At 33.8% G+C, this 72089-nt stretch overlaps 2 protein-coding genes across 2 annotated transcripts; both read left to right on the top strand.

The window, feature by feature from the left end:
- The first annotated feature begins 31521 nt into the window (after window positions 1–31521).
- Window positions 31522–37426, top strand: LOC120263867 (putative dihydroflavonol 4-reductase). The gene is given in 7 exon segments (XM_039271840.1): window positions 31522–31715; window positions 31717–31851; window positions 33189–33317; window positions 34127–34291; window positions 36430–36735; window positions 36851–36996; window positions 37107–37426. Coding segments are annotated over 6 exon segments (1035 nt in total). The 5' UTR covers window positions 31522–31556; the 3' UTR covers window positions 36992–36996; window positions 37107–37426.
- Window positions 37427–62478: 25052 nt separating this feature from the next.
- Window positions 62479–71506, top strand: LOC120263933. Its single transcript, XM_039271912.1, is given in 13 exon segments — window positions 62479–62825; window positions 62906–63007; window positions 66200–66280; window positions 66936–66971; window positions 66973–67046; window positions 67149–67284; window positions 67362–67460; window positions 68906–69011; window positions 69139–69521; window positions 69603–69785; window positions 69876–70067; window positions 70484–70807; window positions 71310–71506. Coding segments are annotated over 13 exon segments (2046 nt in total). The 5' UTR covers window positions 62479–62588; the 3' UTR covers window positions 71403–71506.
- Window positions 71507–72089: the final 583 nt, after the last annotated feature.

Raw genomic sequence — 72089 nt, 5'->3', positions numbered from 1 at the left:
TAGGATGGGTGGTTGTTTACTTTAAAAAAATGTTATTCATCATGTACATATCAAGCCATGTTCATGTTTTGCATAGTATCCAAGTATTTAGTGAAAGATATTATACCCTTTTCCTCATCAGACTCCGGTGACCCTATCAGCTTTCCTTTGTTCCTTGTCAGTTTTATAAAATATTTATGAAAACCTCTTTGAAGCCTACCATGAGATCTTGACACTCATGGGGGTGGATAGGAGGAAAATTTCATGAAACCTTTTTGAACCCTACCATGAGTTCTTGATACTCATGGGGGAGGGGGTGGGATAGGAAAATAATTTAGGAAAACCTTTTTTAAAGCCTACCATAAGGTCATAACACTCATGGGGTGGACAGGAGAAATGAAGTCTTTTTGAAACCTACCATGAGGTCTTTACACTCATGGGCATGGATAGAAGTCTATGAAAATTTTTGAAACCTACCACAAGGTTTTGACACTCATAAGAGTGATATGAAGGAAGAAAAATGATAAAAACCTCCTTGAAGACAATTGTGAGATCTTAACACTCATAGGGGATGAATAGGAGTAATGAGAACTTTATGATCTCTTTGAAATCTACTATGAGGTCTTGACACTCACAAGGGTGGATAGAGTAGTAAAAATCTATGAAAACTCTTTTAAGCATACTGTGAGATTTTGACACTCATAGGGGTGAATTAGAGTGATAAAATTACTAAAATCTCTTTTAAACCTACTATGAAGTCTTGACACTCACATGGGTAAATAGGAGTAATGAAAAAATTTATGAAACTTGAAGCCTACCGTGAGGTTTTGACACTCATAGTGGTGAATAGAAATATTACAAAATATATAAAAAAACTTTTTCAAACATACAATGAATTCTTAACACTCATAGACGTGGATAGAGTAATAAAAATCTATCAAAGCTCTTTCAAGCCTATTGTGAGGTTTCAACATTTATAGCGGTGGATGGAGTAATGAAAATCATTGAAATTTTTTTCAAGTTTACTATAGGGTCTTGACACTCATAGGGGCTACAATAGAGTGATAAAATCACTAAAAACTCTTTCAAGCGTACTGTGAGATTTTGACACTCATAGGGGTGAATATGAGTAATGAAAAATTTTTGAAACCTACCCTGAGATTTTGACACTCATAGGGGTGAATAGAAGTAATGGAAAATTTATAAAAATCTTTTTGAAATCTATTGTGAAGCCTTGTCACTCATAGGGATGGATAGAGCAACAAAAATCTATGAAAGCCCTTTCAAGCCTAATGTGAGGTTTCAACACTCATAGGGGTGGATAAAATAATGAAAAATCTATGAAAGCTTTTCCAAGCCTATTGTGAGATCTTGATACTCACAGGAGTGAATATGAGCGATAAAAAAATAATAATAACTCTTTCAAACACAATATGAGGTCTTGAAATTCATGGAGGTGGGTAAAGTAATAGAAAATTTATGAAAGCCCTTTCAAGCCTACTGTGAGGTCCAATGTTTGACACTTATAGGGATGGATAATCAATATAAAATGTTAAAGTCTTCAAGCATCAAAAACAAAGAAGATCAAATTTGTGATTCATCAACATAAACAGCCCACAACTTAATTAAGATTCAAGTGATATATTAAGATGTGAACCAAAGAAGGTCAAGGAAGGTCTAGATAAACAAGAGAAGGGTTAAGATAAAAAAAATTAAGAGAAATCTATTCCAACATGTTTTTGCGAAGTATTTAGGAGCACAGTCCAAATCATATTAAAAAAAATTCAAAAATAGATTAAGGAAATGTAGAAGTCTTAATTGGAGGTTCCTATGACAAAGTCTGGGTAATTAATATTAGGGGCTTGCCTCTAATGGAAGGTATGAACCGGAAATCATCTAAAATATAAAAGATTAAAATTTTATTTGTGATCCACTTATTTTTAACGGGTTAGTTATATTATAAGCAGTGTAAGAATAAAAGACCCCACATTATTATATTCTAATACATTTTTCACATCTAATGATCTCACAACCACATGTGAACTCAATAGATTTTCTTTGTCTATACAATTTGATTAAAGGACAAGTTCCATTTGTTAGGTGCTCAATCAAAAGATGTAAACAATATTTTGTCTTTCTCATATTTGTTTAGCTCAAATTTCTATTTAAGTAACCATAGCTTTAGGGCAAGCTATCTAAGAGTTCTAATAATGTCCAAGTCATCAATATAGGTAGTAATTATAATAAAACTGGATCAGTTTTAGACCTTTATTTCAACAAATATTCATTAAAGTAATTATACCACATTCACTTGGATTGCTTTAATCTATAAAAAGGTTTGATTTAATTGAATAAATTTTTGGTGAAATCAAATTATATGATATAGGAAAATTAAATCCCTCAGGGTTTTTCATTATTATCAAGTGAGCCATCAAACCAATTTATATAGAGAGAAATCATGACAACTCATTAACCTAACTCATATAATGTTGTTGCATGCAAAATAGCATGCTCCCAAGCAGACATAAGGAGTTTAGATTTCACAAGCAATAGCCTTATAATTAGTTGAAGGCATTTAATAAATGATTTTACTAGACTTATTCTTCTTCTTCTTTTTTATAAACATGAGTAATAGATAAACTTTAGATATAAACTTTAGCATTGATCTAGTGCCTACCAAAGACACAAGCAACTAAGGCCTATGCCTAGGCCACAGATTTCCTAGGGCCCCGAAAATTCATATTTATATTTAAAAAAATGTTTTAAATTTTTATTTACTATTATCTTATCAAATAGTAAAATCCTTAATTATTTATGATTTATTGCTTTATGGTTGTCTATACATACGACTTAAAGATTTTATGGGACCCACAATTCATGTTTACACTTTTTTAAAAGAAAATTATATTAAAAATTTTTACTTACTAATATATAATCCAATTAAACTTCTTAAAATGTTATAATCACACTTGTCAAATCAAGCATAATAAAAGGTATTAACAAATCAAAATTTAAAGTAAGAACTATTTTATCAGTTCTAATTATTAACAAATATAATTAAAGGAGTAACATAAGAATTCTATAGATTACTAGCAATGTTATAGCAATGATATTTAACTATAAACTTTTTTTCATAAATATGCCTATTAGGTCAGTGTTGTTTAAGTAATTAATTTCCAAATGGCATAGTTTTGCAACTATAATAAATATTAAATTAACTAATTCAAATAAATTTGTGGTAACAAAAAAGTTTGTCTTATCTGCTTTTGCATCGCCAAAATGTCCCTTTTTGATTAAATCATACATGAGATGCCTTAATTTTATACGGAAGATCCTGAACACTATGTCAGGCCTTTCTTTTGGATGTCATCCTTTAACACTTCTAATTAATGCATCAATTATTTCTAGGTGTTAAGAATTTCAAGTGAATGTAATAAACAAATTTGGGTAGCCATAATATCTACAAATTGCCATTACATCTTGATATTTCTCAAACATATACCTTGGTCTTGGAATAAAGCTTGCAAGTAATAGAACTCACTTGCCAATAGAACTTGCATGAACATCTTCTTGACTCATTGCATCCCTAACACTTTTGTACATATCTATTTTTAGTGTTGTTTGGTGATCACTTATATATCTTAATCTTGCTTCTTCAATTATAGCATATCAATGAACTATAAATTGCTAAAAGAGCTTTCCTCACCTTAGCAAAGTATTGGTCTCTATGTATCTTTGTTGTAGATCAATTAAGCAAAGTATTCTCACATTGTTAGATACAACCTTCCTAATTTGCTACGAACATGAGAAACTTCATATAGTATGTTCAAATGAAAACAATCCTCCCCATGTGGAAATAACAATGGATATTGAAGTAGCATAAAAAGAGGATGTAAGTCACTAATTCTCTTCAATCCTTGCTGGCGATGCTCAACAATTACATCCTTTCCATGCTCTCTAATTCCAAAGTCACCAATAATTAAAGCAACTATTTTTGGGGATGTTAGCAATGTATAATTATGATCTTTTTTCCCCCAGCTTGCAAGAAAAACTGTTCTGACTGGTAATTCCTTAAATTGTTCTTGTAACTCTTTAGCTGATAGAAAAATTTTTACTATTTCATTACATTCATTTAACATATATGTTAAGTTTCATTGCATTGCATTCATTTAACATATATGTTAATCCATAGCCTCTTTCCTTATCAAATCCTTCAGCATCTTCTTTTGATTTGAAACATGACCTTCTGTAATCCAGCTCTACATCTGACTCAACCATATAAATTTAAGCGAATTTCATCTTTTCTCCAATCATTAGCAATAATGATCCTGATTTGTGGTAGTTTTGTCTTGATAGTTTGAAGAAATATGTTTCAGCTACTTGATTTATACTATTGTCAACATCTTCTCCAATTGACATAAATTGAAAAAAAAGAGTAGTAAATTCTAATTTGTTCTTTAAATTTTGAACTCCTTGTTCCACAATCTGCATCAAGTAACTCTTTCAAAAATGTAGGTGTTGTTTTTTGATTTTGTAGACAAATAAGACCTTGTTTACAACACATGCCAAATTTAGGAATGGAAGTATGCTTTAAAACATTAATTCTTTCATCATACCACATTGCTGCATTACAGAATTTGGATATAAATTGAGGGCTACTGAAATATGAAGGTTCAAAACATGTTTCTACAACAAAGTAAGAAATTTATAAGAGTGTCATATGAATGGAAAACCTATTTTAAAAATGAATTTAACTTATGTAAGTCATAGTTTTGAAAATTATAAAATCTAGTTTTGAATTTGATTAAGTTTATATTGCTAAAAGTCTTTCATGCATCATATCTTATATGACTGCTTGATATTGTTTTTCTATGATGTGAGAAGATTTATATTACTGTTAGAAAGTCTGAGTGTTTTGTCCCTTTGAATTTCAACAATAGCTATGATGAAGCTACTAATGTGAAAAATGATTTCGATAACTACTAATATTTTAATATGTGTTAAAACCATTTGAGGTAATACTTTGTCATTTTATCATGTTTAAGATTTCCCATTTGCTATTTTGACCCCTCTTTATATGATTTTCAATAAAATACTACCTAAGTTTATATTGGTCTAACAAAATAATGCCTAAGTTTGCTAAATATAAGTTTTAGGAAGATGGTATTGATTTAAAAATAGATTTTAACATTGGTAAGGTGTCTAATAAAACCATCAACATCAGCAATTTCTCAACTAACGAATTTTGTTCATTATATGAAATAGTTGTTTGGTCTACTAGTATTCGAACTTGCTCGATCATGCTTAATTTGATGAAGTTAGTTAGTCTTTGTAATCTATTTATTTTTTAATGTTTTCTTTGCAAGGTGATATATCTTTTATTGGTAATATATATATATATATATATATGAACTTATATGCATGAAAGTTTTGGAAAATACAAAGTGTAGTTTTAAAATATTTCATTATGAGTAAAATTAATAATGTTTATATAAAAATTAGATATGAAACTAAAAAAAATGTTCCTAAAACATTGCTAGGGAATTGTAAGTGAATCACATGAATTATAAAGCTACTTAAAAAATGATCATGCTATATTAATATTCTTAATTTTGTCCTCTTGAATTTCTAGTTTTGAAACTTTTATTTGGTATTGTAGATTTGGATATTTTTCATTGCCTAGCTTTTTGGCTTTAAGTATAAAAAATTTCTAAGAATTTTCACTAATTGTAAATTTTTTAATATTGAAAGTAAAGTAGAAGTGTGCAAAAGCAAAATAATACTTACTTTTGTGTTGAGTAATCATTTTAATGTTCTAAACATTGGCATGAGTTTTCCTTGATTAAAGCTTTCATCTTGGTTTTAGAAGAAAGACTATCAATAAATTGAGTTCTAGAAGCATTATGAAGTTCATCACAAATTAATCATGGTGTACTGATAGTTTGGGCCTCATCGTTGTCGTGGACTATATGTGTTTGAATATGCCTTGATGTTTGTCTATCAGTGGTTTTAGTAGGAGTGTTACGCTCAGTTTTAGTTCTAGATTGTGATCTCCTAGTTTTAAGGATCTCCATACTTTTCTTTCGATTAACTCTAGCCCCAGCTTTGCTGATTGTAGGCAATAAATTGATTTTTCTTGAATGTCGATGTAGCCTCGGCATCCCAAATGCTATGCAAAAATATTGGCATAAAATTCTAATAAGTTGGTTTATATACAAAATATTAGGCACAAAAGAAATAAATCTTAATGTGTTAATATCTTTATCTCAAATGATAACATTAGCTAACTCGATATTTGATAATAAATTTTATAAAAAATATCAAAAATTAAAAAACACAAAAATAAGATAGCGGAAGACAAAGCAACATAACACATTGTTCATCCATTAATATTCATACATAAATATAAAGTAAGCAATCAAAGTATTTTAGTATGCATGTCATCAATAAACTGCATTAACTTATCAATAGCAAGGATCATGATTCAAAAAAGTAAAATTCCATTCTAATTTTCTTTTTATACTAAGCAAAAAATTTATTGTTACACATTTTCTTTGCCTTTTATAAAAGAAAACAAAATTTGCATAATAATTCATAAGTGATTTAAACTATTAAATAATTAACCATTTTTCGTAGTTGATAAATTTAGTGTTTTTTTGTCTTTCTTCCTTACTTGAATCAAGGTATTGTGAATACAAAACTAATAGCAAAACATGGATGTTGGTTTCTGCATGCAATAAAAGCACAATGATGCAACAATAATATAGGTATTGATATAATTGGATGATATTATTATAAAAATGGGTTTACATCAAATTCACTAATAATTAAAATATATTTTGAAAAAAAAAACTTTGCCAATAATAAATGGATAAAAAATTGCATTCAATAACTTTCTCATTGATCTTGTGTGCGTGTGTGTGTGTGTTTTCTAGGGTAGGTACTAAGTTAAGTTTTCACTATTTAATCAATTTACTTTATTAATTATTTTGTTTTAAATTAGTTTTGAGATATAGATTTCAATTTTTATTTATCAATTTCATTAAGAGAGTATATATATGAACGCACAAGATATTGTATAGCTTCTACATATTTGAGTTTAATATAAGCATATAAAATTTAAATCATTCATAAAAATCAGTCATAAGATTCTAAAATGTTTGGAACACCTAATCAAATAAGTAGTATGAGAGTTAGGGGAAAAAAGACTAACATTGTACAAACATATAGCTAATTTATGCATGAAAACTACATTCAATTACATGTTTATCATGTTGATGCAACATCAAAACAACTTGATGGTTATAATTTACAATACCATCTATCCAATGAAAGAAAATAATTCATTTGTAGAACTTTAACTTCATAAGAAACTTATACAAAAAAGTACATACCTTAGTTGGAAACTTTGTTTGAAATAATAAACTACTAAAAGGAAAGAAAAGCTTGTGATGAGTAACATAGATTATGGTGGGTGTTATATAGTGGTGGGATGTGATTCTGATCACCACTCGGTGAGGTTTGAAAATTTTATTTTAGACTAATGTGATTAGGTGGTTTTAAACTCAAGTTCCTAATGATTGAAAAGCCTAATAAGCAGATATTACATTACATATCTTTATCATGGAAGCAATAATTGTTTCCAACTATCCATTAACTTACAATTATAATAATGTATTTAGTAGGGGAAAAAGTTTTATATATATATATATATATATATATTCAAAGCAAGACATAAAAGATAAAAAATACTATTTATGATAAATAGCCATCTTTTCTTTAATTACATTAACATACAAGCAAATACATTATAAACATTATACATTATAAAAAACAAAGTATAGGTATCTTTAATAAAGTCGAATGAGAACAATTTTTTGTCATATTCAAATGTTTTCTCTAGTCTCATGTTCCAAAGCGCTATAGACTAGACTAGCTCAACATAGTTGCTTTTTCCCAACAGGTGCATTAGGGTTCTTTCCATCTCTGAGAAACATTTTCAAACCAATATCTGCACCCAATTTAGATGCCAAAACATTAGCTGCAATAGCTTTTACTACTGGATAAGCTGCGGCGTTGATCAACTACCTATAAACTATAAAGAGACACATCAAAAATATTATTGATTAAACATAATGGTCTAGATAAGCTGCGGCGTTGATCAATAGTTTGTTCTATATTTGAGCTCATCTACCTTTGTTTTTCTTTCAGCAAAAAAAAATTTTGAGTGTTTTTTCATCCTTCTGAACAATTGCAATGTTAAATTTAGAATATAACCTCAGTATTAGATGATGCAAATATATCTAGTAGAAAAATAAAAACAATAAAAAGAAAATTGCTTATTAGAGCCATCTTGCTAACTTCATTCATGAACTCACAAAATATTTAAAACAAAACCCATTCAACATTATTTAAATTAGCACGCAAAGAAGAGGTAAGCCCAATGTTAAAGATAAAGCTTCTGATTTTGATGGGGGAAGGAAACTCATAAAAAAAAATAGTAACTGCTAACCAAAATCACACCAAGAAAGTAGGTTTTCTTTAGAGGTTGAATCATGATATAATTATTCTTACCCATGAAAATGAAGTCATTTTATTGCAAAAAAAGGTTTATTTTTCAAAGGAAAAAATGCCACATACAGCTCACAAGGTTGTGATTGGCTCAAGCAAGTCAAATGTAGTCCTACTCTAAAACCCCAGGTCGAAGTTGATTCCTCTTAAAGAACCAATAGCATTCAGTTTCCCAATAAAGTGTCTTCTGGGTGTACTAAAGCCAATACTCCATCTATTTTTATAAAAGGTACCTAACATATTACAGAAACTCAACATGCTAAAATTTTCCAAAACCACAACCTCATGTAAGAGAATAATATTGAAAAAGCATAAGATAAAATGCCACTATATATGATTTTAATACTTTAACAGTTTAACCATGGAATTCATAAAATGCCACTATATATGATTTTAATACTTTAACAGTTTAACCATAGAACTCATAATGCAAGATATGGCACCTCAAGTTTGCGCCATTGATGAGTGGACAATATTATAATATTTTATATCATTTTATACACTTATTTGGCTTGTGTTAGGATCATATTGTGGAATTCGGTGCTAAACTTAGTGTGTCTATTATTCTCACGCTTTGGGCAGCACTTAAAGACGAGAGAGAACGAAAATAAGCATTTTGGACCCTAAATGAAGAAGCTAGAGCTCTCATGGCATCAATTGATTAAGGACAAGACAAACATGATGCCTTACGGTTAGCTTACTGCCTAACTTACGGCAGCAAGCTCCTTCCAGAGAACCTTGGGGGTATTCTTATGCCCGTAAGGAGAAGTTCAGAGACAAACTAGAGGACCTTACAGGCAAGGCTTACACCAGTAAGGATGCCCGTAAGGACCATCCAGACGAGTTTATGACTACAGCTTATGCCCATAAAGGCGATCCCAAGAGCAGCACAGTGAAGCTTATGGTCCAGCGCATACGATCTTAAGCTGGACCGTAATATAAACAAAAGACCTTACGGATGAGGCTTATGGCTGTAAGTGTGTTGTATGATTTTTATAATGCAGGTATACGCTATCACAAACAAGTAATATAATGATAAGAGATTATCGTCCCACTAGGATTGAGTTTATTAATTATCAAAATTACTAACCCTAATTCTACTTTATTAATGAGATTGAAGAGATTTAATTTAGAAAATCTAATTCAAAGACTAGAGGAAGATAGTTAGATGAGAAGAAATCAATGTCAAGAGATTATAGGGTTTTTGAGTTCACCTAGACTAATTCCACCTAGATCGTCTAGTTCAATCAATCAATGTTTATTTCTTATGTTGTCATTAAATTCCCCTAAATTACATATTGATCTCTCTCAAGCATCAATAGCATATTCCATTAAACAAGTTAACATCATCTCTGAGATAACTATGAACCTATGGAACTCATTAAGCTCTAGAAATTTATAATGATGCATACAATCTCATAAATATCTCTATCTTATGATGATTGTATGATATTTCAACCAAGATCTAATTCAATTATCACCTCTCAGTCTCAAATTGAATTACTAATCATGTAATTGGTGATCAAGAAATCACAAGCATTAAGCATAGATTAAAATATCCAACATAATTTTGAAACAAGCATCAATTAAATTAAGGTAGAATACCCATATTAGTCCCTATACTTTTTTCACTTTGCCCTTTTAGTCATCCTATTTCAATTTAAGCCCTTTTAATCCCTCTACTCTTTGAATGAGTGCAATCAAAGTCCCCCATATACACTTTCAACATACCAATTACTAATTTTTATTACTCATATATTCTATGAATCATATAAAAAATAAAGAATTTATATTATTTTCCCTGAATTGTGTATATTACAATGATTATTATGGATGAATTGTGTAGTATATTAATTATTTTTATGATTAGAATAGTCTTAAGGGACTTGATTGCACTCATTCAAAGAGTAGAGGGACTGAAAGAGCTTAAATTGAAGTATGAGGACTAAAAGGGCAAAATAAAATAAGTATAAGGACTAACATGGGTATTCTACCTTAAATTAAACAAAGATGAATCTAGGTTTTCATAGTCTGGCTACATCGTAGTCCTAGAAAAGATATTTACACATAATAATTGCAAAGTTCGACATATTAATAAGGTTCATAATCAAATAAACAAAGAAAAACTAAAAACTAAAGCCTAGTAATGAATCCGCGCCGAATCTTTGCTCTCTACCTCTTGATCTCCGAAATTCTCCTCTTTTTGCTCAAACCCTAGCCTCTTTTATAACTTGAAATCAGGGTAGCACCTAGGCGCTATTATTTTTGATTTTGCACCTCTTAATGTTGTAGCGCCTAAGTGATGCATGCTAGCGTCTAGGTGCTAGATTTTTTGTTTTGCTTGTTCCTTCTTTGTTGAAGCTTTGCTCTTTTTTTCTCCAATTTTGTGCTTTTTATATGTTCTTACTTCAAATTATTATTTTTTTCCTACAATGGAATAACAATAATATTAGGAGTAAATTTGGTTAAAAATAATTCACATTTCATTCATCATGAGTTAAAGAAAGTCTACATAATTTAGTGTAAATTATACTCATCAAAGTGTTGCCGTAAGGCTCACGACCTATCTTCTTCAGCTTCTTACATCCACGTCCTTATGCCCATAAGCAACTTGTAATCAGCCCAGTATAAATAGACCTAATGAGAATTTTTAGGGCATCTTTAATCTTTTCTCGAAGGCTCTTTTGGAGGTGAGGTTAGGGGAGAAAGGAGAGGGATCTCCAGGGCTCTATAGGCAGTTGAGGAGTAGATTCATATCCACATTCAAGGGGAAGTAAATCATAGCCGTCAAGCCTACCTTGGTGGCACTCATGAATTCTTTGGAGTTTTTCGGCAATCTACCTTAGGCGCGATTGAGAATAGAGTTCCTATGATTTTATTCATTCTCATCATGTGTTATATATTGGATGATTACCCTCCATCAATGGAGGGCTAATTTGTTAGATATTTGGGCATAGTTGAACTCTAGGGTTTAAGCTTTGACATTGGTTGTTGAATTCCTGTGGATTACTTGTTTTCTTTATTGCAATACATTCTATTTGAATCTAATTACGTGTTTGAATGCTTGATTTCTATTGTGACAAAAACCCTAGTTATTATACTTAATGTGCTTTGGAACGAGAAGAAATTCCCACATACCATGATTAGAGTGAATTGTAAGTAAGCCTAGAAATATGGTACTTTGTTGACCATGCCTCACTCATTTCTCCCAAATGAGTTAGTGAGTATCTCTGTACTCTTTGAAATCATGTGGAATAGATTTTAGGAGAAATCACGCCTCTATTTTGTATTCAGATTAAGGGTAATCTCTCTTCCCAAGAGAGATTATCTACTTAAGAGATCCTTGTTGACTCACATTGAGGTTTCAAAGAGTGATAACGCGATTATGTGGATGACTGTGTTGGATCTGCACTGATTCAAATACTCTTCACCCTTGAAAGAAGGGTTTAGTATGATTTAGAAAACCGCTCGATTCAAATAGGATTGCATACCTAGATAATTTTCTTCCTGCACTTTATCAAACCCTAGAGGGATGCTATGCCCGGACATCGCTTTCCCTCATGATTTTTCCTCCTAATTTTCATATTCCTTGCTTTTTTTTTTTGTTCACGCACGTCACTACTTTTTATTAGGCTAATTTTTGGAATTAGAGTAAGTACTAGTAATCTCATTCTTTCCTATGGACCGACATCCTTCTTTACACACACTTTATTACATGATCGGCACATACACTTGTGTCCCTATCAGCCATTCACGTTTTCTTGAACCATTTCTACATATGTGCTTCATATAACTGGAGTTTTTTGTCAATACTAATAGGAAAAATTAAAGTCCCAATATTGATCCATAAGATGACAACTATAAAATGCTAACATTAGTACTAAGAAGGAAGGTAAACATAAGTGGAAGACATAATTTAAAAGGTCTATTGGTAACACAAAGTGTTGTTTTTAGCAATCTCCAAACTCAAGACCAAGATAAAAGGTATAGACCATATTGGTTTGAGTTCGTAAAACTCAAGTTGAAGATGCAAAATCAGTTAGCTTTGTCTATGGAGTGCCTTAATGTGTTTGCCTTTAATGACCAATAAAAGTCTTGAGATACTTGCATATGTAGAATCAAAAGCATGGTGCATAAAATATGTACTAACATACCTACTACTTATGTCTAAATAATTTTCTCTAAACCTCAAAACATATAGACATAGTCACCATAATGCTATTCAAAACACAAAGTCTATGAGTTTTGAAAGAATGACACCATTCATTGTGATGTATAATTTTTTAGTCTAGGACCCTTCAATTGTCTTCTAACATATAGATGCATGAGTACTATTTTTTATCATGAATTTCTTTAGTACAAATAAAATTTTAAAAATGTTATTCATGTACATATTTCTTCTAGAAAAGAAAATTAAATATCTTTTCAATACTTAAATACACATGCAGCATTTTAATCATGAGTAGGGTGATTTGTTATTAATTGTCATATTTGTGAGGGAGTCACTAAATAGGTTTAGATGAGGAGTTTTCCTCTCCACTAATTGTATTCATAACTTGCATGATTCACAATGTAAGAAAATAGGGTCAAAGCTAGAGACATTCAATTTACAATCAATTCAATATTTGAAACTAATTTATCAAAACCACAAATTACAACAAAACAACATGGAGCAAATCAACATAAAACATTATTTAACCACTAATACAATCTATGTAATTAAAGGGAAGTATTAAAGCTTTACACACACATTAACATTTAAAGAACAATTAAACAACATGGACAAAATCAACATGCACATTATTTAATCACTAATACAATCTGCAAACTTAAGAGTAAGTAGTCAAAGTAGTTATCTGCTATTTTTCATAGAAAATGCATATGCTTCTTGTGCATTGGAAATTTTCCATCGGAGCTTCTTGTTGCTCATGTCTTCAAAGTTTTTTATTCAATCTTTTCCTTTCCCCTATTTAATAATTTGCATTAGTTTTGCCATCATTTCAAAGATTAGTAACACCATTATTTTTTGTTGTTTATGTTTTCAAACTCTTACCTCTTCTGTTTCTTAGCTCCTAATTCTACTAAAGCTAGGTTTGCTGGAATCTCAAACTTGTATAAAAGATGAAAGTGTTTCATTTGTGTCATTTTGGGAGCTTGTTTTTGTATTCTGCAATTTATCTTTGATAGGGGATTTTTCAAGTGCTAGCTGAACTTTTGGTGTTTAGGTAGAACTTTGTTCTTCTGGTTGAATTGCCTTTGTTCTGTAAGTTCTATAAGTCAAGACATCATCTTCAATCGCTTTTGGTGGCAGTCCAATAATAAAAGTGAATTTTTCTTGATTACAGCAGTAACTTTCTCATGAATTGTTGTCTGTGATACTTCTTGAATACCTTGCATTAAATATTAATATTTGTTATAAATTTAGCTTGTTTGTCAAAAGCTGTAATTTCAATGTCATTAGTTTTATCTTTAATTATCATTTGTAATGTAAGAGAAAAAAATATATATGTTACTTAGTAAGCTAAGAGCTATACATATCAATATTTGCAACACTTACATTAACTTTGGAACTCCTTGACCATGTTCATAGCAAGTGAAGTCACCATTATCTAGTTTCATTCATGCCTTTTTTTCCATATATTGCAAGAATAAAAGAACTAACCATTAGAAGTATCGATTTCCTCTACCCAAGCATCACATTTAAATAATGTGTTCTATCTAAAATAGGTCGTATTGATAGTTTTAGTTCCACTGTATTAATTTCCTATAATTTATTTTGTTTTATGCCCTATTTAATTTGATAAAACTTTTTTTTTACTTACACCAATTGTAATAGGTGAAAATTCCAAGAGTTGGGCAATTGTAACATATTTAGTTTCTTGAATTCTTTGTTGCATAGTTGGAACTTGATTTTGTAAATATAGCAATTGCACTAGTTGTTTTCTAGGGTCTTGTCTGCATTATTATTTCATAAATGCTATTTAACATAGTAGAGCAAGAATAGTGGTAATTTTTAATAGTTTAACTTTTAAATAATTTCCTTACTATTTTTTTATTGCTTTTGTCTCATGAATATCCAAATTGATATAGATCCTTGTGGCAGATATTGAAGCTAGATAGATTGTTCCTAGTGAATAGTTGGAGAATGTTACTATTTTGTAATATTCATATGAATTATTTTATTATTATTATTTGACTTGCCTTGGAATATCTTTATAACTGTTCCAGCAAACAGAAGCACAACTCTTGGTTAGATTTGAAGGAGTTAGCTTGCATTTAATTGAGGAAAGGTGGCTTTCCATACTATTATCTTTAGCTCATCACCACTAATCCATGTTTTGTTTTTGTCCAAATATAACGAAACAAAATTGCTAAATGAGTATGAATTCATTTTAAATATTTATTAGAGCATTTAAATAATGAAAATGGTGAAATATTCAATTGCAAATGTTAAAATTAATGTAAAGAAATGATTTTTTTGTGTAACCTTGCTTCTTTTAGGAAATAATCTCTTTTATCAACAATGTTTTCATATTTGGTTAATTGAACACTTCATATTTGTCCATTGAACATTAGAGTTCCAATTACATCTAAATAATAAATTCATACATTAGTTTATAGTAAAAAAATAATATATTTAAGCTTAGTAGTAATAATTGTACCTATTAAATATTTGTTAGAATTTGCTTGTGATGTCATTTTTCCACGATCTAGAAATTGAAAGTAATATTAAGGGTAAGGAGTAGGATCATCATGTATTAATATCATTCGTGTAATGGAGCTAAAGGGAATAGCAAAATCTCTCGTGGTTGATAAATATCGGACATTCAGTCAAACTACTTTGAATTTAGAAATCTTGTATACTGCACCTTTAATAAGTTTCTCTTAAAACTTTGGACAATAAGAATCTCTAATTTGAACATGTATTGCATCTTCCTAGCAATAATGCTTCCATTATAAATTGCAATATATATGTACAACAATTTGTGTTATATTAATTCAAGATATTAAATAAATATTTATATTTTAAAGAATATTTGTATGTACCTGAGTATCAGTTTCCAAAATGCAATACCAATAAATCTGTCTGAAGTTGGGACATAACGAGTACATATCCTTGTTACCGTAATCTTCACCAGTTGGTTTTGGCCAGGTGGCTTGAGTTGTGAAATATACTTGAAGCTCATTGCGAAACTTGTGCAAAAGTAAAAAAAATGCCATTAATTGATATATTATATATTCAAAATATTGTTGTAAGAATTAGTGAAAAAAGAAGAAGAGATTTAGTAATGGCTATTTCTTTTTCTTCTTTATGTATATGTGTGTGTGTGTGTGTGTAGATACAACATATGTATATATCAAGTATTATGTGAATATTAAGTACTTTAAATTATTCATGTACAAATAAAAGATTGCAACTAAAGACTCAAAAGGATAAATGCAAACCTCAAAGTAATAATAAGACCAATCTTGCAACCAGGATCACTCGATGATAAGCACTTATAACATCGTTAGAGTGGCTATTTGTAGAAGCTTATTCCCAACTAAAAAGCAATTTGTCATTCATCATAAGCCTTAAACCTTCTCAATAATTCACTAAGAAAGGCTCATGAGACTAATTGGTCCTTATTATAGAGGTAATAATTGCTTCTTAATAATAAGTGCTTATGTATAGAATTTCTTGTTTTTTTCATTCATTATTGGTGTTAACTTATGGATTTATATTCCTAGATAGTCATCGGCTTATAGCTATGTGTGGCCTATACCAAGAGTTAATTCTCATCACAATGTTGCTCTCAAGAGCTTTCTAGAAGCAATGATAATTTTTTTATCTATAAATTGTTTTCCTATTATTAAAAAGCATTGGAGGATATTTATTTATTTAAATAAAGATAGGTATAAGATAAGTATGTAATGATTTTTTCTCATAATTTTGTCTCAATAATTCACTAAGAAAACCTAATGACACCACACCATGTCAAAAAAATCCTAATAGTAGAGGTTATAATTTTTCCTAATTGTCAATCAAAATGAATGTATATCACTAATTGTAGAAGCTTATTACCAAATAACATATATTTTATATCATGAGTCATTATCTAAGTGTGAATGATTGTTCTCATCTTTCTCTCTCAGCATGTTTTTTTTGCTAAACAATGCACAAATCTATTACATAGATATGATTTGTTATTTGGAATCTTATAGCAATTTGAAACAAATCATATATCATTTTTTAGTAGTGATAGCTTTCAAATCATATATCATCTCTTAGCAGTGATAGCTTTCAAAGAAAAAAATAACACAATAGAAGAAGTCCATTTAGACTTCTCATATATATCACTTAAAATAATACACAAACAAAAAAGGATAGGAGAAAAACCTAACCAATTAAAAACATATGATTTGTCACTTGGAATCTTTTAGCAATGTCAAACAGCTCATATACCATCTCTTAGCAGTGATAGCTATCAAGGAAAAATAACCAAAAACAAACAAATTTAAAAAAAAAATAGAAGAGGCTCATTTGTCCTCTGATACATAACACTTAAAACCTAGACAAAAAATAAATAAATAAATAAAAACAACCAATACCTAAATGGCGAATGGTTACATATGTTTCAAGGGAAACTTTTTTTTTATTGCAAAGAGGAAGATTTTTTTTTTTAAAATGCGCACAATGGAAAACAATGAATCTATTATAGAGAAATTCAAACTGTATAGCCATCATTCAATTTGAGAAAAACCTGGAATCAGTTCGCCAAAAAAGGGGTCACCTGCTCCGACCACCAAAGGCACTTCCATCATGGATTTTTGCCATGGTCGGTGGCAGAAGGGATTGATTCCTAGTTGGGCACCCCTATGAAGAGCTTGAGAACCAGTCGCAACAGCACCATTGAGAAAAGCGATGTGCAAATATTGTCTCTGCTAAAAGCAGGAGACTGGTCTCCGGTGTTTGGCCGAGCATGTTGGACCACATCAAGATCTCTCTTTCCCTTTCAAATAATGAAAATGGTAAAAACTAACAACTGCCAAAAAAAACATAAACAAAAAAAAAATAAAACAAATTAAAAAAAATTCAAATCCCAATAGCTTTGTAAAACAAAAAGAAAAAAACAATAGCTAAAGGTTGGCCTCCAAGATCTCTCTCTCTCCCTCTTGAAGAGGAAGGCGCAGAGAGAAAAAATTTGAATTTTAAAACATAAAAACTCTAAAAGCTAACAACTGGCCCAAGAAAAATAATACTATTAAATAAATATAAGGATGTGGGTGATCTAACCGATCTAATAAGGATGTGGGTGATCTAACGGATCTCATTCAGTTAGCCGTCATGTCAAAGAAGACCAAAAAAAATAATATCAAAATAATAATATGAAATAAAAATGAGGATGTGGGTGTTCTAACCTATCTAATAAGGATGTGGGTGATCTACGAGCTCTCACTAAGTTAGTAGTCATGTCAAAGAAAACACACTTAAATAAAAATAAATCATCAAAACTAAAAACAAAAAAACATAATTAATGCCAAATGCATGTCAAGAAGGTTAGAATGGGCCAAAGGATGTGGGTGATCTAAGGGCTCTCACTAAGGGGTTGTTTGGTTGGCAGTAAGCCAAATTACATGTATAAGTGGACTTACAGTGTAAGTGAAAATAATGTATTTTAACTTACATCATTGTTGTTTAGTTTAATGTAAGTGAAAATGTTGTATTTACTTTTTATGCGTTTGGTTTGATGTAGTGTGAAAGGTATGGTCACCATGTAAGTGGTATGGTGAGATTATCTCCATTAGTTTTTATTAATAATTATTTAATATTTGTCATACAAATTAATTTAAGCTAAAATAATTAATTAACTTAAATACATTATTTATTTAATGTAAAAAATTTTAATATTTATTTTTAAAAATTAGCATTAAATTTAATTAACAAATAGTATTTTTAAAAATAAATTTACATTACAAAATATTTAAATCAAAATATAAGATCATTAAAATTCATCCACATATAGCATGCAACATTTAATGTTAACCACATTATTTTTGTATAAGGCAACATCTAACACACATCCAAAACATAATAACATTAAAAATCCATCAAAATTTATTGTTTAAAATTACATCATCTAAAATCCATCAAAGTAAAAAAAAAATAATAATAAAAAAAAAACAACAACAACAACATACCAAACAATAAAATAAAATTCAACACATTGTTTATCTCAACAACAAAATAAAATACAACATGACATTCATCTAAACAACAGATAAAAACACAACATGGTACTTGTCTCATGAACAACAAAATAAAATGCAACATGATATAATGTTTGTCTAAACAACAAAGCTAAAATACAACAATACATTTGTTCAAACAACAAAATAAAATACAATATTAATTGTTGAAATGACAAAATACAATACCACATGATATTGTCCAAACAACAAACAATACACAAATCATGCTCGGTGATTATCCCTCAAATGATCAAGAAAGTTATTCATCCAAATGCAGCGAAGAGAATGGGTTTTATTCATAAATGCATTTGCTAAAGGAAGATTTTGGAGCAAATATTCGTATGGTCGTCCAAGGTCGTATTCATTATAGTGAGCACTCAAAGTCATGATTTCATCAAACAATTCTTTACTAATAAATTTGCTCTTGTCCACCTTTGATGCATTTTCAATTTTCTTAGTTCAAACTTTATAGTTCGCATGATTTCTTCATCCATGTTAGCATGCTTTACTTGTTTTTTACCTATTTTAGCCATGGAAGTGGAGGTCATTAGTGTGTCATTAGTAGGAGTTTCACTTGGTGCAAAGTCATCAAAATCATCAAATCTTTGGGTTTGGTTGCCAAGATCAATTACCGGTGATGTTAGTGGTTGATCCATGGGTGCAACTAGGTCCCTAGAGCTTTGAGCACCTGTTCTTGCAAAAGACCATGTTGCTTGATCATTTCCACATACAATAGTCATTTCATCATAATCTTGTATTGGTTTATTGATATAAATCTCCTCTCCAGGGTGCGCCTGTATGATAAACATTACATTCTACAATTAGGTTTAATGTGTAAAATGTAATATGAACTATTAATCGTTAATCACAGCTTATGACTTACTTGTATGTATATTTGGTATTTCTCTTCCCCCATGACTATTTTTTTCTCCACATCATCCCATGACACACCACACAAACTCTTAATTTTCTTAATAATAAACTATATTTTTCTTACATGCTCGAAGACGATTGTTGACATGTGTGTCACTCACAGTTAGGTGGAACCTCGTACTAACAACTCTTGCAACTACGTTGAGAGAAACATTCTTAAATTCCTTATCAGATTTAAGCCCAAGATTTGCTTGCTCAACAAGAGATGTTAACATGAAAAATGTCATCATTGCAGTCCATCAGACATAAGTTGATGCTTTCTTGCCAGCCAAGTTATGGCTTTCTGGTGTCATATCTTGAGATTCCATCTGCAATAAGTAATTAGCATAATAGAAATTATTTAAAAATATAAATATTTATAAAAATTGATGAAATAACACACACTCACAAACAATAGCATACTCATCTATAAGGTTGTTTTAAATCAAAACTTACAATTCTATAAAAGTTTAATAAAATCAAAATTGATAAACTCACAAACAAGAACATATTTAAGGTTTAATAAAAGCATAACTCACAAATGAACATATATAGAAAAAGTTTTACTCAAACAATTTGTCTCGTACAAACAAACATCAAAACTTACAAACATAACCCACAAAAAAAAATACTGAATGAAGGTACACATGTTTTTTTCAAAAATACACTACAATATAAAAAGCTATTTTTATCTATTACTTCACATGTCATTCATGATTGCTTCTCATATTGCTAATCATTCTCTTGTTTCTTCACGGACTTGGGATTGTGTTCTTATCTCATGCATATTTGGATTAGGTTCCCACTCTCCATTGTTTGGTAAGTACATGACACTACCTCCTTGTAGAATATAATTATGTAGAATGCAACATGCGATCACAATATCTATTTGTGTTTGAAAAGGAAAAAATGGTTTAGACGTCAAGATCTTGAAATGGTTTTTCAATGTTCCAAAGGCTCGTTCCACCGACATACGCAAAGAAGGATGTCTATAGTTAAACAATTCTTTGCTATTTGATGGAGAATGTGTACTAAATTCCTTAATATGGTATCGGACACCACAAAAAGGTGATATAAAACTAGGTCATGTAGAATACCCCACATCAACAAGGTAATATTTCCCTATAACAAAAAAGTTACAAGTTATTACATATTTGTAATAGGTTAAATATTTTAATTTTTATAGAATGGTATGTTACCTTTAGGCACTATAAGCCCGTCTTCTCTTTCCAAGGCACTCCAAAGGGCAAGTGCATCATGAGATGAGCCCACCCAACCAGGTAACACATATGTAAATCGTAATTCAAAATTAGCTGCAATTAATACATTTTGAGTGGGATAAGGTTTTCTCCCCCGAAAATGTGCCACAATATTATTCGGAATAGAGGTATGAATATGTGTGCCATCAAGTGCTCAAATGCAATTCTAATTGTTAACAAAAAATTAGTAGGCTTAGTAATTCTTCTTCCCAATTTAATCATGATTAATTGTAAACTTTTTTTACCTTAAAATATGGCATGAATCTTGAATTTTGTGCTATGATCATACTAGTAATTGTGTTAGGTGGTACGATTAACTCACTACAAAGTTCTCCAATAGCATGCAACACATGGTGAAAATATCGGCTAACAGTTTCTCCAGATCGTAAAAAATTCCTTTCAACGACTCTATTTCTCACATTATGTCCAACAACGTGAAGGAGCATGGTCATTTATTCTTCAACACTTACATGTAAAGTGTTGAATTATAATCCTTTCATCTTTAATATATCACGTAGTCCAAAAAATGATGTCTGTCTCATTCTTAGCATTGATATACTAGCCGTATCAAAGCTATATATAATTTCTTAAAATATAATTTGTCCATTGTTCATCCCTATTGTAGTAAGGCTTCGATGGAAAATTATGTCTTCTTCCTTTATATCACATTAAAGCTAAAATACTAACAAACATAGCAGAGGCAACTGCAGAATATTCATCTTCTAAATTTGTATCCATCTATAAATCATGTTGTGGTAGAAAATATGTAAGACAAGTAAATATAAATAAATAAAAAAACATATAAGAATATCGGAGAAACAAAGAAGTAAATGCGACACTTATTTCTATTGATAAACTTTATCAACATTGTATGGTTTAGCATGCATGTCAATTGTTAATAATATCAAAGTTTTCTTTTGTTTTTATTTTCTTCTTCATTATTGCAACCTACTTGTAGGTTCTAAAAGCAAAAAAAAATGGTTTGATGATGTTCTCAAAGTACCTAAATGAGACATGTGTTTCTATTGATCTAATATTTGCTTGTATGCCTCAATGTAACGTGTTAAGCTAACAAGGATGTCATGTAGTGTACTAGTGTTTGACTTGTCATCTTGTGTGGCTCATAGAACTCAAGAACTCATTCACAGTGTCAATTGTTTTACATCCTCCATCGTTGGTTTCCCACTAATTTCGGCTTTTATTAGACCCACATCGATTAATTGATAGATATGCATATATATACTAAGCCCCACATAGTTGTCATGGTTGACTTAAGGAAACAATGATAACTGAACCCAAAATTTCACATATCTCATGTCACATGGTCTTTAGAGATCAAACAAGTACATAAAACAGGGGAAAATCAATAAACCAAAACTCAAGTTATCATAACTAACACATTTATCAAGGAAATTAAAAACTAAAGGAAATTATACAAAAGTAATACAAAATCATAGCTTGCCCATATATCCTTTCATTACACTCGATAACTGAACCCTAAATTTCACAATAACGGAGAAAAATAAATAAAATAATCCTATCAGAATAAAATTAAAATACGTAAAATGCTTATACTTGTCCACATTACAAAGAGAATATAAGGGCTTTTTTTTGGGACTAACAACAAAGGCAATGGGCAATGTCAGAAACTGACAAACTGTTAAAATAGCTTGTTATTTTCTCTCAACTCCTACATTATTAAACATGAGGTTAAATGGTTTATTAGTAACTTAAGTTTCAACGGAAACTATTAAAACTATTTGAGGTAACACTAGCCACTACACATTGCAACACAAAAGACACAAGAATCTAGTCTTGAACATCTCACTCGGGACATGAACAAGGTAACAGTTGGACAAACTGATATGATTGTTGTAAATGACTTTTTAAAGTGGACAATTTCCATATTGTGACAAACTCAGGCCGAGACCACCATTAAGGATTAAAACAACTTTGGTAAATGAGAAGCACTTACCCAAGTAATGCTGGGTAACCAAAAAGTCCAACCAGTAAGATGCAAGGAAGCCACACACACACATAGAGAATATATTCCACCAAATAAACTACTTCTAATTAACAGAATCCACAGTAGCCATTCAACACTAATTGTTTAGGCAACTCATATCAAACTCTTGAACAATCAAATGGGAAAGTAATGGGGTAGCTTAATCCCACAACAAAGCTTATAATATGATAATATCATTAGGAAATAGTTCATAGAGACACATTGAATCTGAACTAAACTGTAACCAGTGTGATTCATTTGCAAGTCGAGGGTAAAATCCTAATAATTATATATCTCATTAAAGTCATCATCAGCAACAGGTCTTCAAAAGTATACAATTGAAAGCCTTTAATTCAAATTAGGAAAAAATATAAATCAACAGGCTTTGCAAGTTTCACCTTGTAATTCTGCAAGATTTATGTTAAATCAAACACCACACCCCCTAAGTTCCCAAAATACATGAAATTCGACAACTTGTATGGAAACTGCAGAAAACTATTTGAGGTTCATCTGCATCTTTCTATTTTCACTCAAAAGTTAGCAATAAGTAGCTCAACCAGTGAGGAATCTATAAATATTTTACAAAGAAGAGATTAATTTTACCTCATCTGTAGTTCGTCTCAATATATTCATTGAATTCCTATTGACAACATGAGATTTGAGAACTTATATGAGTATTTCAGGTTCATCACTGTCTGTCTCTCCACTCAAAGTCAAATGTTGATGAATATCAAGTAGCTTAAATAGTGAATCTATCAAAATTATGACATCAATTAGCTAACCCCACTTCTATATGATTATCCATTCCTACAGAAACATGAGATTGAATAATTTAAGAGGAAATTGAGGACAAGTTGTCAAGGTTTGTCTACATATCTCTTCACCCACACCAACGGATGGATTCAAAATGAGTACCTCAAACAGTGAATTTAATTAAGAAAGACATTCACTCCAGTAACTTCACTTGTTCCACATTCCTTATCAATACAAAATCAATCAATTGATCGAGAGAACGAGATTCATTAATGAAGAAATCGAAAGGGGAGTCGCTTACCATAAACGAAATCAAATTTGAGCGAGAGAAAGAGAGATCCCACCCACCTTTCTCATCGTCAGTGGTGGAGGAACTCGTCAATGATGGAGGTCGTTGTCGATGGTGGAGATCTAACGAGTTACTGCCTGATGGTGAGGTCCGAAGGAGGTGTTTGCTTTTAGAGTTGCTGTGAGGTTATTGTAAACAATGTTTTACAGTATTTTAACTCACAACAAAAATTGGTGAGTCAAAATACTGTAAAATAAAGGTCTAGTGTAAATTTTTCACAGGTAAAAGTAATTTTTACATCAAATCAAACACCAAAAAGCAAGTTTCATATATAAAATTTTTACATCACATCTACTTACATCTACTTACTATTAACCAAATAATCCCTAAGGGCTTGCTTGGCTGGGAGGGTTTGGAAGGGTTTTGGAGGGTTCATAAAGTAAGGGTTCTTTGAACCCATGCTTGGGGGAAGGGTTTAGAAGAGTTTGTAAGGGTTTGGAAGGGTTTTGGGGGGTTAAAAACCTCCCATTTCCCTCCATTCATCAACCCACCAAAATGGTGGGTTGGGGAGAGTTAAGTATTTTTTTGATGATTTTGCCCTTATATGATTTTTATAATAACTAGCTTTGCCCTTTATATTAGGTTTGATCCAATGTTAGCTTCCCATCACTCAGCTGCTTGTGCTTTCTCAGCCGCCAACCTGACCATTTGCAGAGGTAATTTTCCCATCTTTTTATCTATGTGATTTGGTTTTTAATATATTCAAATTGTATGCTTGATGATGGTTGCTTGATGTTGATTTTCTTCATGCGGTTTGTATGTGTTTTGTTGTAATCGATGTTATGATTTTGATGATTGTCGAGTGATTAGTTTGGTTCAATGAATTATAATTTTAATGCTTGTTTTGCTTTGTTTTGATGTTTGTTTTGCTTTGAAACTGAATGGTTCGTTGTTTTCTTGAAGCGATTTTATTTGAAGTTATATATCTTGTTCCAACAACCAAACTGTTAAAATCTCAAAATCTAGTATTTATAATCTTAAAAATAAAGATTATGCCTGGAAATTCAATGAGAAGTCCTCTCTCTATATATATAGCAGAGTTGTTTGGCATAATAAAAAGATAGAGGGTGAATTCAATACATGAATAAATTTGTTAAGTTAATTCATTGATATGACAGTGAATTTAATACATGAATAAATTTGTTAGGTTAATTCATTGATATGACAGTATTAATGGAAAATGGATTTCCTTATTGATATGTGTCTATCAAATGGAAACTAACACAATGAGAAGAAATTGATCATTTAGGTATGAGGTTAATTTCGAGTTATGTAATTCATTGATCATTTAGGTTGAGTTGATCACTACTGGAATGCTGTCAAATAGCTAAGCAGTGAATGTGTTTCTAAACATAAGATTGAATTGAGACAAGGTTGATCAATATTTGATTCTTTTCTTCTTTTTAATTGGGATTTTTATGTCTGGACATGTTTAAAGTCAATGTGATCCAAACAAAGCATCTTGAAACTAAAATAAGAATAGAACATGTACATGTTTATCCAAATAAAATTCGCCAAGATATTCTTTTATAAATAAATAGCAATCAGCAACATATTATCAACTAAATTAGAATAGAACCTGTGCATGATAGCAAGATTTAAGTTGTTGAACTAAATTGTTCTATAACAGTTTTATGATGTGATATTGGGTTACCATCTATAATTGTCCAATGTATAGGACTAGCTTCAAAGAGATTCTATCATTTTATTTTTACCAGCTTAGTCAGATTGATGTCATCATGCATAAAGAGTTTGCCTGCCAATATAAGTCATTGTCTCTAAAAACATGAAAGCATGTTCAAGTACCTTTGGATATATACCATGTGTGTTTTTTGGACAATTTCTGCTTAAGTGTCTATGTTCCTTGCTTGAGTGTTAATTCTGCTTGGTCAGATAAAGCAGTCATTGAAATTACAGTTGATCTTGAAGCATCAAGAGCTTGAGTGTTGATTACTTCAGGTTTGATTCTCTTAATTATTATTATTTTTTTAATGCTTTTGTTCGATATCATTTTAGATTTCGTAATAGGTAAATTATATGTGATTATGATTAATATTTGACTCAAGCATGTAATATATGAGAAGGTTTACTTGGTATATGTTAATGACTATACTTTCTTGTTAATTGTCTTTGGAGAATGCGTTATTTTTGTCTGAATCATTAAGAACATGTTTAGTTTAATAGATAGCATATTTGCTTATGTTTTTTAAAATATTATGCAATTTATGTATAGATGGCAGATGAAAGAGAACGGTTGGCAAATTCTGTTGGTTAAATTTTTATTGGACAATTCCCTTTTAAAACTACAACGATTGCATCACTTAGCAGCAGCTCAAGTAGTTATCACTGTGATTGGTTGGATTATGTGCTACATCACTGATCTTCAACATATGTCCAGTCAAATCACATGTGAAGTTAGGCTTCAAGGAGACCAAGCAAGAAATGAGTTAATGTCACATTTGCTTTCAAGCGACTTATGTCAAAACATGATAAGAATGACCCCTACAGCTCTTCTTGGATTATGTGATATGTTAGTTAGAGAGGGTGGTCTTAGGTGAACTTTATGTGTATCTGTTGAGGAGCAAGTTGTCAAGACACTTTATTTATTAGGACACAATGTCTCCCACCGTAAGCTAGCTTTTTTCTTCCCCCGTTCTCGTGAAACAATTTTTTGACATTTCCATAATGTCTTACAAGCTATCATGGAATTAGAGGATTAATTTCTAATACAACCAGATGGCTCACACATCCCTTCGGAAATATTCAACACCAATAGATTCTATCCATATTTCAAGGTAATAACACTCCCATTAAATTGCAAATTACAAATTTATAAATTTATTACAACAATATGTATGTTTGAAGTGGATGAAAAAATTTATTGGCAGGATTGTGTTGGTGCCATTGATGGAACACACATCCGAGTAAAAGTTTCTAGTGTTGACGCCCCTAGCTATCGTGGAAGAAAAGAATATCCAACACAAAATGTATTGGCCGCATGCACATTTGATTTAAAATTTACTTATGTGTTACCTGGTGATAAGGCACAATGTCTGATTCACGAAATATGAAAAATGCTTTAACTAGGGTCGTTCCTCTAACAATCCCGGAAGGTATTTGTTAATACATTATAATACTATATAACATTTCATAGACATATATACACACAAAATAATAGCAAAGTTTATTTTATGCAATAGGTAAATACTACCTTGTTGATGCTAGGTTTATGTTGAGGAGTGGGCTTATTACACCTTATAGAGGGGAGAGGTATCACTTGAAGGAATATTCAAGAAATCCACCACGGAATGCACGTGAATTGTTCAATCTCCGCCATGCATCTTTAAGGAATTCTATTGAACGAGCATTTGGCGTTGTCAAGAAATGTTTCCCTATAATAGAAAGCTCGACTGAGCCCATTATGGGCTAGAAACACAAAAGGAGATTATTTTTGCTTGCTTTTATTTTACATAATTACTTAATGGGTGTAGACCCAGATGATGCAATATTTGCACAAGTTGATTATGAACTTGAGCATGAACCACATTAAGAAAATCATCATCGTGCGGAAAATAATGAAGAATCCAATGAAGGAGAGATTATTAGGGATGCTATAGCGGCCGATATGTGGGCTAATTATGTTGAGTTACATATATTAAGTGTCTTCTACTATTATGTGTTGTATGTTTTTTTTTTTGTGATATGTATTCGTGGGGACAATTTATGTAATGATGTCATGTATGTGTTATGTGATCAACCATTTTATATAATGAACAATTTCGCACGTAGTACACTTTTGAAGTACTAATTTTGCTTGGTTCCAAACATTTGTTAGTACACTTGTTAGTGATTTATTTGTGTTTATTCATGATGTAGTTCATTTTTGAAGTACTAATTTTATGTAATGATGTTTTCAATAAAACTTTTTTTTTGTGTTGTTGATGTAGTTACTAAAATATGTCAAAGAGAAAAGCAACTCATGATGGAAATGCCACATTGATATGGAATGCTACTATGGATGATGCTTTGATCAAGGCTTACTTGCATCAACATATAGTGGGGAATAGAGTAGGAGGAACATTTACAACACATGCATTAGAGAATATAGTTATTGAATTTAAGAGTAAATTTCCAGATAAGCCAATTGACAAGGAAAAAACACAAAGCCGCATGAAAAAAAAAAAAATTTACCCGATGTTATGACATATTCAAGAATTGAATGAGTGGATTTGCTTGGAATCCAACTACAGAAACTTGGGATGCAGAACCTGAAGTATGGCATCACCTAATTGAGGTTAACTTTTTTTTCTAATTTTTTAATTACATGAGATACAAAATTATATACATGGATGTTATGTTCCTAATATTGTTTTATATATACAAAGCAAACCAGAGGCCAGTGAATGGATGAACAAAAGTGTTTGAAATTATGAGAAGCTCATTCAACTATATGGAAAAGATAAAGCAACTGGGCAACAAGCTGAAACTGCATCGGAAATGAGACAGGAGAAGAGCTCAGAATCAAGCCTCATCAATTCCTACACAAAATGAGCATGATACAATTGATGAAATTAACTTTATGGTTACACAAAATATGGTGAATTTGGAAAATTTGGATGAAAATGAGAATGTGGATGCGCAACCAAATGAGATTGAAAGATGAAGCCTCACCGATGGCTACAAATCAACAATCGCGCTTTGAAGGCCAAAGTTCTTCAAGTCTAAGAAAGTCAAAGTCCCCGATATTAATGAGAATCTTAACAAATTGGGAGTGGCCGTTGAATCAATTGCCGCTTCTATTGTTCAATCGACCACCGCAATGGTTGAAGCATCTCATTCGAGCATGAATATTATAAGAGAATGTTTAACAAACCCAAATCCATACAAAGATTATGATATATGGGGCATGCTTTCCGATTTAGGACTCTCAGAACCAATTCAAACCGATGCTTATCTATTACTCTCAAAAGATGTGCCATTGTTGGAAGCTTTGATTAAATGCCTGAGTCACCATAGAAAGAGGCTATTGTTGAGGTCGATGGGCCATGATCATGAACCACAAAACTAAAAAAGAAGGTTAGTATTACTTGCCAACATGAAATGATCTTTGGTGTATTAATGTAAGATATAGTTACTAAAATCCTAATTTCATTCTTCCTATTTTTGTAGGGATTGGTGGATGATTGTCACAAATGGTGGTTCATTATTGAATGATTTTGAACAACATTATGTATTTTAATCTATCTTGCCAAATCAACATTGACTTGACTTTATTTTGATAAGCAATGTGATTTGATTTCATGCTAGAAAACAATGTGTTATGGTTTATTTAGATGTTGGAGCAACGTATATGGTGCTTAATTTGAGAACAATGTGTTATGGTTTATTTAGATGTTGGAGTAATGTGTATGTTGCTTAATTTAAGAGCAATGTGTTATGGATTATTTAGATGTTGAAGCAATGTGTCATGCAAGGAAACAATGTTGTGATTTATTTTGATGAAAAATTTAGGTTACAATGTTGGAGCAATGCGTATGTTGCTTAATTTGAGGAAACTATGTGCATTATGCGTGGTTTATTTTGTGATTTTATGAAAATTGTTGTACTTGTTAGTGCAACCGCACTATTTTATTGGCATGATTTGACACCAAAGCAAGATGACGTGGCATGACAAGGCATAGTTGATGACATGGAAAGCATGGTGACATGGCAAAGGAGACTTGGCTTACAATGCAAAACATCTTGAAGATCTTGGTGAAGCTATTTTTAGTATGTCTATAACATGGAGGAAAATATCTTGAAGATCTTGGAAACATGCTACAACTTGAAGACAAGATCATATCAAGACCATATTTAGGAGATGTGATTGAAGACTAAATATGGTGGAGCTTATTTGAAGAAATATCTATTCATGGTATGAATGAAGGAGATATGATTTGAAAAATCCTTGATGATTGAATCGATTGATTGAAGATCTATTATTGGGAAGATTTGAAGACCAAACTTGGGTGAATTGAAGATCAAGTTTTGAGAATCTTTGAAGACCAAACTTGGAAGGTTGAAGACTAAGTTTGACAAGTTTCATAAAGACGCACAAGGACGTGCGCCCCTTGCGAGGGGACTGCGTGATGAAAAACTGAGGAGATAGGCTAGTTGCCGGCAGTCGGGATCGGGAGATTTGGCTGCATCGACTAAGACTAAGCATGACCGGGAGGTTGATGGGTCTTAAGGTCATCCGCAACGTAACCAGAACTCAATCAAGTCAATAGTCAGGGCCATGTTGCAACTTATGTTACAACAGGAGTTGCAACAGCTAATTTCGGAAGGTTTTTTAAATTAGTAGCCGCGGAGATTCTAAAAGAGGTATGTGCTATATTTGGGATGTTGAGGCGTCTATATAAGCTACGTTGCTCGTAGATTATAGGTGTGACCGGAGCTAAAGAGAGTGGGTGCACAAGACAATCTAGAAAGGGTAGTGATCTTTATTATTTTAAGAGTGTGAGTGACAAGTGTTTATACTCATGTATTTTTACCTCTTTTAGTGGATTGTTTATCTCCGGGCTTGGCCCCCAGACGTAGGCGAGTGAACGCCGAACTAGGTTACCAACGTCGTGTGTCTCTTTCTTTGTTGGTTTGTGTGAGATTTCTATGAGTGCTTGAGTGTTCCCTAAAACCCACAAACCACACCGGCGGAACTAACAGTACTCATTTGTGTAGTTTTTTTGGTGCTATAGAAATTTTATTATGTATTTTGGTGCTACAGTAATTTTATTACATTTGTCAATTTTTTTAAAAAAATTTTGATGAAATTTTATGTTAGAATAACAAAGGCCCAAACCAAAAATTTTGATTACTTAAAATTTGTCGATTTTTTTAAAAAAAATTTGGTGAAATTTTATGTTGGAATAACAAAGGCCCAAATCAAAAATTTTGATTACTTGTGCAACCACAAAATTAAAAATAATCTAAATGCTTATGCTTTTAGTAATATAAGGGTATTTTGGTAATAATAACACATAACCTTACTTTCTTTTACTTCCAAACCAAACACAAAATGATAACAATCCTTATTTTACTTTCCCTCCCCCCAAACAAAGTATGTATTCAACCTTTCCTTTTCCTTATCTTCCCTTCCTTTTCATTACTTTATGAACCCACCCCTCACTCCATCCAAGCACACCCAAGTGAGTAATATTTTAATGCTAAATGTCTGTGAAGAAGGTTGGAAGGATAAAAAAACTTTTATATATATATATATATATAATGCATATAATTGCATCACCCAAAATTCTAAGTTCCCAAGTGGCTCAAATGCCTTTTTTTAAATAAATAAATAAAAATAAAATAAAATAAAATATCCAATCTTAATAAATAAATAAATAAAAATAAAATAAAATAAAATATCCAATCTTAATAAATAAATAAATAAAAGGAACAAACATAGGAGAAGTGCCCATGTCTCTAGGCGCGGGTGCTGGCTTTGACCAGTGAAGGTATGGGGGAGTCCAGGCCTAGTCGTGTGCTGGTGACAGGGGCATCGGGCTATCTCGGCGGCCACCTCTGCCGCGCTTTGCTCGACGACGGCTTGCAAGTCAGGGCCTTCGTCCGCCGTACCAGCGATCTCGCCTCCCTCCCTGTCCCTCCTCCTCGTCTTCCCTTCCTTTGAGCTCGCCTATGGTGATGTCACCGACCTCCCCTCCCTTGTCTCTGCATGCCATGGCTGCGATGTTATCTTCCACGCTGCGGCTCTTGTCGAGCCCTGGCTTCCCGATCCTTCTCGGTTCCTTTCGGTGAGCACTCTTAATTAGTTCCATTTTAATGATCTTTGCTTGTCTGGTGTTTTCATCTTGTGATTTGCTGTAATGTGTTGTGGAACGCCAGTAATTGTGGCTTTTCTTAGCTTTTTATTTAAGAATTCTGCTTGTTTGTGGAGATTTCTGCCACAAATTTGATTGAAAGTTTTGCTTTTAGTTGAAAGTTTATGTTTTTGTTGTCTTGTTTAGGAAGAGGTGATGATAAATTGGGTATCTGCTCTTTCCTATTCTGTTTACAACTGCAAAATAGTTTGATTTCTTCATTGAATTGGGTAATTGATCTGAAGTCCTCGGTTTCATTATTTTACTTCCATTTGTTGGTTGACTTTGTTTGATTATTTTGAAGAGGTTGAACTGTTCTGTTTGTGAGTTTGATGTTTGATGTTTTGTAGTTAGGCCATTGTTCATTTTTTCTTTAACCTTTTTATCCCACGGCTTCAGTTAAATGGATTTATGCAGTCTGGAGAAGTGGTTTATGTGTGCAATACAGCAAATGCTATCAAGGAAAGCTATTGGCATGAGCACATGTTGATCCTTGGTGGTCTTGTGTACAAGGAAACTAATATATTACCTGAACCATGATGAATGGATGACAAACTTTTAGTATGTCATACTGAGATTGTGAGGAGAGATGCTACCCAGTGTGATCAAAGTCTGATAGTTGAGAGCTTCCTTTCACTATTGTTTTGTTCATTGGGCTTGGGAAACTTGGGTCTTGAAAGAAATTTGATAATAATCTTGTTTAGAAGTCTAATGGAGCTTCAGTGTTGTTCTTTTAGTTACGTAACAATGGTTTTAAATATAAACTCTGTTCCTGTTGATAATCCAGATGCACTCTCATGATTTCATCTCACTGACACTTCATTTCATTTAGTTGAAATACTGACAACCTAACTTCACATCATCTCTTCATACAAGCTGTAAGATAATCACTGACTTAATTGAGAATATGGCCCTAGTGGTCGCCCATGGATTAATGGTTGTGATGATTCCCAAATACCTTGGACTTTCATTGGACTCCAACGCAAAAATACTCATTATTTTCGCTATGCAAAGCGTAACATTAAGATGTGACACTTTTAGGTCAATTAAGTTCAATGGGCTGCTAATTCCATTGCCAAAGTGAGATAACCAACGTCCAAAGCCTGATAATTAAGAATACATTTGAACTTTGGTTGAAATTATCAATCGCTAATTAGCAACCTTAACTCTTGATTAACTTGTAAAGGAATGCCCTTGAAGTGTTCTACTGAATTTATGATGTACCAAGTTCTTCCTTTAACTAGTACTGTTACTTTATAATTTGAATTTAGGTTAATGTTGGAGGCTTGAAAAATGTGTTGGAAGCTTTCAAAGAGACAAATACACTACAGAAAGTAATATATACATCATCATTTTTTGCTCTTGGCCCCACCGATGGATATGTTGCTGACGAGAAACAGGTAATACAAATTCTGATATTTGATATGTATTTAGCATCGTTTATTCATAGGTATCTGTAGAAACTATTAGTTTCAGAGGCTAATAAATCTTTAAAATGGCAAAATTTTGCTTCTTCTGCCCGATTGTTTTGAATATTATTTTTGCCCTTGTCTTAATTTTTTCTAAGATTTCTCACCAAAATTAACCAATTTGAATGAGATGTTGCTTACCTTAGTTAAGATGCATGTAAAATAACAGTAACTTGGCCATTTCCATAGAGAGGTTCTCCCTGAAATGCAATTGAGTTACGAAGTTTTTTATCAGAAAATGCAGTCTGATGCATATACTACATAGCTTGGGATATTGGATATTATCTTAAAAGCATTGTTACTGAAAGCATATTATATTCATACTATCCGAGCACACTTTCATTACACAGATTGCCCGTCTTATTCACACAACTTAAATTAAACTTTATTTTAAAGTTTAGTATCACTATCTTGCAAGTGGTAATGTTCACTCAACAGAGATTTAAATGCTCTTGCTATTAGTTATTCTTATGGCCTAAGTACTAAAGGCTTTTTATTTCTGTAATTCTCACAATTGATTTGGTATGGCCAGTGCATAGTTGGATTAATATTAGTTGGGTCATCACACATAGAATTCTACCACTTTTCAAGGCAATGTCCAATAAAATCTCTATCTAATTTGATTCTATGTATCATGCTTTTATCTTATGATCTAATATTCCAGTTGAAGAAGAAATATTAGCTAAGTGTGCCCTGTGATTTTATGCAAATCTGTCTTTATTTATATTTTTAACTTGCAGATTCATGCAGGAAAATTCTTTTGCACAGAATATGAGAAATCCAAATCTATTGCAGATAAGATTGCTCTAGAGGCTGCGCGTGATGGAATGCCAATCATTCTTCTTTATCCAGGAGTTATTTATGGCCCAGGGAAGCTGACTGCTGGAAATGTTCTGGCTCGTATTGTGAGTTTTTATTGTTTCTTCGATGGCATGGATTATGATCCAATTTAAGGTTACCGGTTCATCTGACATAGTTGGATAATTAAATTTTAATGCTGGAGTATTAGTGGACCTTATTTACTAGGAAACATCCTTCAATACTAGTCCTCTGTTTTCAATTTTGACCTCCTAGTTTCATAGAGTAAACAGTTGCTACAAACAGCCAATGGTTACGGACATGGAGAAGGAGATGGGCCTTCAATTTCCCCCATTTTCAGAAAATGCCCTAGAAGTTCCTTTTAATCTTCCCTTATTGTCCTATATTTTTTTTCATATATACCTAAAAATCTAAAGCTCCTTTTGGTTGCTGAGAATAATTGAATTTTTAAAACTATTGAATGAACAATTATACACTGGAAACTTGAAACATTACATTCATCAATTAAACTATTGTAGCAGCAACTGACTGCAAACTGTGTTCTTAATTTTCCCTAGCAAAATCCAACAAGTGCATGATGACAGCTTAAAATGAATGAACTATTACTTAATATTTATGAAATAGGATAAACACCACTGCTTCTGGTCCATACAATCTATTAGGGTAGCTAACAGTCCTACATTGGTTAATTTGATAAGTATGGATCTGAATATATTAGCTTAGCTCTTGCATCCTATCAACTTAACTATGTTGAATCATTGCCTCATTAGTATATTTGGTTTGCATCTGTCAGAGCTTGGTTTGTTTGTGACATGGCTAGGTAAAATAGACTACCATATATTAAAGGGGGCATGATACAGTAACTAATAGTCTCATGTCGATTAATTTGGTAAATATGATAATATGCTTGTTTGCATCTAACACAATCAACTACGTCAAACATGTAAATCCTACATTTGTGGAATCCAAGTTTCCATCAAGGTCTCAGGGAGAAATGATTTTTATTGTGAAATCAATAAGAACTTGGTGCCTTCACCCCCTAATGTTATAACAATTAAGTTGTGGAATGTAATGTTTCAAGTTTTCTTGTAGTGATGATATTTGTTGATAGTGCTCCTTTAAAGGCTTGTGGGCTTTAAAAGTGGCAGGAGGACGTTGGAGGCTGAATTCCCTATACAAATTGAGGGGCTCCAACCTGCCATAGTTATGAGATGTGAGATCACTATAAGAAATCCATTTTAATGAATAATTACCTTGAGTTCAACAGGAGAGAATTACGATCTGGAAAACAAAACAAGGATTTTGTGCAATCACCACTGTACAACAATTTTGAAAAGGGATGTAATGTAGCACAGCTTGGTAGCATGTTTGTTTTGGGTACAAAATGTCTCTGGGTTCAAATCTTATCATCCCTACCCACTTGCAAAGCACACCTTATCTCAAGTATTAATCCCCATTTGGTGGGGAAATTTGAATTGGATCAGATGCCACCTATAAATCATGTTTGATGCTGACAATGATACTGATTTAGGATAGTTATTTAATTTCCTTTTCTGCATACACCTGCAGATATGAATGTACTCTGAAAACCAAGGATGCAACTAAAGAAATTTGATTATGGGTGTAATTGAGTCAACTTCATAGAGGTTTACATGCCATTTATGGCTGTGAGTATGGTTAGAAGAACTGGTATCACAAATTTGAACACCCTGGTGACTATCACTCCCTTTATTGTGGAAACAGGACATTTTATCACTAATTGGCAGGCACCCAAAAGGTTGGGCTTGAAATGCTTTTATAAAATCATATGAAATGTTTGCTGTTGTTAAAATATATATTTTTAAAACAATATCTGCAGGATTTTGGAGCATAATTTGCTTTCATGCCTAAAGTGTCAATCCTGATTTCATGCCCTTGTTTGAATGTTTATGTACTGATTTTTTTACTCAATTCCATCATTTTGTTTTAACCAAGTTTAATGTTTAATCTGTTCATCATTCATCAAACGAACTGTATTAGGACTCTAAATATCCAATCAACGACCACCTTCATGTTAGTGTTAAATGCAGCCCTGAATTAGTCATGAACACATGGAGTAAGACTTAATAATGTATGGTTGCCATTAGTCTATCTGCTGATTTCTTGCTTCATTTTTCTGAGCCTATGTCTGAGACCATCTGTTATCATTGCAGGAGATTGAACCATTTTTCTCTTGTTATTTCAGATTGTAGAACGTTTCAGTGGTCGGTTACCAGGTTATATGGGCAGTGGTAATGATATAGAATCCTTTTGTCATGTTGAAGATGTAGCAAAAGGGCATATAGCTGCAATGTATAAGGGAAGATTCGGTGAGAGGTATCTACTTACAGGAGAGAATGTATCTTTTAACCAAGTGATTGACAGATCTGCTTTTATTACCAGAACAAGGAAACCTTGGTTTCACATCCCTCTGTGGTTGATTGAAATTTATGGTTGGATATCCGTTTTCTTTGCAAAAGTAACTGGAAAGCTGCCTCTAATTAGTTATCCAGTATGTTTCTTTGCCATCATATGCTTCATATTTTGATTCCCCCATAAATTTTGTTGTGTTATTTTTTTCATAAATCTAATGCAGCTGTTGATAATATTATTTTATTTAATTCTAGACCGTGAGAGTTTTGAGACATCAATGGGCGTATTCTTGTGACAAGGCTAAGGAAGAGTTGGGTTACAATCCTAGAAGCTTGAATGAAGGTCTTGCCGAGGTTCTTTCTTGGCTTAAGAGCTTGGGATCAATAAAATATTGATCTTGGTAAATTTTGCTGAAATCCAAATCTATCATTTTTTCTTTGATCTAAAAATGTTCTCCAGTTCAATATTAGTTTATTTGTTGTTAAGTAGCTACTTGTTCAAGAAAAACAGATAGGCGATAAGATGACACTTTCAAACACTTCAGACTTCAGTAGCTGTGAGTTTGTTTGCATCTTTCATAAACTTTGCTTTGGACAGAAATGGTGAGAACTGCCTCAAATGCCAACAACTAGCTTGTTGTTTCTTGATACTAATAGAAGTATACTTTGAGATATGAATTCTTTGGGGTGCTTGTAAAATGCGCTCTTGAGATGTCAATCCTATCAGGCCAAAACTATCGTTAACAAGGAACTGTAATTTATTGATGGCAATATTTTTTGTATGACTCTATGGACAAACTTGTTTTATGTTGAATTTTCAGTTTTTGTGTATAGTTCTGGTTTTGCAAAAATCTTCTTGATTCCGAAGAAGATGGTAATGAGGGAAGTAATATATTTGTCGAAGATTTTCAAATTTATTTCTAATAATGTTCTTTTGATTTTAAGAATCACCCTTGTTTCCCGGATATTGTTTTCCTTCTTTGCTCTTCATTTACCTGTGTTTTATGAGATTACCTTCTTATCAAGAGACGTTACTTTTTATTTTATGTTTTGGGTGCCCTATCGATTGAAGCCGGACAACTCTTTTATCTATTTGTTTCTGGGCTGGATGAGATGTGTTTGATGTGTATGTATTATCTATATGTATAGGTATACTTGTATGTATATGGTATCCATTTATTTCTATATCTAGACACATAGATGATGAAAGATAATCTGTTCAAGGTTTTGAGACTTGATCCAACCTCTCTTCTATTTTTTATCACGGTATCAAACTAGATTAGGTTGGATGTACCTTTGGCCTCGGCCACCCTTATCTCCAGTCACCCCTAACTCCGGCCACCTTCTTTTCCTTCTTCAGTGATCCCCATCTACAGTCACCCTCTAATTCTGGCCACCTTCTTCTCCTTCTTCTGTCACTTATTCTTTTTGTAAAAAAACCAAGGCTTTATCTCAAGCTCTCCATTTGCTTGCGCTTCACCAGCCTCCACTTGAGCCTAGCGGTGCACACCTGAACTCGAGTCCAACTCGATCTTGAGTCGATCTGAGTCGCACGCCCGATCCCTCGCTGATCTGCGCTTGAACGCAGCCATCACGCCAATCTGCACCGCCCCCCTCCCTCCGCGTCGCTCTTGTGCCGATCTGTGTCCGCCGACAATCACCACGTCGATCCCCGATTCCACCACTCCATCCAGCACCACTCACATGTCGATCGTGCCACTGTGTTGCCCGTGATTTTCTCTTCCTATATTATTATTATTATAGTGCCATTGTGCCACCACTTCCGTCCCTTCCCCTTGTTTCCTCTCGGCCTCCTCTATGGCCGAAACGGACTATGACTTGTCATTACTGTGGCATACTGGGTCCTCTCGAGTGTGATTGCTGGAAGTAGTGTGGACTTCCTCGCATCACTCCCCATGGTGCTTCATCACTGGCTCCACCTTTTATCCCACTGCCTCACTCTTCCCAGGCACTCTCTATACACCTCTCCTGCTCCACTTTCAGCTACAAATCCGCAACTATTGGCGATGTTCCAGTAGTTCCAAAAGTCCCATCTAACAAAGTTCACATTATCCACTAGACATACGTGTTCACTCAGGTTCCTCCATCTCTCCAGGTAGTTCCTGTCCTCTCTAGCTTCTTGATTCTGGCGCTTCTCTTCAAATAACCCCTGATGCCACACATCGTCACCATTCCCATCCTCCATTACTGGTCATCTTTCATCCAGTGCCTTCTCCGTCTCATCTGTCTCCTATGTTCGTCGTTTATCCATGAACCTTATGTCTGTTAGCCAGCTTATTGATTATGATTGTCAGGCTATTTTTAACCGTACCACATGTCGTGTGCAGGATCACAATGGGACGGTGATTGGAGCTAGCCGTCATCGTAATGGAGTTTATGTGCTGGATTCCCTTCACCTCCCATCTTTAGATGAACCAGTTCATCAATGTCATGCCACAGTTTTGTCTAATCATATGTGGCATCATCGTCTTGGTCATTTGAGTAGTTCTCGCATGTCATCCCTTGTTTCAAATTGGCGTCTTAGGAGTTGTCTCTCCCTCCTCTAATGTCAGTTTGTGTTGGTTGTAAGCTCGGTAAGAAGCTATAGCATCCTTATCCTTTGAGTGTGTCTTGGACTACTACTCCCTTTGAGCTTATTTATTCTGATGTTTGGGGTCCCTTTCCCTTTGTTTCTAAAGACGGTAATCGTTATTATGTTATTTTTTTATTGATGACTACACTCGCTTCACTTGAATTTATTTTGTGTATCATCATAGTCAATTATTGTCAATTTATCGCTCTTTTACCTCAAATTTTCACACTCAGTTCACTGCCTCTGTCATGACCCTTCGGTTTGACTCTAGTGGCGAGTACACTTCTAAGGCATTTCATTCCTTTTTGTCTTCTGAGGGCACCTTTCTTCAGTTATCCTATCCTAGGGCTCATCCTCAGAACTAGGTCGCTGAACGCAGGCATCATCATATCTTAGAGACGGCTCGTGCTTTTCTCCTTCCTCATTTCTAGGCTAATGTTGTTAGCACTATCATTTATCTTATTAACTTACAACCCTCATCTCAACTTTATGGTCGCAGCCTAAGTAAGTGTCTCCATGGGATACCTCCCTGCTATGATTATCTCTGTATCTTTTGCTATCGCTACTTTGTTTTGCTCTCACCTTGGGAGCGAACCAAAGCTTACTACCGGTCTATTTCTTGTGTTTTTTTTGGGGTATAGCCTTGAGCATAAAGGTTATCGTTGCTTTGATCATGCTACTTGCCGTATACGCATCTCTCGTGATGTCATGTTTGATGAGTCCACCCTTTTCTATGTTTCTCCTTATTTTACTGAGCCTTCCTTTCCCTCGGTTCCTTTGTCCTTCCTTATTCCTACCCCTTTCCCTTGAGGGTGCTTCACTTGTGCCTTCCTCTCCTTCGTCACTCAATCCTCCTCCAGAGCTTCTTGCTCATTCTTTTGTCGAGTCTCTTGATGTATCTTTCTCTTCTCCCTCACTTCCTCTTGCTTACCCGCCTATTCATTTCTCTCACCATTGGTATGATCCCGCAGCATCTCCACCTCGACCAGTCTTCTCTAACGCCTCTCCCACTACCGATTTCGGCTCCTGAGGTATCCTCTCAAACTTACTCTCTACGTGATCGCTCCACTTTACATCCTCCTGACCATTATGCCTCTGCTAGCACAAGTGTTTCAGATATATTTGAGCCAGGTATCTACAGGGAAGCGGTTCAGTGACCTGAGTGGCGGATTGCCATGGCAGAGGAGCTTGATGCCTTGTCTCAGACTCACACGTGGGATCTTGTTCCTTTTCCTGCTCATTCTATTCCTATTACATGTTGCTAGATCTACCGAGTGAAACCCCGTTATGATGGGTCTCTTGAGCGCTATAAAGCTCGTCTTATTGCTCGTGGTTTTCAGCAGGAGTATGGTCGTGACTATGATGAGACTTTTGTCCCAGTGACCCACATGCACACTGTGACACATTGGTTGCTGTAGCGGCTGTTTGTGAGTGGGTCCTTCATCAACTTGATCTAAAGAACGCGTTTCTTTCATAGGGACTTGAAGGAGGAGGTTTACATGACTCATTCCCCAAGTCTTCACATGTCTTTGGGGTTTGTTTTGTCATCTTCGCCGGGCTCTCCACATGCTTAGTTTGAGAGGTTCAATACAATCATTGAGGCTGTCAGTTTCACTCCGAGCATCCATGATTCGATAGTCTTTGTACATTTTCTCCCCTTGGAGGCAGACCATTCTTTTTCTGTATGTGGATGACATGATACTTACTAGTGATTATTCTACTCACATTACCATTTATGAAGTAGAAACTATGTGAGACCTTCTTGATGACTGATCTAGGTCCGCTTCGTTGCTTCCTGGGTATCGAGATCACTTCTTATCCGGATGGCTGCCTTCTCTCTAAGAAGAGTCACACTCTAGATCTACTTGCTCGCTCTAAATTGACAAATACTCGTACTGCCACTACACCGATGAAGCTACATTTGCAACTTTGTGCTTCTGATGGGATTCCCTTATCGGATCTTGCTATCGGCATCTAGTTGGTAGCTTGGTATACTTGGGCATCACTCGTCCTAATATTTCCCATGCCGTTCACATTCTCAATCAGTTCGTTGTAGCCCCCACTTTTATTCATTATGCTCATCTTTTTTCGGGTGCTATCGATATCTTTGTGGTACTGCCTCACGTGGTCTATTCTATCCATGCTAGTCCACTACTCAGCTGCAGGCCTATTTTGACGCTACTTGGGCCAATTCTCCTGATGATTAGATCTTTGTAACTCATTACTGTATCTTTCTTGGGTCTTCTCTTATTGTTTGGAAGACTAAGAAAAAGCCTATTGTTGCCAAGTCCAGTGTTGAGGCTGAGGTTCGTGCTTTGGCTTCTACCATCCAAGAGGTTCTTTGGCTTCGTTCAATTCTGCAGGATTTTGGTGTACCAATTACTTCTCCTATTCTTATTTACTATGACAGTACTGTGGTTCTTAGATTGTTGCAGATCCCGTCAAGCATGAGCTGACCAAACACATTGGTGTGGATGCACATTTCACACGATGCCATGTACGTGCCTAGACTGTGTCACTTAACTATCTTCCTATAGAGGTCCAGGTAGCTGATTTTTTTACCAAGGCACAAAACGCGTGATCAGCATCTCTTCATGTTATCCAAGCTCAAGACACACGATTTCGCCTTGAGTTTGTGGGGATGGGAGGGGTTTAGATGTGTATGTATCCAAGCATGAATTTGAAAACCAGGCTTCTTAGGCACGATCGTTGATGGGGGCAATTCTAGGCCAGGATATGAGAAAATTTCATTCATTGCTCCACCGCCTGCTGACTGCAAGTCGTGTTTAATAGTGAAAAATCATCTAATTTCTCGGTCTGGACTTTGAGAAAATAAATTTCTATGAAATTAAGAATTTCATTTAGTTCCTTACTAGAAATGAATACCTTCGCTCTGTAGCGGCTTCCCACTGAAAACCAGATGTGCTCAAAGCGTCGCCAAATAATTGGCACTGAAATCATCCCATGAACTTCTTGCAAGCAGCTCTTTCTCGATTTGTCTACGAAAGGCTCTCTCTTTCTATATTTTTCTAGTGTAAATTTGACCACTACTACTCGACTAGTTCCTAAGGTGCCAGTTAGTGGTATCTTTTTTTTTTCTCGCGACAGGAAAAAGAAGGCGAAAGAAATTAGAGTTTGTCCGGCTTAAAAGTCAAAGTACTTCTCAAAATCATTCTTCTTTCTACGGTTGATCAATTCGGGAAGCTCTCTCCCTCGCTAAATGACCAAAAGAAAGCTTGACTCTAGCTTCAGCATTACTTATTCAGGGGGGATTGAAAGAAGAGTCTCTTTGTTACTTGTTTAATAGTTGTCAATAACCCCTATAGATGTAAAGGTTATTAAAAAAAGAGGTCAAGTTACGAAGTCATGTCACCGTAACAGGGGGAAAAAGCTATCAAGATGATGAATGATAAACACATAGATGATGAATAATAATATGTTCAAGGTTCTTAGACTTGATCCAACCTCTCTCTTCCATTCTCTATCAAGATAAATATATTTTAATTATATGCAAAAATCCCAGGCTCGTATAATTCTCTTTTTAGTCCAAATTGATTTAAAGTCACCAAAGACTAAGTGGTTTATTAGTATCCGGGTCTTTTTTTAGAACAATTCACGGGTGAGGGCATATTTCTGAGAGTGTGAGTAGTAGTTGTGTACGGGTGGTCCTAGCACCCACGTGTGCACTGACCTTGCCTCACTTGCTCCGCCGAGGTTTGTGTATCTTAGCCACAAAAATAAATAAATAAATAAATAAATAAATAAAGGCAGTGGAACTAATGCGGCAAATAACTCAGAAAAAGAAAAAGATATTTATTGAAATAATTTTTTATTTTTAATAATTCTATTTTAAATAAAAGCAGTACAAAAAAAATATGAACTTATTAAAAATTTTAGCTATTTTTACTTTATTTTAACTGAAAAATGTTAAACAACATTTATAAATAATTGGCCAGTTAAAATTTGTACAAACTATTCAAATTCCTACCTATCCTTAAAAGTTATTTGTAACACAATATAAAAAAAAAGTTTTATCTAGACAATTGCTAAAACACCAGATGATATTAAACCACTAAATTTTTTAGGTTCATAATTATATCATTAGATTGGCAAATGGGGTTTTATTTAGCATGTTTATTTTTCCCATTGTATTTCATTGTTGTCTTTCTATTTTCAAAATGTTTAATATCACCTAATATGACTCGTAAGAAAATATTCATTTTGGTCCATAATATTAATTTAGTACCCGGTTTCATATGCATTTGATTTGTTTAATTATCTTTTAGTGTGGGCCACATATAATAGACATGTGGCATTTGAAATGAGTCTCCTAAATATGGGGAGTTAATTTTTTTTGTTAAACAAAAATCGATAAACCATTTTCAATTAAAAAAAATAAATATAGAGAATTAGAAAGAAGTAAGCTACAAGGCTCTGCTAGAAGTGGATTTGACATTGTAAAAGACAATATGAAGATACACTAACAAAAGATGATTGAATAAAACGAGGAAGGTCTCAAGTGTCTCATGGTTGAAGATGAGTCAGTGTCTACAAACCATTCGGTATTGGTAATGCAATCACCTTAAAGCCTGGGGCATGGAGGGTCTCTTGGGTCCCACTTCTCGCTCTAAATCAAAGAAGTCAAGTCTACACTTGGGCAAGCAAACTGAATATTCACGCTTGTTCCCTTTTGTCTCTAGAGTTGCATACACCTACAACAATATCACATATAAGTGATCCTAAATTAGACAGGGTAGTGAGAGCGAAGAGTGATTAAGCATGCAATTTTTTCACTAAAGCTAGAGGTCATCAAAGAGATATGGAGATGATCAAAAGAACATCAAAAGAAGAGGTGATCCACTGATTCGATGGCATCATGGCAAAGAATGCATGTGGTCATCTGGAGCCTGTTACACCCTCTTAGCTGCAAGATTCTCTACCGCCAGGATTTTGTTGTCCCAAGCCAACCACATGAAAACAATTGACTTTCTTGAGACAAGAACATTTCCCTATGCAAAGGCAAGTTGGCAACTACGACCTCTATCATTAAGGAACTTTTAGAAATATTAACCCATTAGGATTTAGGTTCCAAGTTTTGATCTCCCTACAAAGTCTAATATGCTAGAGCACATTGCCAGTATATGGGGGTCTACATCAGGAAGCAAGAAGATGAATATTGGATCGCTATAATGAGGGAATAGTAGAATCAATTTATTCCAAATGAAATGTGGACCTTAGTTCCAAGACTAAGGGATATAATTGTTATTGGCACCAAGTGGATATTCAAGAAAAAAAATAGATGATAAAGTGAATATTATCATAAATAAGACAAAGTTTGTTGCTCAAGGGTATACTCATGTTAAAGGAATTGATTTTGATGAAACCTTTGCTCTAGTTGCTCTTTTTAGAATCCATCAGGTTATTATTTATTGTTGTATGTTGCATGGGTTTCAAGTTTTATCAAATGGATGTCAAAAGTCTATTTCTTGATGGAGTTATGAACGAGGAAGTGTATCATAGAACACTCAAAGGGTGAAGATCCTTAACATCTTGATCATGTATTCAAGTTAAAGAAAGTCCTCTATAGCTTGAAGCAAACTCCCCAAGCTTGGTATGAAAGGCTCACAAGTCTCCTCCTTGGAAAGGGCTATTAGATGAAGACAAATAAAACATTGTTTATTAATAAGATGAAGATGGATATATATAATGACATTGTGTTTCATTCGACTTCACAAAAACACATCGATGAGTTTGCAAATCTAATGTAACAAGATTTTGTGATGAGCATGAATGATGAGTTCAGTTATTTCTTTGGTCTTCAAATCAAACTGTGTAAGGATGGAATCTCATTTCACAAAACTAGTATCCAAGAAATACATGGTGAAGAGGTTTGGGTTAGAGAATGCAAGGAATGTTAGAACACCCATGAGAGTTAATAAAAAATTGATAAGAGTTGAATATGGTAGTGTTGTGGATCCAGACCTTTATAGGAATATGATTGCCAGTTTACTTTATCTCACTGCTAGTAGATCAGATATTTGCTTCGATATTAGATTTTACGCAAGATATCAAGAAAGACCAAAGTAGTCTCATTTGACAATAGTTAAACATATCATCTGTTATATTAGTGTACTACATATTATGAGATTTGGTATTTTTTGAGATTTTAATATGCGTTTGGCAAGTTTTAGTGATGTCAACTTGGTAATATGGATGTTCATAAAAGAACCTCAATTGAAGGTTTCTATCTTGCGAACAATTTGGTCTCATGGTACAATAAGAACCAAAGTTCTACTTCCTTCCCACTGCGGAAGTTGAGTCTATTGCTACTAGTAGTTGATGTACACAATTCATGCAGATAAAACAAATAGTTGAAGACTATAGTCTTCAAGAGGGATAGCTGGAAATATTTTGTGACAACAAAAGCGCAGTTAAGATCTTTAAGAATCTAGTTCAATACTCCATGCAAATCACATTTATCTTCGACATCACTTTTGGTTAAGAAGAAGACTACAGTGATGGATTATGTTACAACACAGAAGCAACTAGCTGATAACATCATGCCACTTACTCCCACAAGGTATGCGCAATTGTAGGGAGAATTAGGCATTTGCCTTCTATAATTTCTGCTATATAAAAATGGCTTTGAGAACAACCTAATTTTTGTTGCTAACGCTTTTGGTTAACATTGTTTGGGAGCCAATGTATAAGGAGAGTCTACACTATTTGTGGTGATCTTCCTTAGCTCTTGTGTTATAATTGAGTTGTAACTAGGAGAAAGGAGAGTGTGCAGTTTTGTACAACCTTTGCTTAAAATATGGTATGCACAACTTTGGCATCTAAATTATAAGGGAGGGGTAGGGTATGCATGTATAGTCTAGTTGTACTATTCATTCAAAAATGCTTTTATGCTATATCTTGAAGGACTGCATCATGCTATAATACTATATTACGACTTGAAAAACTTCTTCCATTATAACTTTGATTGTAATAAATAATGCCAAAAGGGGAACATTGTTAGTGCAAAAATTATAATAGTGCCCTTATTGTATTATTGGGAGTTGGTATTATTTATCAAATGATTAATTAGGAAAATTTAATGGTAGTGAATAGTAGAGTTCCTAATTGGAGGGATGATTTATTGGATAACTATTTCTAGAAAGAGGCTTTGTATGGAGATTAATCACATGGAGAATCAAATTTAAATTCAAGCTATTTATGGTGTCCACCAATTAATTGAGAAGTTATGGAAGATAGGAAATCATATTTGGAGATAATCATGAATAGTGGAGCTATTCTTAGTGAGTACTAGATTTGGTTGAAGATTTGTGTCATGTCCTGCTGCTTGCGGCAATTCCAAGGAAGGATACACATGATCCAACCCTCGAGATGCCACAAGGATTATGAATTCCTGGATTTTCCACTACACTCTACACAAATTACAAGTAAATAATTATACAAGTACGGGATTCAAAAATAGCATAGGGAAGCAAAAATTTCAATAAGCCTGACAATTGAGTTTAAAACAACATACAAATCACAAATACAACTAAGGTTTCCAAAAAGAACAAACATGCAAGTAATACATGTTCTTAGAGTAAAGAAACTAGTGGATCCCTATTCCTTATAGAATGTGACATGCTAAAAAACAAACATACATCAAGACTCAAGATGAAGGTGTATGAAAACTAGCAGTTGCTAACCACTTCGCCTCGCCGCGACGGCACTAACACTATAGCTTGGAAAGGGAAGTAGAGGCGTGACTAACTAAAGTCACTCAATGAGTGGATTAACATAATTCTAAAAGGATATAAAACCATAGCATTTAAATCCAAATAGATAACCTTTTACAAAAATACATATTACTTCAAAACATTTCAGCACATATATATATACATCACCATGTATATATATATATATATATAGGCTCCATAATGAGCATAAGAATCAATTAAACTAAATAAGGCTTTAAATATTCAAGAATAACGATTTTTGGCATAATAAAAACTTTGAAAGTGGATCATAATGAATCTCATCACAAAATCGTTAACAATACATATTTTGGCATTCTGAAACTAAATAAAAACTTCAAGTTTCACAAGAAAACTTTTGACATAATATGGTGGTATAAATGAAGCCATAGTCAAAATCTGCCTCAAAACTCATCAATAAAAAAACATCTTTTCCAAAAAGGATGTATAAAGATATAAAGAAAGTCCATAATTTAAAGATATCCAATTCAAGAAATCATGGTTTTACAAGAACTACAATGCAAAGCCGTTCTTAAAACAATAGCTTTAAAACTTTTTCTAACTTTAGCCGCCATTGCGACTAAGTCCAGAGTTGTCAAGATCTACATACACATGACGTTGGCCCACCAAGACCCAGTGTGGTGATCTCCGTGTTCTTGGTGTATTACCCCGTTGGGACTTCTACACGTCTTCCGAAATGGGTACCATAAACAAGACTCGCCATGCTACTTCTATAGGCTGGACCGTGACAATCCCCCTACTGCAGCAGGCAAGTTCCAAACCCCATCACCATCAAAACTAAACCCTTACAAGAACATCAAAAGCCATAGCCAACACTTTCTTATAAATGTTCAAGACCTGGGGATGTACGAATAAAACAATATACGTCAAACATATCACAATGTCCACATTCAGGACAAGCAATCGCATTTCATATATGAAAGTCATTTTTATAACCATGAATGTCAAAGCATGAATACTAGGGTTAAGACCTCTAATTAGCATCATCAAAACCAAATCAATATATATATTAATGTAAGCTTTCACAAGTGCACGGGCATAGAAAGTAATAAAGCAGTACCCTAATGAGTAGGGTTATCGAACCACAGGAACTAGGACTCTTAGTACTAATTTCTCTTCTAATATTTAGCCTGATCAAAGAATTGAGTAAAGAAGATAAGTAGGAACCTAACAGAGGGAATAATGATAGATAAGGACATGAAATGAACTGGGTGAGAATCACAGAGATAGAGTAGCGCCCTGGACTAATTCCCTAGAGAAACATGTATTGACTCTTCTACAATGACTATCAAGTACATCCTATGGGTCCTATGCGTGCTTTGGAAGCAATGTCCCATCTACGATACTCAAATACGTCAAGTTTTGCAATCACAACTACGGGTATCATGCACATTAAGTTTTGCAATCACATAATGGCAACTACAATTATGACAATCAACACACGTTAAGTTTTGCAATTACAACTACGCAAATCATGCACATCAAGTGATGAAACACAAGGTTTAACATATAAACAAATAATAAGACTCTATACCCATTGCAAAAGAGTAAGTCAAAATACACATAAACTCCAAGTTCATAGATCCGGGGTACTAGAGAACGGTTAGCCCCTTATAGTTTTATAGATCCATCAAAAATTAAAGAAAAAAAGAAAAAAGAATCCATGAAAGACTCCCTTTTTGCTTCCCAAACTTCCACGATGGTGCTCCGATGAACTTTCCTCCGGCTAAGCTCGAGCTTCACTCATGCCCTAGCACCCTAGATCCATCTCTAACCCCATAAAAGTGAAAAGGGAAGAATGCCAACTAGCTGTCTGCCCAAGAGGAGCAAGAAGAAGCACTTTCAAAATGACCTAGATCTGGCTTAAAAGGTGCTTTCTGAGCTCAACACACCGTGCTTTTTACAGAAATTTTGGTGCTTGAAAAGAATGAACATTTTCTCCCAGGCAGTAAAAAGCACAGCCTAAACACGGGTGTGCTTGAGCTGTGTTTCCCAAAAGCATGACCATGCTCTAGGCTCTGAAACCACTCTTCTTTTCTAGTGTGTTCTACAATACTTTTGCTACAGTAATTTCAGCTACAGTGTTTTGCTTCTCTCTTTTGATGAATCTCTTGAATAACCGCAATAAGCACTCCCGTGCTTAGGCCGTGCTTGCCCTGGAAACCTAGAATTGTTGTGTTTTTTTGCTAAATTTTTAGCTCCAAATCTTCTTTTAATATTCCCAAAACCTGTTTGCCTGCACATTTAAAGCCTAAAAAATAAAACCCATGGTTTAATGTCTCACATTAACTATATTTTGCAAAAATCAACCTTATTCGACAAATCTTTCAATTCCATGAATACAAGTAAAATAACATTCATTTCCATTTAAGCATCTAAGAATCTCCTATAAAGCCAATAACATAGTAAACCAATTTAAACCAACCAAAACATCAATTTTGTGATACTAAGGACTTTTCTTTGTGTGCGCAGTAGGGTTTTGTTTGGTTTGGTCGATTGTAGAATAGACTTTGTCATCGGGTTCTGACACATAGGCTGCACGAAATGCTACAGCCTGTGAGAAGCTTTCCTACACTATTCTTTCTTTTTATCACAAGGGTATTTTTGTTATTTTCAAACCCTAAACCCTTTTATCCTTCTTTCTTATGCTTTATTTCTATTTTCATCCTTAAAGCTCCCTCCTCTTTGGATGAAAATGAAGGCCCAAACCTCTTCATCCTCCATCCCAAGTGAAGCCTCCTTTGTTTCTTCTTCTTTCCCTTAGAATTTGGAAAGTTAAGCCATCTTCTTTCTCATTATTTCTCCATGTTTTCTTCTTCTTTGTAGATGGATCTAGGGCTTATCGTGAATGATGATTATTGAACCTTCATTCTTGTAATGGCTCCTTGTTTGTTGTGTGTAATGTTGTTGTTGTAGTATCCCTTTGTATCTTATTGAAATCTTGAGTAGCCTTTATCCTTGAAATCATGGGGGTACTGTATCATTACTGTGATAACTAAAAATTTGTTTCATTTCTTCTAGATTTTTAGGTAGAATTGTAGGGTTTAGTGTTAGAAACTCATTGGTCCATGTTTTGGTTTAATTGGATGCCTTATGATTTCAATCTAGCTACTTGCACATGTAAGGATAGTAACACGTGCATTAGTAGATTTATTTTGTTGTGTTGTGAATGTTTTTTCTGATTTTCCTTTCATGTATCTAATAGGTGGTGAATTCTCTGAGACAGGAAAGGAAGTGATGGGAAAGTAAGCCCCGCTAAAAGGATTTTGCATTATACTATGAGTGGTGATTTTGTTAAATGCATAGTTTTATATCGAGTATTAGAGTATTTTGTAACATAGTATGGTTTTATATATATATATATATATATATATTATCTTGCTTTTCTCTTAAAAGTATTGAATGGTTTTCTTTTGGAACTTGAAACTCATATTATGTTCATGCATGTGTTATGTTTCATGGGCAATTATATGTCTACTTTCCTTTTGCTATTTATAAGTAAAATGCTTTTAAAGTATGTTTGGTTGGACTAAGACTTGGAGATGAAAAGTGAACCTTCATCTTGAAAATAGTTTTATGTATTTATTGAAAATTGATGGTGACAGTGGAGTACGGTCCATAGGTATTGGACCGAAAATTACGTGCAGGGTCCAGCACTGCAATGTGGGGTCTCCTCGATCCATCTTATGTAGAGGTGGCAGGGTTGACCTTGGGTTTTTCCATGCAGGAGGCATTACAGAGCTCTTGATGGGTGTGATGTTAAGATACTCGTGGTCACCACCCGGGTTGATTAGAGGCTAATGCCAAGGGGTTTTCTTATTCAATTTTTAAATCCTTGGTAGTCCCAAGACTAGTTGAGCCCACAACTAAAATAGGAGAGTTTTATGGCCAATAGGAAACCTATTTTGTACTTATGGTATTTATTGATTTACATATGGATGTTTTTAAAAAATATTTTACTTGATTCTAAACAAACTACATTTAAATTTGGTATCATTGTGAAATGCTTTAGGACTCTATATATCAATGCAGTCACCTTCATTGAGTAATCTTGTTACTCACCCTCTCTCTTCTTCATCTTGGCACATGTCATGGTGTGGTCGATTGTCGTGTTGTGCGGGTTTAAGGTTGAGTCTAGGATCTTTTAGCCTAGGTTTTGTCTGCATCTTAGGGGTTTAGACCAATCTATTGGTCATGTTATATGTTTCATCTTTAATTGTGTGTACTGGATATGCATGTATTGTAGGGACATTGGGTATCATAGGAGTGTTTTATGTATCTAAATGCACTATTGTTAATTTGTGATATGTGGAAATGTATAATTATTTCAGTATTATTCAATGTCACGATGCCTTGCCTTAACTTGAGAGTGAGATATGACTCATCCCTTCTCAAGTTATCATGCCAGTGTCATGAGCCTATCTTGTGGGGCGGGACATGGTAGATTTAATACGATTAAAAAATGAAATAATTTTATCGAAGACTAAAAGTATTTTAAAAAATCCTAGTAGAACCATGCATTTCAACTTAATCTACTCACAAACTTAGGTTACAAATTTCCCCCAAGGGTGCTACTCCTCTGCCTCCTCTTTGCCTCTAGCGGAAGCTTCACTACCTAAGACCACACCAACACAATGCAAGGAAATCAATACAAGAATGATTGAAAAAAAAAAAGATGAAATGCAAGGATACAACTATAACCCTAGAATGCACTACAAGTCTAATCGAGGCTTGGATAGGGCTCAATCTTGAGCCCAAATGATCCCTATGAATTCCCTTAGGGGGAAGCTCCATTCAAGGCTAAGAAAGTAATGGAAAAATACATTAGTGATACAGTGACTTGATGTCAAGCATGAAGATTAAATAGGATTTCAACAAGATTGCGAAAGCGACCAAAAGAATAATACTTCAACAACATTTTCACATCAAACAAGAAGAATTGCAAGAAGGAATGCTCAAAATTATTATCCAACAAAACCCTAGATCCATGATTTAGGAAGAACATGGATAATCAAAGAAGAGAACATACCTTGATGATTTCAAGAAAAAGAAGGAGGAGTGAAGGATAATCCTTCAGCCCACAAGTAAAGGAGGTGGAAAGGGTTGGAGAAGGCTCTCATCCAAGAAGAAATGATGAAGAAATGTGAAAGAATGGTTAAAAGGGAAGAATAATTGGTAAAGACCATAATACCCATACCTCAATATCCATAAAAATACTTCACAAGGGCATGTTCAACATTTACACGGGTGTGTGCCATTTTCACACGGTCTTGTGCTTTCTGACGATTGCTATAGTGCCATGATAAAATGTTTTTGCTATAGTTAAACTATGTTTAACTTGGACTCAGTCAGGAGGGTTAATGTTGTTTTGAGGTCATGTTGCAACTTGGAGTTATAACTTAGTCAGTTGGGTGATGGGTCAAGTCATGTTTGTGTTGCAACATAATGTTATAATACCAAATCTTGAAGCTATAAAGAATCAAGATAGAAGTGGAAGGTTTCAAGAGGCAGTTTGTGTGGACTATATAAGTCTCATTTCAAAGATTTAGGATATAAGTGAGACTGGTTTTAAAAAGAAAGCTAGAGCATCCATCAATCTTGTGTGTGAGAAAAAAAGCTTATTGTTTAAGGACTACTTGAATTATAACTTGATTGTGATAAATAATGCCAAAGGGGGGAGATTGTTAGTGCAAAAATATAATACTGTCCTTATTGTATTATTGCGAGTTGGCATTATTTGTCAAATGATTAATTAGGCAAATTTAATGGTGGTAAATAGTAGAGCTCCTAATTGGAAGGATGATTTATTGTAGAACTATTTCTAGAAAGATGCTTTTATGGAGATTAATCACATGGAGAATCAAATTAAAATGCAAGCCATTTATAGTGTCTACTAATTAATTGAGAAGTTATGGAAGACAGGAAATCATATTTGGAGATAATCATGAGACTTGATTAGAATGTGGAGCTATTCTTAGTGAATGCTAGACTTGGTTAAAGATTTGAATGAAGAACATATGTGGCAAATTGAAAGGTGACTGAAGATTATACTTAATTGATGAAGATTATATTTAGTTAATTGAAGATGGATTTGAAATTGGTCGAAAGCTATTATTGGTTTGAAGGAAGAAAGCCAAGTTTGGGCCTATTGGAGGAATTGAGAGAGAATTGGAAGATGAGCTCTCAAGTCGATACAAAACTTCGGATACTTCTAGAGTTAGGAAACACCACACCCTCAAGGTTGCAGCAATGGGGAAGAGGAGCAAGGGTGACAAGGTGGCCACAACAACCAAGATAACCGGTTCACTAGTTTGCATGGGTAAATGAAAATGTATGAGGATCATGACTTAAGCATCTAAAGCTTTCATATCATGGATGCTAAATGAGGGTGGGATCCATAGTAATGGACTAATTTGAAAATAGTGTTTGTTGGAATTGGGGCAAAGAAGGTTATTTAAAGAGATTTGTCAGTAAAAAAAATAAAAAAAGCCAAATAAGTGAAGTAAAACTATCCCAATATGAGAGAAGAAAATGATCTCAATGGCAATAGCTTCATAGCCTATTGGCACCAAGGGGCTCTGGCTTGTGGGTGGCATGGATTGAATCCCCGCTTGTGTGAGGTGAGGGTGTGAGGAATATTCAAAAACCAACGCATGCCCTAAGGAGCTCCTTGTGGGTTAGGACGTTCATTATCCGATGACTATGTGAAGCGCTATGGCTTGTCCATTTTGTTGGGGAAAAAAACTGAAAGAAATGTTCTCAAAGGGTGTCCTTCCAAAAAGTGGAAGTTGAAGTGTTCACAATGAACTTTAATTCTATTTTTTTATGATAATTATATTTTTTATGCATTCTATCATATTCTTTATATAAGTTTTTATTCTTCATTCTTTATAAATGTTTGATCCCAAGTTATATACGTGTGTGTAGTTGATGATTGATCAATTTGTAGGGGTTAAACCATGAGTGGATGATAAATAGAGCACACTATGGGTTATAAGAAAATTCTCATATATATATATATATATATATCTTTTTGAATATTTTTATTTGAAAGGATATTAATCATATTTGGGTGCAAAAATATTTCGGTGTGTGGTTTATTTAGAAAGCTTATATGGTCCCCTCACTGTGGCTTGTCCACTTTGTGAAAACACACACACACACACACACACACACACACACACACACACATATGATATGTGCTATATCATACATATTTTAATAATTATCTTTTGCACCTAAGTGGCTCTCAAGAGTGTTTTTATAGTGATTTGGTACTTAGTTTGTTCCATTTACACTTTCAGGGTAATATAAGCACATCTTGAGCCAAAGTATGATATCGAGAGCAAAACAAGGCTGAAAACAACATTAAAAAAAATACACGGGCTAAGTACATGGGCATGCACTTACACTTGTATCTTCCAAGTATCAACAAATTGAAGATCTTATGAAATATATAGCCGTGTACATGACCTTGCACTCCCTAGACCAAAGTCATTTAGAGAAGAACATGGCTGTGTATATAATATACATGCCAGTGTACATCCAAGAATCCAAAGAGCATGTTCTAGAGGAGTACGCGAGCTAAAATGAGACACACGCCATGCATCTCAAGAGATGAGAAGAAAATCATTCAGAGAAACATATGACTAGATGAAAAGATACACGACCCTATACACTCACCCGTAAAACCCATGGATTATGGTTTTAACTTCATCTAGAGATCTACATGGGCAAAGTACATGCCCATGTACTTCCCTATGTACTTACTCAATTCTTGGGGATATAAAAAGAAAGGTGAAAAAGATATCAAGGAGGCAAGTTTTTTAAAAAGTGACTTTGCAATAACTACTAGGGTTTAGAGGCGAATTCAAGGAAGAAGAGGGAGTTCAAATGAGTCACTAGAGTAATGATCCAAGGCGAGGATATTGGTTCACATCAATTCCTACATTGAAGACATTGAGAGGAGGTTCTTCTTCCATTAATAGTGTTCTAGGGCTTTATTTCTTTTGTTTAGAGATGAACTTGAACCCCATTGGGTTGGGGGGGGTAACTTCCTTGGGTGTTCAAATTGGATGTAGCTTGGGATAATTACATTTTTATATTGCTTTAATATAGATTTTCATTAGATTCTTGGGTTCATCTATGTTATGGTATTGTTAATTTAGCATAATGAGAGTTGGTATTTCATTATGATTGCGTGACTAAGATCGAGAGATTTATCGCATAAGATCACCTAAAGATGAAGGGAATTAATAGTGCGCGGTAGAGATGGACCACTTGTGCTTCTTCTAATTAGAGTCATGTAGTGAGAGCTCCGATGTTTAATTAGGGGTTTCCTAGATCTCTTAGCAATTTTGTGAAAGTAGGATTAGAAGAGATTCAATTCTACCATAGTATAGGATTAGGTATTGAGGCGACTTGATAAGGATGCAAGTGTACATGTCAATCGTGTAATAAAGTGCTCAAAAGTGGAGTATTGATTCAGAAGATTGAGAATACTAGTACTAATTTCTATTCCGAAAGTTAGCCTAACTGAAAATAGTGGTGTGTGTGAATAAACTAAAGAGCATGAAATAAGAAACAAAAAGGAGTGGAGAAATTAGGAGAAGAAGAAATGTCCGGGCATAGCATCCCTCTAGGGTTTTGTTAAGTTCAGGACAAAAGTTGTTTAATCATGCAATCCTATTTGAACCGAAAAATTTTCTAAAGTATACTAAACCCCTTTTGCAAGGGTGAATAGTAACTGATTTAGTATAGTGCTGATATAGTCATCCCACAATCGTTTTACACTCTATGAAATCTTAATGTGAATTAATAAGAATTTCTAAAATTGATAATTCTTCTTGCGAAGAGATTACCCCTAATCCCATACAGAGTAGAAAATACAATTTCCACTAACATCTATTCCCTAAGACTGTAAAGAGATCGAAAACAACTTGCTAATCCACTAGGGAGGATTGAGGGAGAAGAATTCTCCAAAGTACCCCATTATAGGCTTACTCACAATCCTCTCTAATCGCGGCATCTCTATGCTAGGTGGGTATGCCCAAAAATAGGATAAAACCTTAGAATTCAACTATGCCCTAAAATAACATTGATTGCAATTAAGAAACAACTAATTTAACAAAATCCACAACCAATGTCAAATAGGATAAAACCCTAGAATTCAACTATGCCCAAAAATCTACAAAATTAGTCCTCAATTAATGAAGGGCAAGCATTCCAACAACATGACATGAAGAGAGATAAGCTAAAAATGAAAACCCCCTTCTCAATCATACTGGAGAATGATTGTAATAGAATAACCGAGGACCTTCCATGAACGCTACCAAGCTAGTCTTGATGGCTTCAATCCTTCCTCTCCAAAATCACCTCAAAATCCTTGGAGATTCTCCCCTCTTTCTTTTTTTACCTCACCCCAAACTGAACAAAAGATGCCCTAGAATTCCTCATCAGAACTATTTATATTGTACCACTTACGGGCATAAGGACATGGCCGTAAGGAGCTAGGGATGTTGGGTGTTGTGAGCCTTACAGGATCACTTACGCCCGTAAGTCCCGTCAGTAAGGTCTTTTATCTTATGTTTCGGTCCAGCTTATGGCCATAAATGTTGGACCGTAAGCTTATCTATCTAGCCTTTGCAACCACCCTTACGGCTTTAACTTGTACTGGTAAACTTCTCTGGATGGTCCCTATGGTCACACTCATAGGTGTAAGTTCTACCCATAAGGTCCTTTCATCTGTCTTTATACTCCTTCCTATGGTCACACTCATGGGTGTAAGTTTTACCCATAAGGTCACACTTGTACTGGTAAACTTCTCTGGATGGTTCCCTAGAAGAGGCTTACCGGTGTAAGGTTGTAAGGTGCCCGTGAGCCATCCTGTTTGCCTTGTCCTTCTTTGATTGATGTCTGAAGGAGCTTCATCTTCTTTATTATGGCTCTTAGAACACTTATTTTGTCCCTCCCTCATCTTTAAGTGCTGCTCGAAGCCTACGAATGTAAAACACACTATGTCTACTATCGAATTCCACAACATACCTCTAATACATGCCTAATGAGTGTACAAAATGATATAAAATAATGAACACTTGTACACTCATCACGACTCGAGAGAGTATTCAATATATTTTTTAGACCCCTTGGTTCAACCATACTAGGGTTCCATCTATATTAATTGCAATTACCTTAGTTCTTAATTCCCAAGCGAAATCTCATTCGGGCACTTTCTTCTCATATTGGTTGTTCCCTTCTTAGATTCTTAACCTTAGTTATTTTCATTCTTGAATGTTAGTAAACTTTTCTCTTATTGATAATATGGTTGTTAGCTAGAGAATAATAATAGATCTAGTACTAGTAATATTTAGTTCATGTGGATTTGACAACCCTACTCACACATACTAGTACTTGATAACCCGTACACTTGCGAAGTAGTATGCACAAAACTTCAGCACATCAAGTTTTTGGTCCATTTGCTAGGGACTGAATAGATTAGGAACACTATTATTTGTTAAACTAGTTTTTTCTTACTTTTTTATTTCTTGTCATTTAAGAATTTTTCTTTTTATTTCCATTTCTATTGTGTGTTTTGTGGTTTGCCAATGATCCTATTTATTCCCATTTATTTTGTAGGATTATCTTGTGGAAATAGTTGACATAATTTGTGCATTGACGACTAGTTTAGAAGCATTACACAGGAAGGTTGACAAAGTAGAAAATTTTAACAATTGTGGGGGGAGGGAGGGGTGGGTTAAACACATGCGGTTTGCATTCAATGCCTCAAATAGAATAGGTTTTGCTGAAATATGTTGACCCAGATGTTTGCAAAGATTCAGTGAGAAGAATAGTTAGTGCAAATTTAGAGGAATTAGTGATAGGAGTTAGTGACCAAGTTTACTCAAGCAGCGCGGAATGATTTAGGGAGTTACGATGACCCTACAAGAGGTGTTTAGCAAGTTATGTCATTATCATCTTCATGGCTAAAAAAAATTTAAGGATGTATCTTGATTTAGAAAAGGATGTTATGACTACACACAAGACTTGATGGAATTGATCAACCTAGAAAAGAGTGCATGAAGGAGGCACAAGGCAATTAAAATGATTTGGAAGATGAAACCCTCAGAGTTCGGAACAAATGGTGGACATCTATTGAGAAGCCCTTGGAATTGGAGTTGAAATGGTTACCGGAACACTTGGAGTATGCTAACTTAGCCGATGGGGAGAAATTATCGCTGATCATCTCTATAGATTTAGATGGGGAGTGAAAGAAGAAACTTTTAGACGTGTTAAAAAAGGATAAAATGACCCATTGCATGGAAGATTTCATATATTAAGGGTATTAGTCTGATATATTGTACACATAAGATTTTGATGGAGGAGAACTTCAAGTTCCTGATCCAACCTCAAAGGCCACTAAACCCAAATATGAAGGAGGTGGTCAAAGTGGAGGTCATTAAGTTCTTGGATGTCGGGGTGATATATCTGATATAGGACAGTGCTTGGATTAGTCCTGTTCTTGGAGTATGCTAACTTAGCCGATGGGGAGAAATTATCACTGATCATCTCTGTAGATTTAGATGGGGAGTGAAAGAAGAAACTTTTAGACTTGTTAAAAAGGAGAAAATGACCCATTGCATGGAAGATTTCAGATATTAAGGATATTAGTTTGATATATTGTACACATAAGATTTTGATGGAGGAGAACTTCAAGTTCGTGATTCAACCGCAAAGGCCACTAAACCCAAATATGAAGGAGGTGGTCAAAGTGGAGGTCATTAAGTTCTTGGATGTCAGGGTGATATATCTGATATCGGACAGTGCTTGGATTAATCCTGTTCATTTGGTATCACAGAAGAGTAATATGACCATGGTGGAAAAATGATAAGAATGAGCAGATCTCAACCAGAATAGTTATTGGATAGAGAGTGTGCATTGATTACAAAAAGACTAAATGATGCCACCAGGAAGGACCATTTTCCCTTACTTTTCATTGATCAGATGTTGAAGTGACTTTTCAGATATGCTTATTACTGTTTTCTTAATGGATTATCATGATACTTTTAGATTTCCATAGAACTAAAAGACCAAGAGAAGATTACATTTATATGTCCATAGGACACTTTTGCTTATCGAAGAATACCATTTGGGTTGTGCAATGCACTAGCCACCTTTCAACGATATATGACCACCATTTTTGATGAGTTGATAGAGGACATCATGGAGGTGTTTATGGATGAATGTTTGGTGTTCGGGGATCCATTCGATCTTTGTTTGTGGAATCTAGAAAAGGTTTTGATCCATTGTGTAGAAACCAATTTAGTTTTAAATTAGGAAAAAAATGCCATTTCATGGTCCGGGAGGGCATAGTCTTGGGTCATAAAATATCCCATAAGGGCATTGAGGTAGATAAAACAAAAGTTGAGGCTATTGAGAAACTACGACCACCTACGTCAGTGAGATCCATCAAGAGCCTCCTTGGGCATGTAGGTTTTACAGAAGATTAATCAAGGATTTCTCAAAAATAGCTAGACCATTGACCCAATTACTTAAAAAAGATGCTCTATTCAACTTTATTGAAGGCTATGGATTCGTTCAATATATTGAAGGATAAACTCATTCATTCTCCAATAATGGTTACAACCAACTAGAATCTACCATTCGAACTCATGTGTGATGCTAGTGATTATGTAGTGGGAGTGGTTCTTAGGCAAAAAAGAAGGGATAAGCATTTCCAACCAATTTATTATGCAAGCAAGGCCCTAACAGATGTTCAAGAAAACTATACAACCACAGAAAATGAGCTACTTGCAGTGGTGTACGCCTTCAGTAAATTCAGGTCATACTTGATTCTATCAAAGGTGATTGTGTACACAGATCATTCAGCTTTGTGATATTTACAGAGTATGACTGACGCTAAACCACAGTTGATACAGTGGATGCTTCTATTGCAAGAGTTTGATTCAAAAATCAAAGACAAGAAAGGGACAAAAACTTAGCTACGGATCACTTGTCCAGGATAGAGAATCCACACATGGAAGTAATGAGCGATCAAGTGCTAAATGACACAGTCCCAAAGGAACATCTTTATGGAGTGGGACAGTCAAGTGATTAAGAAACATCATGGTTTACAAATTTCACCAACTACTTGTCTGATAATATCCTCCCAAGAGGGTTAACATATTAGCAGAAAAGAAATTCTTTTATGATTTGAAAAACTACTTCTACAAAGATCAATACTTACTTTTATGGAGTATTCGATGTATAGGGGATTGACTTCATGGGACCATTCCCAAGCTCTAACGAAAATAAATACATTCTAGTCGTCATGGATTACGTGTCCAATTGGGTGGAAGCTCCTTTGAGCCGATATCATTACCTTGGATTGTCACTCTGGTGACTCCTTTAAGCTCCCTCTTCTTTCTTTGATTTGGCTCGAAACCCTAACTGTTGCCCCCAAAGTACATTTCCTAAAAACTAGCTCTTTAATAACTTTTTTCAGCTTTCTTTTTATACCGCTATGAATCGATTAAGTACACGTACAGGTACACTCCCATGTACTTTACTTGTGTAGATCTCTAGATGAATTCAAAACCACGACTCCCAGTTTACACAGCTAGGTGTACACAATCGTATATTTTTTCTACTGGCCGTATATATCTCTAGATTGTTTGCTCTTCAGCTCTTGAGATGCATGACTCGTGTGTCTCAGTTCAGCCTGTGTTCTCCTATGGCCCATGCCTTTGGATTCTTGGATGTACACGGGCGTGTACATCATATATATGCCCGTGTTTTTCTTGATATGACTTTGGGCTGGGAGTGTACGGTCATGTACACAATAATGTGCATAGTTCGTGTATTTCTCTGGATGTTCAGCTTATCGATATCTGAAGGATACATCTGCAAGTACATGGGCGTGTACCTTGCTCGTGTATTTCTCTGAATGTTGTTTACGGCCCCTTTTTGCTTCCGATTTCGTACTTTTGGCTCAAATTGTACTTTTTCCCCTAAAAGTAAAAATAAAACAAACCAAGTTCCAAATCATCCATAAAAATACTCTTGAAGACCACTTAAGTGCAAAAGATAATCAATAAGATATGTATGATATAACACTTATCAATGACTCGTACACTTGCAGAGTAGTGTGCAGAACACTTCAACACATCAATATATATATTTATTTGGGATGGAAAAAATTAAACACATTTCTAAGAAAAATTTGATAAGAATTAAAGAATTATATAGTACCAAAATAATAGAGCGAACAATGACTAGTGCATCAAACAATGGTGGGGAAGTTCTATACAATTATCAAATTTTTTTATAGTACTTTTTTCTTGATCAACTTGAAAATGGTACATCTACTTCCAAAGAGATTGTACAATAAAATTTAATTACCAATTTTTTACTTGTGTGTCCTTGAACATTCACCAAATTATTCATATACCCTTTAATAAAACTAAATATATGAATACCCTTAGGGGTCGTTTGGTTCGTGGTAATGACATATTACCACGTAAAAAAATTACCATGGTAATATGAGTGGGAATGTTATATGGTTGAGAATATTATGATAATTTAATATAACCATATTTGGTTAGAAACACTTATCACGGGAATAGTTCATTACCATGTTTGGTTGTCATAGTAATCAATTTGCTAAAATATAAAAAAATTATGAGATTACCACGGTAATCCATGATAGACACCAAATTTGGTGGTAATAGGATTAACAACTTTCTTGGTAATATTCTCATATTGGTAATGTGATATTACCATCAAAATTATCACTGGTGCAATGCCAAATGTAGTAATATTTTTAGATTAACACGTAACACATGGTAATCTTTCTACAATACCGCGAACCAAACGACCCTTTAAAATTCGATTTATGTATGTATATATACCCCACATGCACTATTGGTTATTGCATCTAAATAAAAATTAATGTTACTAGTAGTGTAGAAAATTAAAAAATTTTTTTTATTATTATTATAACTCAATGTCTATATATAATTCATAATATATTTTTATGAAGTATATATCAATAGAAGGGTATATATGTAAATAAATTGAATTTTAAAATTTAAACGTAGTATCTATTTTAATTGAGGGTAATACACATAATTATTAATTAGACGAATTCTCAGACATAAACAAGAAAAACAAACCCTATTTAAATTCACTAAACATGTTTAAGTAAAATCCATAATTAAATATACTATTATTTTAAAAAAAATTAATACTTTCAGTGAAGATGGCTAGTTTTATCATTTTAAACTTTATAACAAGTTAGAATTTTAGTTATAGAGACTTTTTTTAGAAACCTTATATTAAGCTCAACATTGAAAGTTTGCTAATAAATAACAATAATAAAAAAATCTTGTCACAAAATAATCTAGTTTGTAGTTTCAATTTTAGCAAAAATCTAATAACTAACAAAACATTTATGAAAACAAAGTAAGAAAGAAGAGCAAGGCACATGACCAAGCCCATTTAGGCCCATTCACTGCCCTAATTTTTCAAAGCTTGCTCCCAATTCTCATTTCCTCTGAAAATCACCACTCCGATTCTTCTTCTCTGTAGACTCTTCCTACCTTTTCCTCGCTCGCGGGAGAACCACGAAGCCATGGATTCAATGCCTGTGAACTGGGACGCCCTCGACTCCCTCGTCCTCGACTTCGCCCAATCCGAGCGCCTGTTGGACGACTCCCCGTCCTCCGACTCCCACCAATCCCGCCTCCTCATCCGCCAGATCCGCCGCTGCGTTGAGGATGGCGACATCGATTGCGCCATCGATCTCTTGCGCCTCCATGTGCCGGCAATCCTTGACGACCATCGCATCTTGTTTCGGCTGCAAAAGCAGGTGCCTTTTTGTGTTTTTGTGTTTTTGAGTTGATTGTTAAAAGATGGGATTTTGATCTGTTTTGTGTGTTTGTTTTGTAGAGGTTTATTGAGTTGTTGAGGAGGGGTACGGTGAAGGATCGCGATTCTGCTATGAAATGTCTTCGAGTTGCACTTGCTCCTTGCGCTCTTGATGCTTATCCGGTAATTTGATTTCCAGTTTTTATATGGTTTTCATTTTTGAGATTATGTTATGGAAAAATAGCTCATTGGATCATTGTATTCGTTGTATTTATTCATTTTCTGACTATTTGACTTTGGTATGTTATGTATTGTTTTGTCTTTTATGATTATGAGACTTTTTTAAGTTATGTGTTCTCTAAAAGTAAAAAGGAGGGGGTAATGCCTCTGTTTCTGCAGCTCCCATTAATAAATTGATGGGATAATCTTGATTTCCAAAATAATGTAAAATTAGACCTAAATGATCCTGCTGCATTTGACATGTAATGTGGGATAAGTAGCATTATGAATAAACTCTAAACAAGCCGAATAACAAACTATAGACTTTATTTCTTTTAATTTCAATATGAACAGTGGTTGGTCTGTGATTTCATCAAAGATGGTTCTTCTCTCTTGATGAGAATTTTTTTTGAAGTTACTAAGGCTTGTGGATATGTTTATGGATTATGAGGCTTTCTTAAGTTATCTGTCCTCTAACAGTGTAAAGTAGGAAGGGATAAAGCTTCTGTATGATCAACTCACATTGGTGAATTGAAGGGATAACCTTGATTGTCAAAATAATGTAAATATTAAACCTAAATAACCCCTCTACCTTCGACATGTAATGTGGGATAAGACAAGCTGAATACTGCAGACTATACTTTTTTTCATTTCAATATTAACAGTGATTGGTTTATGATTTTGTTACATTTTTTTTAATGGTTCTTTTCTCGAGACAATTTTTTTTTTTGTTTTTTTTGGAAGCTGCTAAGTCTTGTGAATGTATTTACGCACAAAATAGATGAATCTCCAATTGGATGTTTGTATTAGAATCAGAGGTTTATTTTTTAATTCGTATTTGGTACATTATGAATTGGTAATTTTTAATGATTCTGATTCTTTCTTATTTTATGTATCTTATAAAAGTAGAAGCCTTTTTATGGGCATTTCACATTGATAAATTGAAGGCATAATCTAGATCATCAAAGTCAGGTACAAGTATATTGCAGAATAAACAATGATTACTAGTAAACTCTAGTAAACCTAAATAACAATTCTCACACTATATTCATTTTAATTTGAATGTTAACAGTACTTGGTTTTGGCTTGAAATTTAAGATTGTTTTTAAACTTACAGCAAATAAAAGAAAAGGAAAAGAAAGGAAATCAAAGCAAAGAAAATCTAGCTATACATGTTTCATTGTTTTCTTATCCATTTTATGTTCTTCATTAGCTTATCCTTCTTATTTGCTTCATTTTCTTATCTATCTTAATTTCTTCATTTGCTTATTTATCTCATGTTCTTCATTCCATTAAGCACAACAGAACAATTCTCGATGTTCCTTTTGTTTTGTTTCCTCTATTTTCCATCAATTGGAACTTGGATAAACAATGTCTTTAGGTTTAGGTTAGTTAGAGGAAAAGAAAAGAAAAGAAAAGTTTATCAACGTATTTTTCTTAGTCTACTTTCCATCTAATGTACTCTTTCAATCATGCCCGAGAAAATAATTTTCCTTCTTGTTTTCCTTATAGAAATTTTCTGAAAACCCCAAAAATAATTACAAAGAGTCCCACATCTTAATTGGTTTCTAAATGGCCTTGTTCTGAGTCTCTGACCAAGTTAAAGTCTGTATGAACATGGCCAAGTTATAACCTAAAATAATCTCTCTTTTACTGGGCCAAAAATTTATTTTGTTAGCTCATATTCTCTCATCTTTGTCTCTTTCCACACCCTGGCACCCATACACACTAATACTAAACTTGGTCCCAGTGGACCAATAATCTTATGGATTAGCTCCATGTGGATTTAGGCGCATCTTATTATCACGTGGCTTTTGATCCGTTGTAGGCTTTGTTCATTAGACAACATACATGCAATAATTATTCCTTCTAGAAAAAAATAAAAAAGTAGTGAGAAAGAAGAGGAAATTGTTGATTGATGGTTGCTTGGAGTTTTGTTGGAGGGAATGGAGATAGTTGCAATTCGCCTTGTTTGCTTTTATTTGGTCATCCCAACTATAAAAAGGATAGCATGGCAAAGCAGGTGGCTATGACAAAGGGCAATTTGTAATAGTATTTAAGGGAAATTTGCATGAATGCCTTCTGCAGAAGTGGTATGTGCCCCTAAAATCCATACCTCTTTTTTTTACCTCTACAAAATAGTAAAATATCAATGTCAAATGAACTTGCCTAAGAAAGTCAATTTTATCCCCAATTTGTTTTTGTCCTTAAGTTAGATTGCTGAGTGTGGTAAGGGAGCAACGAGGCTCTCAGGGTATTTTAAAAAAAAACTTCTGTTCACCATTGATCACATGGGCATAAATGCAAATATTGGTGTTTTGTTGTTGTATACACTCAAATATGAATTTTTTTATCAGTGTATATATTCACAATTATGACTTATTGGGGTATGTGAATTTTAATAATACTATTTTGATTGTTTCTTTCCTGAAGTTTCTTTTTTGGTTTTTCATTATTTTTCAGTCCAGACACTTATGAAACTGCATATTAAAACGTCCGAATAATCTTCTAAAATAAGATCATCTAGTGATGAAACATCTCAGAAATAGAACACAAGATTGGTTGGTATCATCAAGTGTATACTCAATGAATTTTTGTCTTATTCACCACAATGAAATCTAATGGTCGCATTTGGACTTAAAACTGGGAATTCTGCTGTTTATATAATAAAAGGACTTTTCTTTTATATGATTAAGCCATGAGTATGCAACAAGGTAGGGATTCAAACACAAAAAAATTGGTTTAAAATGCAACAAAACCATAATTAATTCCTGTTTTAGTGATATAAAAATTGATTTTCAGCAGTAGTAGAGTTCTGCTAATTCCGTTTCATTTTCAAGCTTGATTTGCCCTAGTTCTATGTGTTGTAATATTCCAACAACAGCTGAGTATCTTAGCTTTATAAATTAACTCCCTGATATAGTATGGCTGATTAAGCTGATTAAGTTCATGTTAAATATTTAATGTTTTTCTTCTGGTCGGCTAATAAATTATTTCATCATTGTATCACCTGTGTCACATGTCCTACTGTAATTAGCTTATCCGGGCTATACTTTTTAAGTCATACATGAAAGTAGCTTCTGTTTAATTTTTACTTTTTGTTTTCAACATTTCTTTTATTTTCTTTCCATTCACCTTTTATATATATTTTTGCAGGAAGCTTATGAAGAGTTTAAGCATGTACTTCTTGCACTGATATATGATAAAGATGATAAAACTTCCCCCGTGACAAATGAGGTATTACTGGTTGAATTGATAACTGATACTGCATGATTAATACTGATATCAGGCTTATTTGATCTCTGTGTCATGGTTTAGTCACTAAGGTGCTACATTTGTAATTCAAAGTATAATTTACAAGCATGTAGGTACTTGTTTGATTGTCATTTCTGTCTCTTCTTGTTTGAAGACTATAATAATCGTTATGGGAAATGCAAGTTGCTTGGGGTGTTGGTGTTAACCAAGAACCTGACACGCATTTGAGTAAATATAAATACTTGGTGAAAAGTATTTGCATGGTGTACCTATTGTCCAGTGTATAGCTTTCACAGAGCTCACACCCTGAGATTGTACTACACCATAGACACCTATCACTTAAGACTGGGTTTCATTTTCAAGCTTTGGTTTACCAGCAACATTTTGATAATGATGAAACATTGGAATGGATGCAAATGTTTTGCTGAAATCTAGGTTTCTCCATGCAAGCATGGTCTGCAGTTATATTGGCATGGAATTACCACATGTACAGGCATTGCTTGAGCCAATGTAGTTGTTTTTAACTAGTTACCTTAGCTGGTATAGATTCTCAATTTAACATTATATTATCCTATAAAAACAGTACAGTAAATGCTTGATTGAAAATTTGAGAGAATTTGTTTTGTGTCTAATTCAGTGGTCTGAAAGGAGGAGATTTGATCTTGCTGGGATCATTGTCTTCTATACTTAGAGCTCAGCTACATGCCTATGACCCACTTTTGATGATGACTTTGAGATACTTGATGAGGTATGCTTTTTTTTTTTTTTTAAATTAGATTCATCTCTACATTTTTTGAACTTAGTTAATCTTGAATTATGGTCCTAAATGGTTCAACTAAACTTTCTGCAGTATTCATAAAGTATTTTGCACCCACCAAGATATTCCATCTCCTATATCAGATATAACCGAGAGGTTCCTCTTTGAGGATCGTGACCCCCCTATAAGTTCCCATGAAAGCTTGTATGAAGTGCCACCATTTGAAGAGGTATTCAGACATTTATGTTAAGAAAACCATTCAAAGATCATTGTGGAGGTTTTCATTGTTTTCATTTTAATCTTCAGGTTGATATACAAGCTCTGGTCCATGCAGCTGGCCTAACAAGGCAAGATGCAGTTGATAGCTTAAGATTTGCTAAAGGCGATTTATTTCAGGCATTTCAGGTTTTTACTTGTTTCCATACTTGTTGCATTTTGATTGGATCTGAATTTATATGTGACTGTCTATTATCATTGACTACTGGAGGTATCTTATGTTCTGTGGTATGCAACTATATGTTTCACTGGATAAGTTCTATAGCTTGGTGACTGTTGCTGCATTTGATTGCCATGCATGGTTTTGTTTCGTTCTAGAATTTTTTTAAGATGCCATATTATATAGGCTTGTTTGAGATAAAATATTTTATTTTATTGGTAATTGGCTGCTCAATGTGGCCCAGAAAATTAGCTCTTCATCACTTCCCTAGTGTTGCTTCTAAGCCATGTCTGTTTTGAGGCAGCTGTGTACTATAAATATCTTTACCATCTTTTTGATATTATGTTGCTCTAAATCATATATTTTCTTATATGATCCACTTGTAATTTGATTTTTCATCTGGGCATGTGAACTTGTTCACTTAGTTATGAATCTTTTTGTCTACAATTATTTTGTGTGGTAGATATATGCATCTTGAAATAGGGAACATTTTGAGTTCAACTCCCATTTCTGGTCCCTTGAACTTGTTTGAGTAATGTACAAGTCTAACTTGAACCAAAATGTTATGCTTGATTATTATGAGCAGAACTCAAACAATGGTACTCTGCTTTGAGTTCACCTGAATAAAACCTAATAAATATTTTATATAGGATAAATATCATATTTTTCAATACAATTTAAAATTAATATTTGAGTATCTTAATTAATTATATGTTATACAGTATTTGTCTAATCTTGAACGTGTCATTGTGGTTAGCTTGGCTTTCAATCAAGCTATCAATATGAGTTTGACTCCCTGCAGGAAGTTATTTAAAATCTATTGAAAACATTTTTTTTTTTCCAAATAGTTAGTCAGCTCAGCTTAAGCCAAAAATGAGTGGCTGTCTTGGGCAGAGCTTGATCTTGAAAAAAGCTCAAGTTGGATTTTGAGCTCAAGCTAGGATGAGAGATGTTGATGTGAGCTTGAGCAGACCTTGGGAGCTCAGTTCTCTCAAGCTTGGGGTTGTGTACAACTTTACTTTAGAACATAACAAGTTACATAATTCACTTCATCTGTTTGTTGAAACTTAACTGCAATCTTGGAATTTCTGCATTGAATTGAAAGCAAGATCTGTTGAACAATAATCAGGTTAGATAAAGATATTAGTTCATGAAATCCAGTAAATTATTACATTTTGATAGATGATACTATTATTTTTCTATATGCATCCTGTGGCGGTTCCTAAACAATTTTGGACCTGCAGATCAACTCTCACTTTTAATTTTGACTGAGGATTATGGAATTTTTTTAAGAAGTTGCAATAACATTTCATGTTTTATAATACCCATACAAATCTTTTCACCTTATTCATATACTAATTTTTATCTCTGAGTTTCTTGTCAGTTGCTTTAACTTGTTATACATCATTTACAGAATGAGTTGTGCCGGATGAAACTGAATGCTTTGATGCTTGATGAGCTTGTCCGTGAATATTGTGTTTATAGGGGCATTGTGGAAAGTACCACTCCATCTTCATCAGGTAGAAATTATGAAAATCACAGTATCTTCCTCTTTGAAAGTTATGGCATTAATCAATTTGGAAATTATGTTAGCATTTAGCAAGTTTGTGTGATTTTTATGGCATCAAATTATGCATGTTTCAACAGACTGTACATCTCAGAGGAAACAATGTATAACTAATGGATCATCTAACGGTGAAGTGTCTGATAGCACGGTTAACAAGGAAGGTGTTCAAGAATCCAATGCTGATGTTGTCAGTAGTCAGAACAATGATGTTGAGATGAGATCTGCCGATGAGACTGCAGGAGCTCATGGCGATTGTAGCACAAGTGACATGACTCACCAAGTGAAGTATCATAGAAGGTTAAGGAGAAGCAGAAATCATGCTACTGGACAAAGGAGGCGAAAGAGATGGAGAGGGCGCATTGAGAGGTCTGAAGTTACACCTGATGTCGACTCTACCAGTTCCATTTTACAAGAATTCACATCCTTAGTTCATTCCAATAGAGATATGCCAGGTGAAGAGCAGGTAAGTTGAAAATATTTATATTTACCCTTCTTAATTATAAGTATCATTTTTAAGCTTCTATTGTCACCTTTTTATGTACAGGTCTCTGAGAGTAATTCTACTTTTGATAATGTCAATGATATAGAGGATCACAAGTATGAGATTATTTTAGAGATGATGGAACTGGCTAATAAGGGTATGGTTGCAGAGGTTGTTGAGGAAGTAAATGCATTGGATCCAGAATTTTTTGTTCAAAATCCTATTCTATTGTTTCAATTGAAACAGGTATATTGACATGCAAATTTTTTTCCATTTGATAATGCATAAACCTGCTGATTGCAAGATTGTAACATTATTATTATGACAATATGTCAGGTTGAATTTCAGAAATTGGTCAATGCTGGGAATCATGCGATGGCTCTTCGAGTTGCATCATCTCATTTAGGTCCTCTAGCTTCAAAGAATGAATCTTTGCTGAAAACTTTGAAAGAGACACTGTTGGCATTGCTTAAACCTAATGAAGATGTGATGACTAAAGGCTTGTCCCTTCTCGCGACGTCTCTACAGGTAAACTGCAATTAACTGTTCAACTAGATGATTTATGAGTTTTGCTTACTGTCATTTATCTTGTTTGAGTACATTTTTGTTTCTATTTGAACCATATTATTTTAATTGTTTGCTTACTGTATTTGACAGACCATCAATAACTTGAGAATTTTGTACATCTATTCTTTTCAATCCTTAAATCACGATGATTAGAGGTGGTGTCTGATCTCTATAAAATAAGAAAGTAACTTTATGCACTTGAAGGCTTGTCCTTTTCAGCTTTCCTGATGGTCTTAAACTTAAACAATGAACCTGATAATTCATACTCCCAAGTACTTGCTGTGTCTTGTTTGTTCATGCCCGGAATTAAAAGTTACATCCCTCGCTATTTGTTGAAACCTTGTCAGAATTTCAAGCAACTAATGATTTTTGTATAGGTTGCAATGAGCAGGAGGTTTGGTATTGAAGAACCACAGTTGATGAAAATAATGAGAGCAACACTTCATACTCATAATGAGTGGTTTAAACTTCAAATGTGGAAGGATCGTTTTGAAGAGTTTCTGAAAATAAACATTCTGAAAGAACTTGATGCTCCTTTACCCATTGATAGTACATCCAAGACACAGGCAGATAATGAGACACATGGATCTTCTTCACAAGTTACTAGTTCAAGTAGCAAGATAACAGATTATGGTAGCAGTCCGACTCAAGTTGCATCCAATGAAAGTGTTTTTGATGAGAATGCGATTCTCAAAGTTATGGTAAGTTCTTTGCTTTTGCTTCAGTCTCTTATACTTGCTAATTGCATTGTAATGAATGATGCACATAGATGACATCAGTTCTTTTGGATTTGTTTTTACGGGAGGGTATATCCTCCAATATGCTAAATTTTCAATCTCGTCACAGTTTGTTCTGTTAAGATGCTTTTAAATTATTTTCCTAAATTTTCCATGTTGGATCAATTACTTAGCATTAATCTTGATGGATATTACTCCTATTTCTTGGGTGTGTTTGGATCAAGTATAATGGAAGATAAAAGGAATGGGAAGAGAAAAAAGGACGATTAGTAGGTTATTGTTGGTTGCAAGAAATTGAGACTAGGTGTTATTTCAAAGCGAAAATGACCCACAACAACTTTTCGCTATCGATTTTCTAATGCTTTTCTATGTGCTTTTCACGTCTGTTAAAATTTTATAGTCTCTCTGTTCTTCAAGTCATCAATCTCTTAAGCATGCTCATTGCATTCATCAATTGGTTTTCCAGGAATTCGTCGCTTTGCCAAGATCAGATGCCATACATCTTCTGATGCAATACAATGGGAATGCAGAGGCAGTCATCCAACAAATGTTTGCATAAGTTGCTATGTATATTTGTAATCCAGACTTATTTGTTCATTGATTTACATACGTTGATTTATTCATTTTGTCCAATATATATATATATATATGTATTCTCTACTACCAGTAGCATGTTCACTTCTGCTGGTTAATAACCAACCTACCCAAAAGGAGTTCCATATATATATATATATGTTAGTGGGAATTACTCACTATTAATAAATAAATAAATTGCTTGTTAAGCCTGTGGGCTTTAACAGCTCTTTCAAGAGTACAAAATAGTTTTCAGAGCTTTCATTTAGTGTGTTGGAATTCACTGAAAGCATGAGTTTCATGTTTGTGTTTTGTTGTCCTTTTAGGAAGTGGGTGTATCGTTTTAACTTTTAAGTGGATATCTTATGAAGTATCCTGTCCAATTCACACAAATAGATAATTTTCGTAGGGTTGTGGCTTTGTCTACAATTTTTGTAGTGACTTTATTCTGTTTTATTATACTGTAGTAACAAATCGTAGGCAATGGTTTAAATTTTCACCATTGTTAATATATTAATAATATTTAATGCAAAGGTAACCGTTCCAAATATTATTAATAATATTGAATGCAGAAGTATCCATTCCAAATATTAATCCGAAAACATCAAATTCATGAATAAAATGTTCAATATAACCATTTGTGCACAATCATTTCAAAACCCAAATAATCATC

Source organism: Dioscorea cayenensis, chromosome 6 (assembly GCF_009730915.1).
Source record: "Dioscorea cayenensis subsp. rotundata cultivar TDr96_F1 chromosome 6, TDr96_F1_v2_PseudoChromosome.rev07_lg8_w22 25.fasta, whole genome shotgun sequence".
In the NCBI taxonomy this organism is placed as follows: Eukaryota; Viridiplantae; Streptophyta; class Magnoliopsida; order Dioscoreales; family Dioscoreaceae; genus Dioscorea; species Dioscorea cayenensis.
Note: the sequence above shows the minus strand (reverse complement) of the source record. Positions and strands in the feature narration are given on the sequence as shown.